Source organism: Pleurodeles waltl, chromosome 5 (assembly GCF_031143425.1).
Source record: "Pleurodeles waltl isolate 20211129_DDA chromosome 5, aPleWal1.hap1.20221129, whole genome shotgun sequence".
NCBI lineage: Eukaryota > Metazoa > Chordata > Amphibia > Caudata > Salamandridae > Pleurodeles > Pleurodeles waltl.
The window spans coordinates 1,338,849,141-1,338,921,229 of record NC_090444.1 but is presented as its reverse complement, the minus strand read 5'-3'; the positions used below and the strand labels follow the sequence as shown (position 1 = coordinate 1,338,921,229).

The following is a 72,089-nucleotide window of genomic DNA, read 5'->3' as shown; positions in this document are numbered from 1 at the left end:
CAGAACAAAGTATCAAGTGACTTAAGGTTGCCTCCCCTCCAGCTGTGTTTGTCACCCCTCCCTTGAACTAATTCATTAACCGATCCACAACGAAGTTGCATGTGGTGCGATAAGTTTGTGTGCGTTTGGAAGACAGTTGTGAAATGAGAGAATACTAGCAAAGGACAGCGAAGGCCAGACGATAAGATAAGATCGGCGGAGAATAGTGTGAGCCTACAGATAGTTGAAACAAGGATTAGAAAACCAGACAGGGATTAGTGTACTCGGTCAGACCTTAATACCAGTCTTGTAAAGATAGAGGCAGAAGACTGTTTTGAACACCATGTTGCAGAATAAGCAGAAAAGGCAGAATGGACTTCGTTCGCTGTGCTGCCTGAGTGAAGGCAACATAAAATGGCGGCGGGCCACAAAATGGCGGGTCGATACGATCGTATTAAAAAATCGAATTTCCTCACCGTGGCGGAAACCGCCAAAAATAGACAACCACTTTAACACTCTGACCGCCACGGCGGTACAAACAAACAGCATGGCGGTCACCGCCAACAGACAGGTGGAAGACAATGTTCCGCCCACACTATTATGAGAGGCCAATCCGCCACCTTTTCCAGGGTGGATTCAACGTGAACAAAAAAAACAGCGGAAACAGGACTTGGAAGGGAAAACGCTCACCTCTACACACCCCACGAGGAACCAGGATGCCATGGAGCCGGAACTCCAAATACTCCCTGCGATTGTCTTCCTGCTCCTCTACCAGGAGCACGACCAATGGCGGCGACGACCACGGTGAGTACTGCACCTACGACACAGGGGATGGGGGAGGGAAAAGAGAGTGACACACACACGCAACACGCAACACCCCCACCCTCACCTACTACAACACACACACCAGAATATGCTGAAACATAACATTCCCCCCCTCAACCCAACCCTGGAAGAACGCAAGGACAAAAGGAAATGAGTTGAACTAATGTAATCTAGAAAAATCCATTACTCAAAAATATATATACACTGTTAACAAATATGCACACCAAGATTTCAAGTCCATGTACTGCACCATATAGTCCGTAGACCACTGGGCCCAAAATGCATGGGCGAGGCCCACACAAGATACCCGATCCAAACGGAGAGAACACTGCAGGGGCATCAGATCAAAATAAAACAGGCACCTCAGGTGGAAGGGATTGGGGGCACCTCAGCCGGATGAGTGCACGATGCCAGCTCAATGAGGGGGCTCCATGCCCATCAATGTATCCTGGGGAGTGGAAAGCCACAGTCTCACAAGTCTTTCCAGTGGGTGGTTTGCCCACTGCTGCATCCTGGGGAGTGCAAAGCCACAGTCTCACAAGTCTTTCCAGTGGGTGGTTTGCCCACTGCATTATCCTGGGGAGTGCAAAGCCACAGTCTCACAAGCCTTTCCAGTGGGTGGCTTGCCCACTGCTTTATCCTGGGGAGTGCAAAGCCACAGTATCACAAGTCTTTCCAGTGGGTGGTTTGCCCACTGCTTTATCCTGGGGAGTGCAAAGCCACAGTCTCACAAGTCTTTCCAGTGGGTGGTTTGCCCACTGCTGCATCCTGGGGAGTGCAAAGCCACAGTCTCACAAGTCTTTCCAGTGGGGGGTTTGCCCACTGCTGAATCCTGGGGAGTGCAAAGCCACAGTCTCACAAGTCTTTCCAGTTGGTGGTTTACCCACTGCTGCATCTTGGGGAGTGGAAAGCCACAGTCTCTCAAGTGGGTAACAGTCTCCACTGGTTCTGGAGGGGGCTTTGTGCCCAAAGTGCTTCATCCTGACAAGGACAGAGGTAGTGGATGTGTCTCTCCACTGGTTCTGGAGGGGGCTTTGTGACCAGAGTGCTACATCCTGACAAAGACAGAGGTAGTGGATGTGTTTCTCCACTGGTTCTGGAAGGGGCTTTGTGCCCAGAGTGCTTCATCCTGCCAAGGACAGAGGTAGTGGATGTGTTTCTCCACTGATGGTGGTGCTACATGCAAGCTGGCCAGGACCCTGGCACTGACGAAATATATACAGTACACAGTTCCAATAAAATCTAAGGGACCACTGGTCTCAGGAGCGAGAGCCCTCAAGCATCACAATGGATGACTACTATCATCATCGGGAAGTGCTCCACACCAGGCTGGTGCTGCAATGCCTGGTGGACACCCCACCAGGGGGGCTCTAGACCATATTGTTGTGACTGGTAAACTTTACTGTACAGTCCAAGATGCTTCAATTCAAGCACCAGTGCAAAAAAGAGGCCACAAAACTGGTTAAAATTGGTTATTCATCTTAACAAAAACCATCAGAATTTTAATCAGTGTAATGAAGATGAAGACCAAGATTAAAAGCACGAATTGAAAGTCATGTGTAGAGTGTCATGCTCATAAGACTTTTACAAGATACAATCTCTAAGGACTCCCAACAATTTATTTTTATATATAGGGCCTTTAGGAACAGGTCAACATGTTTCGCGTCTATCGGTCCATCCGGATCCATTGATGCTTCATCAGGACCAATAAATAAATCATCTCTTCAAAAAAACTAAAAGAACAAAAAAACCACCTCTATTAGGGTAGAGAGACCAGTAACTTACATTTAAGTACACTGGTTCCATCAGGTCACCCTTCCCCAAAATGAGAAAGGGCCCCCTGGGAAGCACGTTCCTAGGACTCAGATACACAAGTTTTGTCGATGGTCCAAACTGTGGACCTACCCTCTGGAACGGTGTCCCTGGCACTGACCACCAGCCTCGTACGAGGGACCACTGGCAATGGCAGCCATGTCTGCATGGTGCCACTGGCTCAGGATGTGGCGTGGCCGCTGGCGGTGCTGGCTGCGGGCTCAGTAGTGGCAGTGCTTGCGGCGCTCATTGGGTAGTGGTGCTGGTGGGGGGCTCACTGACCTCGGTGCTGGCGACTGTGTCCTGAGCTGCGGTGCTGGTGGCGGCCTCACTGAGGTTGCTGCTGGGGGCGGTGTCCTGAGCGGCGGTGCTGGTGGCGGCCTCACTGAGCTTGCTGCTGCTGAAGGGCACAGTGTCTTCGGTGCAGGTAAAGGGCCCAGTATCTTGGGTGCTGGCAGCGGTGCATGTGGCGGTGCCGGTGGCGGTCTTGTCCGCCGTGCAGGTTGGCGGCGACTTGCCTTTCTTTCTCAGGCCCTTCCCCACCTTGGATGGTGGCACAGCTGTCTTGCCACCCCCAACTGTTGTCTTTGCTGAGCCCTTGCTGGCAGGTGTTTTGGCCTTCTCCCTCCGGGATGTGGGCATCTTCTGCTTGGGAGGTGGGGGAATGTCCTTGGCGTCCACCCTTTGGACACTGGCAGACCTGCTGCTTGGCAGACTCCAGAAGCCGGTTACAGCTGGCACCACTGTGGCCGGTGATGTGGTGACTGAGGTGCTGGGTTGGGACCTGGAAAGGAAGGCCCTAGGGGACGGAAGGGGTGGGGGAGGTGAAGGGAAGAGGTCAAGGTTTGACAGGAAAAGTTTTTTAGACACACTGAGATGGGTAGATAGAGGGGGTTTGGGAGTGGAGGAAGCGGTAGTGGTTGTAGGAGGTGTTCGTTTGCTGACTTTGGGTGAAGGTGCATGGGCTGGAGGCTGTCGTGAGGTGGATGGCTGTTGGGTGGGTGTGAGGCTGCGTTTTTCTGTACTTTGGGAGGAGGGCTCACAGACACACTGGGAGAGGACACAGGGGATGTGTGAATTGTAGTGGGGGTGGTGATTGCGTGTGAATGGTGTGTGGTGATGGGCGTGCTGTGATGGAGGTAGTAACTGAGGAACTGTGCATACAGGTGTGAGTGGAGATGTGACAGGGACGGAGGAGGTAGACGTGGAGGAGGGGGACACATTGGAGGCAGTGGATGTTTGTATGTGTGCATGGGTATGATGCTTGTGTGAGTGCCTGTGGGATGTGTGGTGCTTATGTTTGCCACAGCTACCCTTGTGTGATGAGGTGTGTGCATGCTGGTCTGATGGTGTGCTTGGGATAGGCTGAGGTACAGGAGATTGGGTCTGGGTGGAAGAAGTTGGAGGGGGGAGGTTGGACACAGGGACAATGGCTGCCATCAGTGCTGAGGCCAGAGTCTGAAAAGCTCGCTGTTGGGCTGCCTGGCCAGAATGAATGCCCTCCAGGTATGCATTTGTCTGCTGCAACTGCCTCTCTACACCCTTGATGCCATTTAGAATGGTAGACTGCACAACAGTGAGGGATCTGAGGAGGTCAAAGGCCTCCTCAGTGAGGGCAGCAGGGCTGACTGGGGCAGGGGCTGAGGTGCCTGGGGCGAAGGAGATGCCCACCCTCCTGGGTGAGCGGCCACGCGTCACACGCTGAGGGGCTACTGGGAGGGCAGTGCTGGTAGGGGGGGTGGCGGCTGTACCTCTAGATGCGGGGGGCACAGAGGGGCCCGCCACCGCAAGGGAGCTCCCATCAGAGGAGGAGTCGGTGTCACTGGTCTCTGCTCCAGTCCCCGCCGTGGAGCTTCCCTCACCCTCCATCCCACTGGTGAATCCTGAGTCCGTAGTCTCGCCCTCCAGGGCCATGTGGGATGCAGCTCCCTCCTGCTCTGGTGGCACAGCTCCACCGCCTGATGGTGCTAATGCACACAAGAATAGGGAGACCACAAAAACGGGGGGAAAGAAAGAAGAAAGACATGTTCAGTGCACACAATACCGCTACCTTTGGTGGACACTACAGACACAGCACGCCTCTGCACTACGCCATGCACTTAGAGTTCCCTACTTGATCACAGGGACATGGGGTACATGGCCTATGCCCGATTGCTGCACACATGGAAGTCACAGGAGCCTGACTGGGTGTAGATGGCTCTTACTGCTGGTGGGGTTGGGGTGCCGCATGGCCTGCCTCACAAAGGATCCTTGCCTACAAGGCTCGCCCTAGCCTAGGGGAACCCACAGCTCACCTCCCTGCCCAGACACCTCCAATGCGCGCAGAGTCAGATGGATGTGACGGTACTCACCCCCTTGTGGCTGCTGTGATGCCCTCAAGTGCCCATCCAACTCTGGATATGCCACCGCCAGGATCCGGAACATCAGGGGGGTCATGGTGCTACGGGCACCCCTCCCAATTTGGGAGGCCATCCCCAGATGGGCCTCCGCCGTCTTCTTGGTCCAGCGGCTAATGTCCTCCCATCTTTTACGGCAGTGGGTGCTCCATCAGTGGTGGATCCCCAGGGCCCGGACGTCCTTGGCGATGGCACGCCAAATATCCTTCTTCTGGTGGGCGCTTACCTAGAGGAATAGTACAGGGGAAAAGGTAAAACATTATCACAGTCATTGGCCCACCTTCCCACCCTTGCCCTGATGACATACACTCACTGTCATATCATGCACGCCTCATCCCCCCCATCTCCCATCCACAACACTCCAAACAGGCATTGCCCATACAGCATGCTCACAGTGTACACACCTGTTTGTCTGGAGGACCGTAGAGTAGCGTGTACTGGGGAAGGACCCCATCTACAAGTTTCTCCAACTCCTCCGAAGTGAAGGCAGGGGCCCTTTCCCCAGACACTTGAGCCATTGTCTCTTCCAGACTGAGGTCACAGCAGCACTTGCAGTGTAGGTCTTCTCCTGTCGAAGATCAGGTATCAAGTGAATGAACAGACAGAAAATGGCAGTCACGTCCGCGGCGGTGCGTACCGTCACCGCCATCATACATCGTCATTGGCTCCTGGGACTCATAGGGTCCAATGTTAACCAATGCAGGATTGCGCCGCGGTCTTCGACCGCCTACTGCGAAGGTGTACAACGGCAGCGCAGTTACCTCATATCCCCTTATCCCACATTATAGGTCAAGCAGCCACCATTTCAGGGGGCCACATGGCATTCATTTTAATTGCGTCATACATATGTAGGCCTTGCATACACACTAAGACAGGCACATAGCGGATTGACTAATGTGCACAAGAAATTTGTTATTTTTGTACCTCAGTGTTGGCTGACTTTCTGATCGCTGTTCTCATCCATAGAGCACGTCCGCTGGGGCAGGTGAGGAGATGGCGGCATCCTCTGGTGTACAGACCATTGGTGGACCTGTCGACAGTGGAAGAGGGACATGTAATAGTCACCTACAGACTTGATTGTGCCACAATCCAGGAACTGTGTGCCCAATTGGTGCCAGACCTGATGTCAGCAATCCGCCATCCCACAGGAATACCCCCTCTAGTACAGGTCCTGTCAGTACTCCATTTCCTGGCAAGTGGGTCTTTTCAAACTACAGTGGCCATAGCATCAGGGATGTCCCAGCCTATGTTCTCAAACGTGTTGTCCAGAGTGTTGTCTGCCCTGCTGAAACACATGCGCAGCTACATCGTGTTCCCTCAGGTGAAGGATTTGCCCACAGTGAAAGGTGACTTCTATTCCCTGGGACATATCCCCAACATCATAGGTGCCATTGATGGGACACATGTGGCTTTGGTACCCCCGCAGGAGTGAACAGGTGTACAGAAACCGGAAGAGCTACCATTCTAAGAACGTGCAGATGGTGTGTACGGCAGACCAGCACATCTCCCATGTGAACGCCAAGTTTCCTGGCTCAGTGCATGACACATTCTGAGGAATAGCAGCATCTCTTATGTGATGGGGAAACTTCAGAGGCACCGTGTGTGGCTATTAGGTGAGGGCAAGGACCCTATACAGTGTTCATAGTTCTCTGGGTCTGGGGTTGTCCCTAAGGGTTAGTGTGTGTCTAACAGTTGTCCCTGAACATTTGCAGGGGACTCTGGCTACCCCAACCTGTCATGACTACTGACCCCAGTGAGGAATCCCAGGACAAGACCAGAGGAACGCTACAATGAGGCACACGGGTGAACTAGGAAGGTTATAGAGAGAACCTTCGGCCTCCTGAAGGCCAGGTTCCGGTGCCTCCATATCACAGGTGGTTCCCTCTACTACTCACCAAAGAAGGTGTGCCAGATCATTGTGGCCTGCTGTATGCGGCACAACATGGCTTTGCGACGACAGGTGCCTTTTCTGCAGGAGGATGGTCCAGAAGTAGGTCTTGTGGCTGCTGTGGAGCCTGTGGACAGTGAAGAAGGGGAGGCAGAAGAAGAGGACATAGACAGCAGAAACACTGTAATGCAGCAATACTTCCAGTGAGACACAGGTAAGAAGACATCACTGCCTCCTACATCTGATATAATTGTTCTACCTCTCATCTGTCTGTCACTTTCACCCAGTGTATGGACCCTGATTTGTCACTTTCCCTTTCGATTTCACAGATGTGGGTCCCACTGTGTGACCTCTGCTATGTTACCTCATGGACTAGATCTGTGTGACATAGGTATGTTGACAATACTATGGACATTGATATTTCCCTCCGTTATTGCAAATACACATTAGTGGAAACACAGACTGACTCCAGATTGTTTTGTGATTCAAGGGTGTTTATTTAAGTGCAAAATAGTGGAGAGGGTTGTAAAATGGTCAGGGGTGATGGTGGAGGAATGTCCATGGCAGAGTCCAGTCTATTTGTCTCACAGGTGCATTGTCCAAAGGGGCATAGGAAGTGGAGCTAGGGCAGTTTAAGGATGGACAGGGTGACAAAGTGGGACAGTAGGATGACATTCAGTGTGGTCTAATTTCTTGGCGGGGGTCTTGGCATTGTTCTCTGTCTTTGTCCTGGATCTCAGGGACCGTTTGCGGGGTGGTTCTCCATCTGCAGGGGGTGGGGTGCTGGTGTTGTGATCCTGTGGCAGTGCCTCCTGTCCACTAGCGCCGGTGGAGGTGGTAGGCTGTTCATCATCCAGGCTAGTGTCAGGGGCCCCTTGTTGTGCCACAGTGTCCCTCCTGGTGTTCACGAGGTCCTTTAGCACCCCTACAATGGTGCCCAGGGTGCTGTTGATGGATTTGAGTTCCTCCCTGAACCCCAAATACTGTTCCTCCAGCAGCCACTGGGTCTCCTGAAACTTGGCCAGTACTGTTGCCATCGACTCCTGTGAATGATGGTACTCTCCCATGATATTGGAGAGGGCCTCATGGATAGTGGGCTCCCTGGGCCTGTCCTCCCCCTGTGGCACAGCAGACCTCCCAGATACCCGGTTTTCCTGGGCCTCTGTCCCCTGAACCGTATGCCCACTGCCACTGCCCCCAGGTCCCTGCTGTTCTTGGGGTAGTGGGTTAGCCTGGGTTCCCTGTAGTGGTGGACACACTGCTGCTTGACGTGTCCTGGGGACAGAGGTATGGGCCCGCTGGGTGGGTGCTGTGCTGGTGTTTCCTGAGGGGGGAGGCTCTGTGGTGGCCTGTGACTGTGTGAGGCGAACCGACTGTCATGAGGTCCCAGATAGTCCAGGCTGGTAATCTAGATCCAGTTGGACAGAGCTGCTGTCATCACTGTGGGCCTCTTCTGTGGGTGGAGTGGACATGTCTGCAACCTCCTGTCCGGTGACATTGGGTAGGGGTCCTGCAGGGGTGTAAAGGCTTGATTATTGCATCTGTGTGTGCCATGGTGTGTAATGGGTGGGTGACCCTGTACCCCATTGCTTACATTCTTGTGTAGGAGCTTGTGTGATAATTGTTTAGGGGTCTGTGTGGGTATGTGTAGTGAGCATGCATTGGTGATGGGTGTCCATGCTTTGTTGTTGCATGCAGGGCTTGGGGTTGGGATGTGTGTTTTGTGATGGTGGGACATATGTGAGGAGTTGGAGTGATGGGGGTGAAGGAGAGGGTGGGCGTATGTGATAGCATGCAGGTAGGGTGGTGGATGTAATAGTTAAAACTTTGACTTACCAGAGTCCATTCCTCCTGCTACTCCTGTGAGGCCCTCAGGATGCAGAATAGCCAAGACCTGCTCCTCCCATGTTGTTAGTTGTGGGGGAGGAGGTGGGGGTCCGCCGCCAGTCCTCTGAACCTCAATGTGGTGTCTTGAGACCACGGAAAGCACCTTCCCCCGTATGTCCTTCCACCTCTTCCTGATGTCATCTCGTGGTCTTGGATGCTGTCCCACTGCGTTGACCCTGTCCACGATTCTGCACCATAGCTCCATCTTCCTAGCTATGGAGGTGTGCTGCACCTGTGATCCGAATAGCTGTGGCTCTACCCGGATGATTTCCTCCACCATGACCCGGAGCTTCTCCTCAGAAAACCTAGGGTGTCTTTGCGGTGCCATGGGGTGGTGTGGGTGATGTGTGAGGTGGTGTGTGTTGTGATGTGTGGGGTGATGTTTCGGGGTGTGAGGTGTTTTGTGCGTGGAAGGTGTATGAGTGATGGTGTTGTGTGCCTCTGTATGCTGGTGTGGTCTTTGCTTTGCTGTATCTCTGCTTCTCAAAAAGTTTTGTCTGTAAGGGTTTGTGGGTAATGTGGCTGTGTGTTTTATATTGTATTGGGTGTGTGAGAGTGGTGTTTGTATGTGTATCAGGTGTGTGTATTTCGATTTGTCCAATGTGGTTGTGTTTTGTAAGTATGTGTGTATTTTGAGCGCGGCGGTGTGTACCGCTAATGGAATACCGCGGTTGAAAGACCGCTGCGTGGATTCGTGGGTCATGATAGTGTGAGCGTATTACTGTTGGCGTGACGGTGGAGGTTTTGTTATTGCCAGTTTATCACTGACCTTTGGTGTGGCAGACTTGTGAGGGTGTCTAGATTTTGGCGGATTCCGAGCTGTGGGTCGTAATAGCTGTGGCGGAATTCCGTGGCAGCGGCGGTGTGTTGGCGGTCTTCTGGGCAGCGGTAAGCAGGATTTACCGCAGCTGATATAATGAGGGCCTTTATTTGTGGGAATGAGTGAATGTAGACATGTGTTTTTGTTTCAGAGTAAGTGAACATTTATGTTACATGTACAAGATCCAGCGATTCCTGGGATATATTACATCTGTGGTCCTAATGCTTATTACCGTCTTCCAAAGGGATGGTATATTACTTGCTATTTGGGAATAGTTTTTCCAAAGAATTTCCAAATTAACAATTTAACGACATTTCTGAAAGTGACAGAGTTACATCGTACTACACAGAGGAGGGAGTCTCCTTCTGGTATTGTGGAGATATATTTGGAGCAATAAATCCTTCAGTGGGAGTTGTTCTGAATTCGATAAAGATTTGAAAGTTGTCTACTATTGTGGATAACATGCTGACAAATTTTTCAGGGGTCATACTCCTGATAGATACAGAATTCGCTGCTAAAAGAGCTATGACTCTTCAGAAACTTGCATTAGACGTATTTTACTGATGGATGACGTAGTTTGTAAAATGAATAATTCTAAGCATTGCAGTTTGTTCATTCCTGATAACAGTAAAGAAATTAGGAGCTTAGGGCCAGATGTAGCAAAGGTTTTTACCCATTCTGTGTCAATGGGAAAAAGTGTTCGTACATATGGCCCTTACTTACTAATCTGACTAATGAAAGTGCTGATTTAAAAGAATTGAAAGAACAAGGTGTTTGGGAGAAAGTTGGCGAAGGATTTGCTTCAGTGGGAAATTGGCTAAGCAACACCGGGAAAGGGATTTTATTGAAAATAATACAAGGGATATTAATTATTGTGGTTTGCGTAATTGGAATATGGGGAATATGTAAATTGTGTAAAAGGATTACATTGCAAAAGACAAAGAATAATCAGAGGAGGGCAGAAAAGTAAAGGGAAAAGTTGCCTAGGGAAAATTCGAAATGGGACAAGAAGCTGAAGGGATTTAAATTGTAGAATTTTAACTGATGCAAAAATTTGTGAGTGATTGTCTAGTGTGACGACACATTTAGTCATCAGAGGAGGGATTGCTAGTTCAGGTGTTTTAATACAATATTAATGAATATTCATGTATTCTGATTAATGTATTTGCTCAGGAAATGTAATAATGTAGAGAAAAATAATGCACACATTTGAAAATGTGTCCACGTGAGTGGCCGCCAATGTTCACGAAGTGTACTTATTAATGGCTTATTAATATGAAATGTTGAGCTTATATTTGATTAATGTAGTAATACATCATATTAATGGTTATGCATTGTGTCTTAGATTTATTAATTGAAAGCCTTAACTTAGGAGAGGTCTTGGCCTAGTTGCACGGCCTTACGTCAAGCTGTATTCTTAACCGTTTAATAAAACATCTGCGTAAAGAATTTAATTGTGATTTTCCACTGTGCTGAACCTATGTAATTGTAGCTAAAAGTCTTTCTCATGAAAACTGCTCGCTAGAAGATGCTGTTCCTGCTGATGTAACATTGTAAATGTAACATGTGTAAGACTGACTTTCTCAGGAGAGAACAATGACCATACCGACTGGAGTATAAGCTGCAACAATATTATTACCTGATGAGCCGGATGATGAGGACATTACGAAAGGAGCCAATCACCGACATGTGAACCGCGATCTAGTAGAAACTGCAGATTTTAAGTTTTAGTTTTCTTGGACAAAGATTGAACATGCGATCCCTTGACCAATAGTGACTTGGGAAGTAATTCTAAGGAATCTAACTTAGCAAGACTGCACCATGAGGAGTTTGCCATTCTCCCCATTCTTCTTGGGGGGTTACCTCTGTTCTTTTGAACTGCTAAAAGACTTTGGGGGTCATTCTGACCCCAGCGGGAGGCGGTCGCCGCCCGCCTGGCGGGAACCGCCATTTGGCCGCTCCGCGGTCAAAAGACCGCAGCCGGCATTCTGACCTTCCCGCTGGGCCGGCGGGCGCTACCCAAGGTAGTGCCCGCCGGCCCAGCAGGAAGGAGGCCTGCAACACAGAAGCCGGCTCCGAATGGAGCCGGCGGTGTTGCGGGCGTGCGACGGGTGCAGTTGCACCCATCGCGCTTTTCACTGTCTGCTAAGCAGACAGTGAAAAGCCGCCCTGGGCCCTGTTAGGGGACCCCTGCACTGCCCATGCCAGTGGCATGGGCAGTGCAGGGTCCCCCAGGGGCCCCAGGACACCCATTCCCGCCAGCCTCTTCCTGGCGGTGAACACCACCAGAAACAGGCTGGCGGGAAGGGGGTCAGAATCCCCAAGGCAGCGCTGATTGCAGCGCTGCCTGGCGGATACGCCCAGCCGGGGGAAAACCGGCGGGAAACCGCCAGCCCCGGTTTTCTGACCGCGGCTTTACCGCCGGGTCAGAATGGGCAAGGAAGCACCGCCAGCCTGTTGGCGGTGCTTCCATCATTCGCGGCCAGGGTCGGAATGACCCCCTTTGTCTTTTCTGAAATTTGATGCTGTGTCCTGATGCTTTGCTGACTGAACTGATGTCCTAAGAATGAAGACTGTCACAGCTTGCTGATCCAAAGTGAGGATAGATATATTGACTATGAGATTGTTTGCTATGTCTATTTGCTTTTCTTTCTAGGTACCAACCACGCTCTTTTGATAGAGCCATAGTTAGATGTTTTTCCAAATTTGTGTTGACTAAATTGTTTTGCATGAAGCCCAAACATGCTAATTATCATCCGGTGTTAGCTAGGATCCTCCTTAATGAAAATCCATACTTGGAGTAATATTTGATGTCTTTTCTTTGCTGAATATAAATGTATGTAATATCGTTTGCGCAGTTGGTATTAATAATTTGCACAGTGACTTTAGAATGTGTAATAGTTCAAGCCTTGATTAGATTGCGTTTCTTTAGGCACTTTGGTCAGCCAGTATTGTTTTTATATGTTTTTCATTTGATTTTGAGATTATCTTACGTGACATTAGCATTGTTAATATAGGGAAATAAATATTCTAACTTCTACTAAAAGGTTTGGATATTCATGACTGAAAGGTCATGGTGTGCGACAATTACTGACTCCAATTGATTGCAATGCTATTGATTATCACTGATTATGAATGTTATTGATAGGTTGTTGATTATTGTTCTGCGTGTACTGGATTAATGGTGGAAGCATCATAAGTGCAAGTCAAAAGATTCATCAACCCATTCGCGTCATACTGTAAGTTTACTTATTAAGGTCAGATGCGCCAACAATGGTTAGGGGGTGGGAACAAAAATGTAGGCTTGCTCTTTCTCATCAAAAACCACGGGTTTCACATTTTAAAACATGATACTTTAGAACATGGAAGAGTAGTCATTATAACTGTTGCTTATAAAGGTACTATATTTCGTATTGGTGATATATATACTCATGCAGATAAAAATGATTGTTTTGAACTTTTTGAAAACTTACAATATTTCATAACTGGTGCTGACCCAAATATACTTTTAGGTGACTTTAATTGTATTTTTAAATCACGGATCGAATTGGTGCCATTAGTTACTACAAACTGGACAATCCTCCAAAATCCTGATTGATGTAACAAAAATTTTTCATTTACAGGATATATACAACTTGCAACCTATCTCATACTGGATTTATGTGGCAGTCTAATGATAACTCCACTACATCAAGTATTGAATTCATTTTTGCATCAAAACGTTTTTCTGCTAACTTACACCATAGTTGTCTCTCTGACCATCAAACTGTGATAGCATCAGTCTCCTTGCTTACAATGATTAAAACTTGTAATGTATCCTGGAAGTTAAATACAACCATCCTACAAGATTAGAATATCCAGAAAGAACCAACTTTGGAGGAAGGAAAAAGTCAACTCTGTCTCTTTACAGGATAGGTGGGAAAGTTTTTAAAAAACAAGCAAAAAACTTATTTTCAGCAAAGGTAAAAGAGAAAGCGAATGCAAAAAGAGATCCTTTCAACAAATTACAGGAACAACTAACACCACTTTTTGAACAACAGGAAGCGGGGGTTCAGGTTACACAAGATATAAAAGATATTAAATCACTGATTAATATATGGTTTATAAATAAGGATAAAGAAACTATCTTTAACTCTACAGTTATGAAATATGAGCAAGATGAAAAAATGTAGTTCCTTTTTCTTTAAGAAAGCTAAAAAGAACCACATATGTATTGAAGGTTTATTAGACCACAACAACATATTCAGAAAATATCAAAAGAATTTAACAAATATTGTTTTTGATTTCTATAAGGATATATTTTCTGAGAAACAGTCAAATAATGATTCTTGTGTTTCCCTTCTATCTCATTTTGAACTAGGGCTTTCAAGGGAGGAATGATAACTATTATATATTCCTCTACAAGGTCAATATTTTTTAGATATTGTACAAAAAGCTCCAAAGAATTCCTCTCCAGGCTAAGATAGCTTACCATGGGGATTTTATAAAACTTTTTGGATTGAAATAGCACAAGATTACATGGATTTAATCAAAGATTGCGTAACCAGGAATAATACTCATTTTTCTTTTCTCAAGGGGCTGTTAAGCTTATCTATAAAAAAGGGGATGCAAATGACATTGAAAAATTGGCGTCCTATCACATTGATGAATGTCGATTGTAACATTTTTTGTAAATTCTTAACAAACAGGATGAAAACGGTACTGAAAAGTATTTTACACTCAGACCAAACCTGTGTGGTGCTGGGAAGGAAGATATGGGACAGCCCCATCACCATGCGAAATGCCATAAATAGATCATTGGAAAAAGGTAATCCATTGGGGGTCCTATCTCTGTACCTTCAAAAGGCATTTAATAGTGTCTCACATTCACATCTTTTCAAGGTCTTTAATGTTATTGGTTTTCCAAACCTTTTTTTGCAAATGATAAAGATGCTCCATTGTAATGCTACTAGTAGGGTTTTATCAAAACCATGAAAAAGAACCCCCTGACTAAAGGGATGTTAGAGTGCAACAGGGTAAATCACAAGAAAAAGTAACAAAACCCCCACCTCCAAAAAGAGGTTATATAAAGAATCCAAATAACATACATAGGATCTTTAACAACAGACAAAGTATATAATTTTTATTTAAAATAATATTTTATTGAAAATAATCCATCAATAATTCATAATGATTACTTATGCAGTTTCCTAGTATATTTCAGCCACCCTCCTAATATTAACAAACCTTCATTCATACCATCACATTCATCCCACAAACGTCATACATATTTCCATGCCAACCTTACTACTTACACAACTCACTCAACTAAAATAACTGGTCAGTTGAAAAACCCTCAAAACTTCCTTCCAAATAACATAATTATATAGAAATGATATGTCATGTTGTTGTCATTGTGGGGGTTTTGTTACTTTTACTAATAGAGTTTTAGTCAATGGCCAGTATACAGCAGAAGTAATGATCAGGCCTGGAGTACGCCAAGGGTGCCCTCTTTCAGTGCACTCTTTATATGTGGTCTGGAACCACTACTAAATATTCTGAGAAAAGACACTGTGATAAAAGGTGTATTTGTTCCTGGAGCAAATGGTAAGGTAGCCAAATGTATTTCTTATATGGATGATGTCTCAGTTCTATGTCCAGATACTCCTTCGGTTAGAAGAGTCCTTTTGGATGCAAAATTCTTTGCCCAAGCATCTGCTTCATCTCCAAATATTGACAGAAATACATGCCTGACAATAGGGAATTGGCACAACCTGGCTTACCTTGAGTTTTTTTCTCAGAAAATTCTGAAGGCCATGCAAACTAGCCACCAGTCCAGCAAATGATATCACAAAAACTGGGCCTATGGAAAACAAGAACGTTATCCATGTCTGGGAAAGTTTTTGTAATCAAATGCTGTTATTCTTCCTTTAATTGTATATTTTGCTATGGTTTATCCTCCCTCTAAAACCATACTAAAACAACTGCAAAAACACCGAACACCGAAAGAGAAACACAATAACATGCCCCGGGCAGCACCATTACTAGCAGGTGTTTCTTAATCGCGAGGAAGTGCGGAAAAGAGATGCACCACGCAACTGCCCTCAACGCGTCTTCTAGCCGCCCACGTGTACACCGACCCCGCATCCAAACGCCCCCGAAGCTGAAAGTCCCTCTGCCCGTTCCCCAGTCTCCGGGAAGGGGACCTGAAGAAACCCTGCAGCCCCATGATGGAGAGGAGAACGCCGTCCCCTGCAGAGTTTGATGTTCGAGCCTGCCTGCGTCCTGCTGCCGGGAGCACCGCACCCCCGGGGCTGTTGCTGCGGGAGCCGCTGACAACCGAGAGTCCGCGACCATTGCCCGTCCCTGGCTACAGCCCGAGCCGTGGATGCCCCGCACCAGCCCCCCTGGGGGCTCATCCGGAGGTCAAGAGGGTGCCCGTCTGCATTAAAGGACAGTTATCTTCTGCACTTTCGGTTTGCTGTCTGTGCCCCGGGCGTTTACTTGAGTTGCTGGAGCAGGGGGAGCTGCACTCAGTGGAAAGATTAGTTGTTTGGTGGTCACACTCCGGGGGGACACCGGAGGCTGCTGGGAGGGCTCGGTGCTGAAGAAGTGAATAAATTGACAACCTCCTGACGCTCACGATCCTGGTGGGACTCCAAGTCCCAGGATCCTCCATACTGCCTGCTGCCGGCTCTCTAACGCGGGCGCTACATAGCTCGCTGCGCACCACCAGTACCTGCCTCCCGACGCTCACGATCGTGGTGGGACTTCAAGTCCCAGGATCCTCCAAACTGCCTGCTGCCTGGGGGCGGCTGTCTAACACGGGCGCTAAAGAGCACACGTGCACCGCCAGTGCCTGCCTCCCGTCGTTCACGATCCTGGTGGGACTCCAAGTTCCAGGATCCTCCATACTGCCTGCTGCCTGGGGTGGTTCTCTAACGCGGGCGCTACATAGTGCATTGCGCACCGCCAGTGCCTGCCTCCCAACACTCACGATCCTGGTGGGACTCCAAGTCCCAGGATCCTCCATACTGCCTGCTGCCGGCTCTCTAACGCGGGCGCTACATAGCTCGCTGCGCACCACCAGTGCCTGCCTCCCGACGCTCACGATCTTGGTGGGACTTCAAGTCCCAGGATCCTCCAAACTGCCTGCTGCCTGGGGGCGGCTGTCTAACACGGGCGCTAAAGAGCACGCCGTGCACCGCCAGTGCCTGCCTCCCGTCGTTCACGATCCTGGTGGGACTCCAAGTTCCAGGATCCTCCATACTGCCTGCTGCCTGGGGTGGTTCTCTAACGCGGGCGCTACATAGTGCATTGCGCACCGCCAGTGCCTGCCTCCCAACACTCACGATCCTGGTGGGACTCCAAGTCCCAGGATCCTCCATACTGCCTGCTGCCTGGGGGCGGCTCTCTAACGTGGGCGCTACATAGCCGGGCCACCCCTTTTCAATTTTTGTTTGGGGGCTTCTGCTATTTGGACCTGGATACTACGCAGTAAGTAATGGGGAAGCGGAAGGCAGATGACATCTCTGCGTCACATTCTGGTGTTATAAAACATAAAAAGTGAGCCAGTAGGAAAGTAGATGACCCTCCCAAGCCTACTAGGATTCAATTGCAAGCTACTGACTCCCTGTTTGAGGAAGTAGAGGCAATATTGAGGAGCCCATCTATTACCGCCCCCCCAATCTCTGCCACTCTTACGCACAGGAAGATCCCGGATCTGTTAAAAAAGAAACTACGGACGCCTCATTTGACTGTGGAAGTGGACCTTCATTCGCCTCCTATAACCCAGGCTGCAATTCCTTCACCATCAAAGAGGCATATTCCGAATGCCGAAGCCGCTTAATGCACCCAAACCAAGGACTCCCTGCACTCAGGCTCTAAGACTATAATTTCTAGTGACATTCCCTGCTCAAATAGATTTTTACCCCTGTCTACTTCTAGTGGAAGCCTAGGCTGTTCTCTACCCCTAACTTTAGCTGAACCCGATATAGAGGAACAGGACTGGTTGACCCAGCATAAAGGGTCGTTTGAACTTGCAATTATCTCCCAGAAGCTGGATGATTTAAAGTCCTTGGTAGTGGTAATTTTGGAAAAAAATTCTGGACTATCTGATCAAAAGGTAACATGTAATTGTAAACTGCCCAGCACGAATGATCACAACCCTGAGCCGACCGGGGGGGGGGGGTCTGACATGTTAGCAACACTAGATACTAGGGATAACTCAACAATTTTCCCCAGAAGCTTAAAGTCGAGGGAGAAGTGCATGAGCACGGCAGTGAACAAAAAGGGGAGTTGCCCATCCCTTCCTATCGATACTCCCATTGATACTGGGCGTTTGCCCAATTTTCCCTCAAAAAACTATGACCAGAGCCTTCCCTGTAAAATTCCTTCTTTCAAGGAAGCTAAGGATGGTATGGGCGTACAGGCGCCTGCTAGTTCACCCAGAGTTTTACATTGAGTCCAACCTAGATAAATCCAGGCGACTGATTTAAAGGGGAGATATGACCAGAGCAGGAAGGATGCCTGTATTTACATGACAGGGGTCCCCAGGTTGCCTGCTGGCCACAGACAGTCTTATGAATCTCTCAATAATAAAGTTATTTATTGGATTCACATACAGAGGAAACGTCTCTCTGTTATTCGGTCTGATATTCGGGCGGTACGCAGACATGCCCAACCAGACTCAGATTTTGATTATATTTCAATAATTTTTCTCGATACCTCCATGGCCGACAACCTTATGGCTTTCAATTCACGGACCAGTCCTCTGAAAACTGGCAGAGATACCGGAATTGGCCTCTGTATGTACCCTCCGGGGGGCGAGACAAAAAGGACTGATAGACCATTTAATGTTCTTGTGGGAGGGGCTCAGGGTCCACCTAAGAGCAATCGACCATTTATGACCGAGATCCCTTCCCCTCTACTATCTGATTTAGACTGACTAAATATTGTTCCACCCTCAGAGCTCCCCACTGTAGATACTACAGCCTGTAGAGACAAACGACCAGGGGCTCTGGAGTTCACTGCACCCCTGAGAGCCAGGCCAACACTTGTGCTTCCTGAATTTAACATTATGTCTTGGAATGTGGCTGGAATAGAGAAAAAGCTGGGAGATCCCGATTGGGTCAACCTCATTACCAAGCAAGACATATGTTTTTTTCAGGAAACTTGGGCAGAAGAGATGATATATGTTGACGGGTTCACAACATATTTTTCCACAGCTCAACCCGCCTCCGGAGGCTTTGGTAGACCTATGAGTGGGCTTATGATTTTATTAAACAAGAAATTGAAATGTGACCACTCTGTACTATCCCTTAATTCATTAGATTTATTGGGTGTTAGACTTACATTTCAACCTGGTTTTATAGTGATCATGGTCAATGTGTACGCGAGGTCCGTCCCCCGTAGCATGGAATCTAGGGCCCTTGCTCAGTTAGCTGAGTATATGGAACTTCTGCATCCATCTAATTATCTGGTGGTAGGGGGTGATATAAATTGTTCCTTCGTATTCAAGAACCTTATAGGTAATCTGACAACTGAAGAAGATGAATCTTGGGGTATACCCCAATCGAAGGATGATACTCCCAGCATCGGCTCTTGTGTTGCTATGCAGATGGCTTCCTTTTGTTCACGATTTGGACTTAGAGAATGTAATGGTCGTACTAGATCTGACCCAAATCGTGCTTCCACTTTTAAGCGAGGGCGTTCTTCCAGTACTATTGATTATTTCCTGGTCGATATTAGGCTCTGGTCAAACACTTTGGATATGAAGGTGGTACCCCGCTATGATAGCGATCACCATCCTCTGTGTCTTATTTTATCCAATCAAGCATTTGGGAGAGCTCAACATCTAGAGACTAGTGATGTCCCGATCCCCCGTTTGAATCTTAGGCAAACCCGTGTCAGTTGGCCAAAATATATATCTAATCTATTCCTGATTGAGGAAATGTATTCTTCCATTTTACAGCTGTTTTCTAGTTTTGATGATCAAGAGGTTGACGGTATTCCAATTCTGATTACCCATGTTGAATTGACAAACATCCTACAGAAGATTTTTTATAAAGAAATTACTTCTAGGTATACTCCTGATATCACTCAATCTAGAGAATAGTTTAACCACGATTGTGAACATGCGAGGCTCAATCTTAAATTGGCCCTCCAAAAGCACTCACAGGAGGAGATCAGGGCCGCCAGACATAGCTATACCAAGGTCATGGATCTGGCAAAGAAAAATTGGGAATCTGAGATCTGGCAGAAGCTGCTGGATGCAGTTAAAAATCGAGATGAGGGTTCTTTTTGGAGGTTGCTGACCAACAGGCATAGATGGGGTAGTGACACTTTAAACTTGCACATCGAGCCCGAAAGATGGGAGGTCCATTTCTCTGAGATTTATACTCCATCCATACAGCAGGATCCTGTGTACCATAGGGGTGATGAATGCAGACTTCTTACTGAAGGCCCCGTGGAGGATATTGTTTTCACAATTGCTGAAACTACAGCAGCTATTAATTCTTTGAAACCTGCCAAGGCTCCTGGTCCTGATAAGATACTGGGGGACCTGTTTAAGTCTGAACCCATCATTTGGACGTGGTATATAAATACATTGTCGAATGCCATAGCAGCAGGTGGCCCTATTCCTTATTCGTGGCTCGGGCAGAAATTATCCCTATCAATAAAAAAGGAGATGTGGGACTGCCCGCAAATTACTGCCCAATTAGTCTTATTGATAACTTTATCCCCTCTCCAGGCTGGTTTTCGCCCAAGAATTAGTACTATGGACCAAGTTTTTAGGCTCTTCCTGCTACTTTGGAAATACGTTACTCTGGCTAAACATAACTTGTACGTTTCTTTTGTGGACTTAAAGTCCGCCTTTGATCTCGTCCCAAGAGAGAAACCGTGGGAAGTCCTAAACAAAATTGGTGTCCCAGGGAATCTGGTGCACCTAATTCAAAGGTTGCATGAGAACACCTATGCTCGAGTAAGATGGGCCAGTCAGGAGGAACTCACCGACCGCATAGATATCAGGTGGGGGGTACGCCAGGGCTGTGTCCTTGCACCCACTCTTTTTTCTTTGTTCATTAATGAGGTGGTGCAAGTTGTAACTGATTGCCAAAATGATGCCCCTTCCCTGAACAATTCAAAAGTTCCAATCCTTTTATTTGCTGATGACTCCCTTCTTATCTCCAAAACACCTATGGGCCTTCAGGTTCTCCTGAATAGGTTCAGTGTGGTTTGTGCAGATCATGGATTGGAGCTTAATTCTAGCTAAACTAAATTTATGATTTTTGGTTGTGGTCGCACCAAACGGTGCAGCATTTTACACAATGAGGTCCCTCTGAGAAAGGTATGCTGCATTGATTACCTAGGGGTGAGAATTAGTAATAACATGAACTGGCAGGCCCAGGTGGAAAAAAGTTTAGCTCTTTTAGCACATAGGTCAGGGGCAATTCTGCGCTTTCAAAAGTCCAATATTGTGAAAGTTGTTTCCCCAGCCATTAAAATTTATCTAGCGAAGGCCTAGAGCACTGCGGTCTATGGCGCAGAGGTTTGGGGCTGTATTAAAACTAATAAATTATCTGTGGGGGAAAACAACTTTCTAAGATCTCTTTTGGCATGTCCTCGCAGTACCTTGGTTCCAGTGTTTCTGGATTTAGGGTTCTCCCACATTTCTGACATAATAGCTCTAAGGCCTTTAATTTTTTGGGTTTGTATCTGGACCACCCCCGAATTAGTTGTATACAAGGAGTCTCTACAAGATTTACTGGATAGACCGAATGTACTCTCTATCCCTTGGCTCAAGTATATTTCGGATTGGTTCCATACTTTGGGACTTAGTGACTTTTGAAGCCAACCCTACAATTTAAGGAGGGCTCAAAAGGAACATTTGAAATCAGTTTAGTGGTCCCATGTTAGGAACATGTTATGGGTAGGTTGACATCCCAATTTCTCGATTTCAAGTGGTATCCTCACTTCGAACCCTTTTTAGATTTAATTTCTGATCAACTAAGCAAAAGTTTGTATGTCCAGTTTAGGTATGGATGTCTACCCCTGAAGTCTTTTACTAGCCCATGGTGTTCCACTTCGCTAACCCACCAATGCCCAAGTTGTAATGGCTCTGCAGAAACTGTAGTGCACTTTATGTTTATTTGTCCTGCTTATGGGCTTGCTCGGCGGAAATGGCTCTGCCCCGCCTGCAGGAATATGGGTTTGAGAACGTGTAAAGATGCCCTAGGGTTGATGATGAGAGATTGTTCTTCCCTTTTAATTTGTGCGGTCAGCAAGTTCCTTGCGTCCGCATGGCACATATGCACACGTCTTTTAAAAAATCACAGTGACTTGCTCTTAATTGAACATTGATCTTAATTTATTTAATTTAACTATTGTTTTATATAATAGTTTTAAGTTCAATGTGACTTTTATCTAATCAACAATGAGGAAGCTAAAGATCGATGATTCTTCCTCACATATAGGAGGGGAGATACATGTGAGATTTACATTATTATTTCATTGTACAATCGCTGATTCTTTTATTTTTTATGCACAGACTGTGGTTTTATTGTTATTGCTTTGATGGTTAAACTAGACCGAATAAATCTTGTGTGAACTGAACTGCAAAAATCTTCCTTCAACTTCTTTCTGAATTCAAAAATGGAGAATGTTAAAAGAACAATTGTATTCAAATGTTTACAAAATGGTGGTAAAAGTATGCCAAATCTGTTTTTTATATATTTTTTCAAACTATTTCTGTCTGCCTGAATGCTATACAAGAAAATATAAACATTGCTGCAAATATTATAAGATATGAAGTAGGCAACATCTTTTATAAACTTAAAATATTGCCTCGTTATAACTCTTTGCCAGTTGCTTTTTACCCGAAGAAAATAGAAAATGTATTCATGTATTCAACCTTTTGTTACATTGGTTTTTCAACTACAAATTGAAGGAGACTGTTTTGAATCAAGAACACATCTAAAAAATGAATTAAAAAACCAGGAAAAATGGAAAAGATTAATAATCTTTCTTAGAAACAATCAAAAAGTGTATGGGACAAAGTGCATAACCCAGATACCTCTAACGCACAAAAGGACATTGCCTGGCTTTCAGTAAATAATGCGTTTCCAATTAAGGTTTTCCAGCACAGAGGAGGATTGGCAAGATCTACAAGATATCCTTGACCAGGATGCCCAGGAGAAGAGAACATTCTATATCTCTTTTGAAGCTGTTTTTTTTTTGCACAAGACTTTCGGAGAACCTTAGGTCCCCTAATATATGGGATCACTAAGCAAAACAAAATTTCTTATAAACTAATTTTATATGGTTTGGGATCCTCCCTCCCAAAGGAAAATGACAATACATTATTCCATGTGCAAAAGAAAGTTTTGGATAACAAGAAACTTGTTATTGTTTAAACACAAATGTATTAATGTTGATGCTGATAGGCACACAGAAACACCAGAGTTCCGGAGTTGAAGCCCTGTGGTCACAGAATAAACAGCTGAAGAACTCAGGAGCAGCGGTTGCAGAGCTAGGAGGAGCACACCGGACACAACCAACTACAATCTAAGGTGAATCTGTACCTCCCCCTCAAGCCCCTACCCCACCCCACACTCCCTTGCTATTTAAATAATCCATAGAAAAGAAAGTTAAACATGTGTGGAAGTGAAAAAAAACCTATACAGATCTTACCATCTAAGGCTAGCCTCTTATTCACAAACCCCAAAAGATAAAGGAGAAAAGTCCTACACAATTCCAATACCAACAGCTATGCCTTTAACTTTGAAGGCAACATTTCCAAAGATAATCTAAAGGAAGAGTCTGCCATAGAGATAGACCATTTAGAAGCATTAACTCTCAATGTGGGAATTATGGCTGCAGCACAAAACAGCCAACACAAAATGGAGAACAACAAACACAAAAAGAATCAAACACAAGAAGATGAACAGAAACACAAAGAGCCTATTATGACCCAAACAAGTGAACAGGGATCAAACCCCAAACTACCAACAACAATCAACCACCTACAGACTCACAAGTAGTCCTAGCAATCCAATATATGGAAACAGCCATAGAAAATCTGGCACAAGAAGAACCCAAAACAACAGAACAGGAAACACAAGAACAAGAAGGAATGAATGACTTGGGATGGCAACTACCAAAAACCAACCAAAAGATAGCTCCAAGTAAAGACAAGGAAACTACAGCAAAACAAAAGCGCCTACCAAAAAAAAAACTCTAACTAAAAAGAAAATTTGTAGGCGGAAAGTTCAGTGTACTCCAGAACTTCTCTCAAAAAGAAGAGGTAGCAAAAAGCTTTGACACTCCAGAACACAGGAATCTTAATTGCCATAAAAAAACCAGCAATCAAGGATAGAGGATACCCCAGTTCTGCGTATTTTCTCCCTTTTTTAGAAGCCACAGAGGAATATGGACCACTTAGCCCTATAATGAATGAAGGAATGTCAGAAAATCTTGACTCACCATGGTCACCTTTACAAACTCACAATTATAATGGGTATACTTTTTTGCACGTACATAATCTCTGGCCACCTGTTAGTGGCCTTCTCTCCCAGATGTCCACATTTTTGGTGCGCCCACTTAGCCATCCCCACCAAGTCAGAATCCTGTGTTGCCACTTCTGCCTCTGAGATTTTGGCTTTGTCGTCTGCAAGGGAATTAAACCATTGTTCTGGTGAGTCGTTGGGACAGTGGGCATCTACATGATACATAGTAACGGTACTTTGCTCTAGCATTTCCCCAAATTTGTGACACAACTCTTTGCCCCATACCTCCTTAGAATGTAGTTGTCAGTTATGTGCATTCCAGTTGGGAAACCAGATGGCTAAGCCATTGGTGGTAGACAAAGAATCAATATAAATGTGACAAGTCCCGTGGAATTCCTGTTTCAGTGCCTGATATACAGCATACAATTCTGTATATTGACTACTATACCCTTCTCCTGTAGTGAATAAAACCTTCTTGGTGACTGGGTTATATGACACTGCCTTCCAATGTCTTTTGGCCCCCACAGACGTGGCTAAACCATTGGTAAACAATACATGCTTCCAATCCTCAGGGGACAAGGATTCAAATGGCTCACCCCACCTCACTGGTGACTCTTTTATCTGTGGTACATTCTGCACCCTCTCATCATCCTGCACAGGGGCTTGTGCCACCTGTTCATGCAGGGCTGCTGTCCCTGCTGGTCCCTGTCCTGTATGTACCATTTCCAGCAAATTATACTGGCCTCTTATGCATGTTCTATACGGTGAGTTTTAGGTGAACTCATCACCCACTACATTATTGGAATCTCAGGTCTCAGAATCACATTATGGCTTAGAGTCATTGCTCATTATCCACTAGAGCACAGTAAAAAGCAAGTAACTGTTTCTCAAAGGGAGTATATCCTTCTCCAGCATTAGGTAGCTTTGTGGTCCAGAAACCCAGGGGCACCCTTGTTCTTCCCTGTTTTTGCTACATGCTCCAATTTGTATATTGCCCCTTAACAGTTACATGAAACTCAAAGTCTCCTTCCTGTACTGGCCATCAGTCTAAATCCTGTTGAATCGCATCATTTGCCAAGTCAAACGCACGCTGCTGCTGCTCTCCCCTTCAAACTCGTGTTTCTTTCCTGTCACTTTGTACAAAGGGGCCAGAATCTGACTCAAGTGAGGGATATGCTGTCTCCAAAAACCAAACAATCAAATGAATCGCTGAGTCTCCTACTTAGTACGGGAGTGGCAAATTCTAAGATCTTTTGTTTTGCCTGCGGCAACACCTCTCTATGTCCCTGATCCACTGAATTCCTAGAATCTTCACATTTTGAGAGTGTCCTTGTATCTTATCTGGATTAATCACCCAGCCTTTGCTCTGCAAGAGTTCCACAACCCTATCCAACTCAGTCTGCACCCTTTCTTGTGTCTCTTCCTTAATCATCACATCATCAATATAATGAGACAATTGCACCCCTGGAATGACAGATACTTCATCTAGGTGTTCTGCTACCAGCCAGTGACAGATGGTAGGGCTATGTACATACCCTTGGGGGAGCCTTAGCATTCAGAATTGTTTGCCGCTGTGGGAGAAACTAAATTGCTCCTGACTATCATGGGCCAATGGTATAGAAAAGCATTGGCAATATCAATGGTTGCATACCAGGCGCCCCTTAATGTTTTTGTATTCTCTCAATCAAAGTGATGGCATCGGGGATCACAGCAGTCAAAGGTGGTGTATATTTGTTTAATCCGCAGTAATCAATTGTCATGCTATAACGCCCATCAGATCGGCACACGGGCCAAAGAGGACTATTCTATTCAGTGGTGACTGGAGCCACCACCCCTGCCTCCATCAACTCCTGTATAGTCTCACTTATTTTCTCATGCCCTCCTGGAATTTGGTATTGTTTCAAATGAATCACCTTTGTTGCTGGGGGCACCTTCACTGGGGATATCTTCAGATGACCCACGTCACTGTTGCCACTGAAATATATCTCTTTGATCCAAACTGGTAACAACCATCATCCAAGTTTAAAGTAATCCCCTTCTGAATGTCAATTCCCAGTGTATACTCTAGGAGGGACACAATCAAAACAGTATATTCTCTTTTTGGTATTCTCCCTATTTTCATTTGGACAGTAGTCTACACAGTGGGGGTTTGTTTTCCACCCAACCCTGTGATGGTGTAGTGCTGACCTGTAAACTTATTTGGGTTTACATGAATTAAAGAAGCCTCCGCTCCGGTGTCGACTAATGCCTGGACCCTTTGAACATTTTTGTGCTTCCAGTGAATTTTTAAATCACATGGGTCTGTTATCTTTACAAGCCTTTCCCTGTACCGGAGCATGGCCGTTTTCCTAATCTGATTTAAACCTGTCAACCTTTGCCCAAGTCAGGTCTGAATATATGCTCTCATATCTGTGAAGAGATTCCTCTCCTTCCCTATTCTCAGCAATTAACCAATTGCTGCCCAAATCTCCCTCCTCTTTCCCTCATGAAGAAACATTTTTCTCCCTCTCTTTTCCTTCCTCCTGCATCTGTGGCTGGCCCTGATTCACTCATTTATTATCTTGCTTGTTAACTTTCCGGCTGCCTTCCTTTCTGCCCAGCCCTCTCTTTCGGTACATCTCCCACAATCCTTTGGTATCTATCCCATCAATCTGCTCTTTGTTGATACCATCCTTCAGTAATGCCATAAACATGCCTCTCCTAGATACTCTGTTATTATCTGTGCAACCCTCAGACCTCAAGGCTCTCTCAGGTTTTGTCCAAGCTCTCCTAACTCACAAACTGCCTCTAGCACATCTGTTAATGCCTGCCCTGTCTGATTAATTAGGAGAGTCGTTATTACTTGCTTGTAAGCAGGAGGAGCAAGGCAAATAATTTTATTTCGTACTGACACAGAGAGCGATCCATCAAACCGACGGTGAGCATCACCCAGGAAAATAGCAGTTTTCATTCACTCCTCCTTAATTCTCTGCATTGCCTCTCTGTACCAGGGCTTGTCATTTTGTGGCCAATCTGATTCTGTAGGATATTTATGGTTACATCCGAGGACTGCTAGCTGGAAAAGGGTGACCTGCTGGTTACCCTGATAACCCCTAAACTGCTCCTGTATTGTGGGGTCAGTGCTAAGAATAAAAAACTTAGGAGCATCTCCAGTATCTAACATTACTCCATAGCCTCCTGTACCTTCCTGCTGGATGTAATTTTCAAGGGAGTGCATCTCAAGCCATCCCGGGCTTTGTGGAGTGCCCTGCATTTTTTATCTAAATATTGGCTGCGTATGAACCACTTTCTGTTTGCCCACTCACACTGGCCCCCACCTTTTTTAACTGACTCATCACTGGAATCCGAAAAAAATCGGTTGAGTCCCAGATACTTCCATTCCAGATTTCCGGATCCGAATTTAACCATCCTTTAGAAATAGCTGAATGAACTTTCCCCTTCCATTTCCAATACCTGTATTTGGCTACTCCGGACAGCTGCCTTCTCTGCGACAGATTGATCAATATCTGCTTTGTCTTACAATAATTTATTCTGACAAGACAGCATGGTTACATTACTTTTAGCTTCAACTAGCTGCCTCTCTAATTGCTGGTTTTCTTGTTCCAGCTGCATGTATTTTTCATGCATTTTTCTATAAGCAGATAACAGGATTCAGCCCCGTCTGCCTAAAGTAGATAAATTATATCCCTGTTCCAGAGGTACTTTCTGTAAACAGAGAAACTGTTTTTGGCTCAGCATTGCTAAGACATCCGTCCCAGTTTTTGCATAAACCTGCTCCACAAGACCATTCATTCAGAAGAACATTAGAGGGTGTGTTTTCCCACCCTGGTATCTCATTTGTAACCTGGGATACTGTCTTTGACTTTTTGCCAAACATTTTTCACTTTTAAATCTTTCACCTCATATCCTGCTGACTAATCCAAATTGTTCTGCTTTGCTTCAAACTAAGAGGGAATGAAGCTAAAGAATGCAGCACTTTTAGTCTGAGTAAAGAATTTATTAAGGCACTTCCTAGAGTTCTAATAGGGTTATACAAAAATATTAACATTAATGTTTAATTTGAATGCAGCAAAACATGTGCAGCTACTAAAATAGTTACAACAGTTGGATGATAACAATCAGAAAAAATGCAATATGTCAACAATGAATATGTATGCAGTGAATAAATATATATATATATATATATATATATATATATATATATATGCAGGCACACAGTAAAGCTAGATAATTAAGAAATAATGGGGAGCAGTGGAACCCAGGACAGTTGAGACAGGAGGGATTTTCCTAATGGGACTCTGATTTTACTGAACAATGTGTACACCCTCAGGAATGAGTTCCTTCCTCCTCAGCGCCAAGATTTCCCACTGTATATACTTTAAATAAAACTTAAGAGGAAGGTTCTAGTAACCCCTCTCCCTTCGAGTTAGTTGTGATATTCAAGTGCTGGCCCTACTGGGTCAGTGTTGAAAACCATGCAAAGAGATTGGCTACATTCCAAGGTGTATTTCCAAGACTGAGCTGTACCCTTCTCGCTATAAACATTCTCATCCTTGTACACTCTTATCAACACTGAACTCCCGATGTTGTGTTCCCTTCCCATGTGAGAAAAGCGAAAACAGATTAACAAGCTGTGTGTGGAAAAATGCCTACGCACCGGCGTGATGGCATTTGAAGCTAAGCTAACCGCAAAATGGAGTCAGTGGTCAAGATGGAATTGGTGATTAAATACAGATAGCATTACACATGGTCACCTTTACAAACTCACAATTACAATGGATATACTATTTTGAACCTACATAGTGGTGATTATGTTTGCTACCTTCAGTGTAAGAGGTTTGGCACAAAGTGAAAAAGAATGACAGTCATGAGTATTGCATACATACTACAACAGAAATATTTGCTTACAAGAATGATCTTTAGACCTTAAAGACTACTGTGAAAAGGGTAGATGGTGAACCATATGTCCATCAGCCTGTTCGAGGGAGGAAACAGGAATGTGATTATAGCTATTCTATGCTGGGATAACTATGTTCAAGTTCTGAAAGACACTATTATGTGCAGGGAAGGCAATAATAATAACACTCAAAATGAATACAATGTTTTTTCAAATTTTCAATGTATATGCCTCACCAGAAAAGAAAGAGAGGGAAGAACTCTTTAACCTAATTAAAATTTTCCTTACAGGTTCAGACCCAATATTAATTTTAGGAGATTTCAAATGTATTTTACATGAAAAAGATAGGCTAGAGATAGGAACACATGCAATCTAGACATATTATCCAAAACTTCCAGAACACTACTCACAGATATCAACCCCAAAGAGGCATACAAAGTCAAACACAAACCATGGACACATTTCAGGTGGCATTCAGATAAAGGCACCAACAAAATCACACATAGATTTCATTTTTTGCAATAATTCCACCATCACTAAAGTCTTTTTCTTTTAGTCCCACTCCTTTCTCAGGTCATTCCATAGTAATAGCCACATTCCACAGACACCATAAGTCCAAGGAAAAAGGGTGAGAAGTACCACTCCTCTACCATCCTCTCCTACCGATAATCTAGCACACAGAAAAGGGGAGAGGAGGTCATGTTAAAAGGCTATTACCCTCTGTGGGATACCAAAAATGGTTTCAAAATTGCCCTCATCTGCTTAGTGGCATGCTTCATCATTGTGAGTGATACTACACTCCTGCGCAGACCAACGCTAGGGGTTAAGCAATGTTTTTGGATTGTTTGAAAACAAGCACTCAAAGGGATCCACCATGCAATTATAACTACCTTAGGAGTGTCCCTGTTCTATTTTACTCTGGGGCCCAGAGTCAGGGTTGAAAAACCTTTCCTCTGATGAACTGGGAGATTAGTGCCCCACCATCTCATCTGCTGTCAACATGTTTTTGCCTACGGCACCTCTGAGTCACTGGCCTTCTTCAGAACTTTGATCCCTGGACTCACTCTCACCACAACTTGTTCTCAGAAATACGTGCAGTATGTGGTAGTAGAGTCTCATGCAGTGACCTTACTTGCCACTTCCTGTACAAATACCTAGGGATTACCCATGTTAATCTAAACTCTCTTAAAACTGGAGTGGGAGCTAGAGCATCTCCCTGTAGTTACACTGTCTTCAAGAAACCAATACTGGCTGATTTGGCTGCCCGCTACCATCTAAAACCATTTTTGGGTTCCACAAAGGGTGATATTCTTTTAAAATTACCTCATCTTCCCTTTTGTGTGTGCTACATTTCACATACAGATATGAAAAAGGGAAATAGTACTGGAAACTAGATGCCTCCCTCTTACAAGAGGAAGAGATAATTAAAGACAATCAGAAATTTTACACATAATTAAAAGGAGACAAAACTATACATCCACTGCAGAAAGGTGATCACAGACAAAAACTCACATAGACAGTTTCTTTAAAAGGGCAGGAATGCAAAGAAGTGTTGAAAAAACTGAAACATTCTCAATCCTGCAAGATCATTTAGGAATGCTACAAAGATTTGACAACCTAAAAATGAATGTAAGAATTGAAATAGAACAAGTTAAAATGATCTAAGTGAATGGTTGCAGGAAAAGGGGAAACAGACAATGTTTAATTCTAGAGTAAAACATTATGAAGAAGGAGAAGGATGTGCTTCTTTATTTTTGAAGAAGAAAATACACATGCACAAAAATATATAGAAATTGTTGGATACAAATGGGATAACTCAGAAGGGAACAGAAAAATGTAAAATGGTTGTAAAAAATGCTTATTCTAATTGACATCAAAAAGGAAATGAAGACCCTCCCATCTTGTCACAATATGTTTACCTAACTGAAAATATTTTGAAACCTAACTGGGTTAATTTTTTAAAGGGGGCACTCACTGTAAAGGAGCTCCTATAAGCTTTGCAAAAATGTTCAAATCTGTCTAATGCTGGGATAGATGACATCCCATGGGAATTTCATAAAACATACTGCCATATCATAGCTAGTGATATTATACAAATATGCATTGAATGCACGAAAGCTAACTATCACAGAATTTCTGCTATGGGCTAATAATGCTAATCAACAAGAAGTGGGGAGAAAAATATATTACAAATTGGAGACCTATATCACTGCTAAATGTAGATTATAAACTATTTACCAAAGTTTTAGCCAACTGGTTAAAGAGGGTTTTGGTCTCTGACACATAAAGACCAAACTTGTGCGGGCCCAGGAAGACAAATAAGGGACAACCTCAACACAATCAGAGAGAAAATATGGACACACTGGGCATAATGGCACTGTTTTCACCAGTGCCTTTGATAATGTATCACATAGCTTTCTCGTTCACGTTCTTAACAAGATGAGTTTTCCCACATTTTCTATTCTTACAGATTCAATGTTTTATACAAGTGCAGCTACCTGTTTAAATGTTATTGTTTCCTAAACTAATGTATTTTATTTCCAAACAGAAGTACAACAAAGCTGTCCACTCTTTCCAGCCCTTTTCATTTGTTTCCTAGAACCGTTACCTGTACACATCAGAAAAGATAAGATTAAAGAGGGGCTTTCATAACAGGATCACAAGGTCTAGAGGCAAAGTGTGTCCCCTAAATGGATGACCTCACCATTATCTTCAAACCCCCACAAGAAGCTAGAAGGTCTATCCTCCATGTACAAATCTTTGACCAAGCTTCAAGCTTGATCCTGATCGAAGGGAAAAGTACATGTCTTACAATAGGTTAGTGAGACCATATGACTAAACTCCCAATCCAGACCACTACACACCCCACCAAAATACTAGGAATCTCTTTCTCTCAAGATACAAAAGGGGACAAAAACCTTTAAGACACAACTAAAAAGTGAAGAACAAAATTGATCTCTGGTGAACAAGAAAACTCACCATGGAAGGCAAACTTATGGTCCTAAAGGCAGTAATACTGCCCATCGTACTGTATATATCAGTAATATACCCCCCACACATACATACACAAACACTAAAGCATGCTAAAACAAATGAACAGAATAGCATTTACATTCCTTTGGCACTATACAGTTGAAAAGAGGCCCCATTTGTAAACCACATGATAAAGGGGGAAAGAACATGCCAAGTATAAAAGTTTTTCTTTTTTCCAAATATTTAATGCTGTGTCAGAAAAGCATACAACAAGTACATCTTATGTGAGATCTTATGTTTGCTTTCTTTCCACAGGTTCAAGATGTATTCTGTGCAAAGTTTTCAACTGATTCTCACACCTATGTACATATGCCATGAACGCTATCTTTTTATATGCAAAACAGTTCTAAAAGACCATGACTCCATACGACCACAAGAAAACCCTCTAAAACTAATGCAAAAGAGCAGACATCAGCAACTGGATTGAGGGGAAAACAGCTGAAGTCTTGAAATAAGTGAGCTTGAAACACACCACAAATGAATAAAAAGTAATCGCCTGGATGGTCGTACACATCTGCCTACCAACCAGATAGTTCCAATACCACAGAGGAACAGCAAGAATACCAAAATGTCAGAAAGACCTTTGGCCAGGAGAAGAATCAGTTCTACAACTGATGTCGAACTGTATGTGTTCACAAAGATTATGGTGCCATATGGGGAAAATGCTGGAACAAAATCCCATCTTAAGGTTCCTAAATCACGAAAACATCATATCTGTGACAAAATTAACCAAAGAAAATAAAGCTAAAGCATGGAAAATAATCAGTATGGTTACAGAAGGCTTGTGGTTCTCTAGAAATCTATAGATTTTGTTCTCATAAGCACCAGACGCATTTGTATGCATAAAGTGCTGTATCAATAAAGTAATTATCTATTTATGATATGATTTTAAAAACATAGCAAAGAAGAAGCAGAAACATGGCAACATAAATAATGGGCACAATAGATAATAAGATAATACTTAAACCACCATAAAGGACCCCTCATAAAGGGATAGGTCTTCGCATATTACTAAGTGACGCAATTTTATTTGGTGAATTTAATAAATATTATAGGTGGAAACCCTGAAAAGTCCTACTTGCCAGCACCCTTTGTATAAGGTGAACTGTACACCAGCCTATGGGATTGGTAATTCGTATTGTGTGCAAAAACCTTAAATAAAGATATACTTTTAGAAAAGAAAAACAAATTCTCATAAGTTTAACATCTGATACGTCCTCTATCTGGGGGTCATATATTAAATAGATTTTTGGAACAGGGAGATGGAATAGGAGCTTGCTGTGTCCACTCCACACATGAACCTGGTATTGCAGTACCTCCAGGAATGGTGCACTTCCCCACCCAGGGAAAACCATGCTGTTGAAAAAAAGACGAAAAAAACTAAAGTAGCGCTTCACTGGCACACTCTGTAAAGTGACGCTAATGGATTTGGGTGTAAATAAAACCAAACTGGCCACTTTGTGGCAGCTGTGGCAGGTTGTATTTATTTCATTATATTTTTGTCATATTTAATACCGCCCCCTTCCTTTCTGTTAGTTTTTTTTCCTCTGCTCCAAGGCTACACTTTGGTGGAGAAAAATGTCAGAAAAATACGGCTTCTTCAGCAGTGTGTCTTTTGTTTTTGGATCTATTTCGCAAGGGGGCGATTGATGGAAAAGAGAAGAAGCGGATCAAGTACGGACTTGGCTTGGCAAAAGATGGGGCTTTTTGACCCTTGAAGGGCCTGCATCACTCTGGTCACTCTGGCTTGTCGGGAGCCAGGCTGCATCCTGAATAGGTGATAGGAGACCTCAGGAAGTGATTCCCTCTTTCTGAACACCTAAGGGGTTGGGCTTAATTCCCTGGCTTAACCGGGGCAAGGTTGACACCTCTGGGTGGGAGGTCTGAGGTTTGGGTGGACTAGTGACGATATTGCTGAGGCTTCTTAAAGCGGAGGGGACGGGCCTGCGACTTCCGGCTTGACCGGAACTGGGCTAAAGCTCTGAGGCTGGTGGGGCTGGTGGCACCCTTCATTTGCCTTTACTCAGGGTTTCTTGCAGTGAAGGGGCTGGGCCTGTAACTCCTGACTTCCCCAGGACCTGGATGCACTTCCGACACTGTTGGTTCACTAGTTCACTGAGGAGCTGTCCGTTTCAGGGCCATCGCAGCTTTCAGCTGCTGCACACGTAACGATCTCTGACTTCTGTTACAAAGTTACGCTGTGCATAGTGGTGTGCTGAGGCTTTTCTGATTTTGCTCATGGGAGTTGCCTTACATCTCTGCACTTGGATAGGGGGGTCGCCCCTCCTTCTTGCCCCCGCTCTTGTGAAGGGGCTTTGCTGCATTTTTATCTGGATTTTACCTGCACCAGCTTACCTCGTAGGTAAGACTTGTCGTCCTGTTTTTCACCACAATAAACTATTTTGAAGACTGTCTTCTTATTATTAAGCCATCACATACCGGGTGGTTTTAATGTTAAAGCTTGCTATTATGGCTTCTACTTACAAACAGACGGGCTCTGCACTATATCCCTAATTCCAGTCAAATGGAAATCCAGGAGGAACATCATAAGGAGAAAAATATTCTGTTTATTGTGGATGACTTTTTAAAAACTGCTTGCAAAGTGGCTGATTCTGCCATCAAGTGCATTCTAAACTTCTCCAATCGGGGTGTTTTTGATCCTACATTCTCTAATGAATCCATATGTTAGAATGTTTTAAAAACTGTTACTGATGGTAAACATGTCAGTCTGTTGGGAGGTTTGACTGTTACCCCAAGGTTTGCACCAAGGGAGGTGGTATTAGTGGTGCATATGTATAACCCTTACACAGATTCTGGTTTGATTGAAGTCTTTTTGTCCTGTTATTGTTAGAGGGGGTCAGAAGATTCTGAATATGTGTGGGATCTGGAATGGTAAGAGAAAGTACTTAGTAACTTTAATGAAGACCCTACTGTTATTAAGGGCCTTGCTCATCCTCTGCAGACTTTTTACCCTTGGAGTTAACAAGGGCTTTCTAGTGTACTCTGGACAGCCTTTGTTCTGCTGCCTTTGTCAGCATTTGGGCACGTTAAGGAGCATTGCACTGATATTGTATGTCGTAATTGTGATGGTTTGGACCATTAGCCAGCTGATTGTCTAATGCCTAAAAGATGTAATTTGGGTGGGAGCTTGGATCTTCTTTTCTGGATGTGCCTCAAGGGTAAGTTTTCTTATGTACATGCTGCTAGTGTGATGAAAGGGCTTGTGCAAGCCCCAGTGCTTCCCTCTGTCTGGGATTCTTCCTCTAAGGCGGTCCATGGGGTGTCCACCTCTGACATCACTTATTCCCAGATCATGGGCTACATCAATGACATTTCTATTTATTTCTCCTGTCCTGCCGCTCCTTTAGATGATGGTCAGGTACCAGATGTTCCAAAGCCAGGTTTTGACTTAGTTTCTGACTCACATCAGCTCACGCAAAGCATAGTGCAGGAAGAATTGGATCAACTTGATGCGGAGCCTATCAAGTGGAGAGTTTTAGAGCAGCATAAAAAGCACTTGGAATCTCAGTCTTTAAGGGATAAAAACAATTCTACAGGTATTGCCTCCTTGTTGGATATTAAAGGTGTGGATAAGGTAGGGAAGTGTGTCCCAGAGACGCCTTTCACAGACATTAGCTCTCTCAAACAGCCAGCTGATAAAGTATTGCAAGATTTGAAGCTGGAAGGTGTTGTGGTCTCCCCGTCCAACCCTCCAACTTGAAGAAACTAGATACTGATCCTGATATGGATCATAGTGGGTGGACAATGTATTTTTCAAGCAAACGCAAGTCCTGCAGTACCAAACAGGTAGTGAATGCACATTTAACTACTCGTGCCAAGCGGCGCACCATGTCATTAGACCTTCTCTCTAAGGGAAGTCATTTTGCTCCTCTCACCATTTTCTTGGGATCCGAGGAGGTATGCCACAATGTGGCTCATGATCTTGAGGTGAGTGATTGCCAGAGAATTGATCTGGAAGCCACGTCTAATCTTGAGGCATAGGTTTCTGCTTCATTCCCTCCTGCCGATGCCCAGGGATTTTATGAGGATGAGGGTGCTCTTTCTTCCCCTGACTAGTAGTTATGATTGCTCCTTTCTTCTCTTTTATCATACTGGTAACTGTTGCTTCCTGCAATGTTCGAGGCAATGGTACGTATTTGAACACAGTGATGATTGATTTTAGACTATTGTAACAATGTTGCTGCTGATATTATTTGTCTGCAAGAGTGCAATCTCTCTCTTCGTAAGGATTACAGTACGTATAGTACTAACTGGACGGCAGGGCCCTCAGTTTGGTCGGGTGGTCCAAACAAAAATAATGGTGTGGTGATCTTGTTTAAGGACAGACATTGGCAGATTGTAGGAGAACGTGTTTTGTCCCCAGGTTGGGGAGTCCTCCTCTCTCAGCAGGTGGATGGAGTTTCTCTGAGAGTGTGTAATGCCTATGCTCCTGCACACAAAAAGTGAAGCACTAACACCTTTTCCAGATAATAAAGCCTTTTGTTACAGGTGCTATTCCGTTAATTTTGATTGGTGACTTCAATTGTATTTTACACCACAAGGATGTCCAAGGGTCACAAGGAGAGTATGCCTTGGATGTCACTTTAAAAATCTTCCACAGTATTGTTTATTATTTGAAATTGTATGATGTATTTTCAAAACATTACCCTCCTGGTACAGGATTCACGTGGGAAGCAAGTCTCAAATTGATTTCATTTTTGCATCAAAAACTTTGCCATCTGTGCAATGTCAATTAACTCCAGTTGTTTTTACAGCTCACGATTTTCTTTGTGCTACATTATATTTGTCAGAACAGCTTCCAAGACCACCTGGGTATTTGAAGCTCATTTGCCAATTATTACTTAATGAATTCATTTGTGAGCACTATCGTAGGAGCTATAAAAAATGGGTACTTAAAAAGAGTACTTTCCCCTAACAATATCAGTGGTGGCGTGGGTTTAAGCATAAGAACAAGGTTTTTTTTTTCTAAAGCAAGCTGCACTTTCTTGCATAGTAATATAGGCCGAATTCTCCCAGCTTCCACAATGGGATGTACTCCTCCAGCACCTGGGGGAGCCAGGCAAAAATGTTACTGATGATATTCGCAACATAAAAATGGCTATGTCTCTTTGGTTGCAACGGAAAAGTAAAGCGATTATTTTCCAGTCTAGAGTACCCACCTTTCAACAGGATGAAAAATGTACTTCCTTTTTCTTTCAGAAAGCAAAAAAGCAACATAAACTTTTAACAGTTTTGGCCAATACTGAAGGGGTACGTTGTCATGGTGTCAAGAGTTGTAAACTAATTGCATTTGAATTCTACTAAAATTTGTAATCTCCTTCTCTACCACAAGATGATTCTGCTCACTGCGATTTGCTTTCTAACCGAGCATCATAAGGCTTTTCTTGACAGCCCATTCACTCGGGAAGAGTTTCTTTCTGTTTTAGGGTTAGGAGCAATTGGTTCCAGTCCTGGCTTGGATGGTCTCTCTTGGGAGTTTTATAAGTAATCTTGGGACCTAATTTGTGTTGATTTCATGACAATGATAACCAAAGGGTTTCACCACAATGAGTTCACTGCTGAGTTTTCCAAAGGAACCATTACTTTAATTTATAAGAAAGGTGTCGAAACCTCATTACAAAACTGGCGTCCCATTTCACTGTTCAACGTAGACTACAAACTGGTGTCTAAAGTTTTAGCCCGAAGACGTTGTTCTCTTTTATCTACATGTATTCAACCTTATCAGACTTGTGCACTGAACGGTCGTTATACTGTTGATAATTTAACAACCATCAGAGAAGTGATTTACTATACCCAAGACCAGTATATACCCTTTGGCAGTTTTAAGTCTTGATTTCCAAAAAGCATTTCATAGGGTGTCTCATTTGTTTTTGTTTGCTGTGTTGTAACGCTTACATGTTCCACCCAAATGTATCCATATGATTTCGTTGTTATATAAACAGGCTTGTAGTATGGTGAGTATTAAAAAGTACACATAGGAATTTCTCACTTAAGCTGGTGTTTGACAAGGCTGCCCCCTTTCGCCTCTCCTCTTCACCTGTGCTGTCGAACTCTCTCTGTGTCATCTGCGACAGGACGCTTGTATAATAGGTTCCTTTATTCTACGAGGATCCGGTAATCAGGTAAAGGCGGCTGCGTACATGGATGATATTACAGTCTTATGTTTCAGCTCCATAGTGATGCGTGCGACTTTGCAGCATGCTGCTCTTTTCAATTGAGTGTCTGGGCTTGGTTTAAACCTTGATAAATGTGCCTGTCTTACTTTGGGTCCTAGGATCACATGGCAAAATTACCTGTGTTAGTTTCCTGTGACCCTATCAAATCTTTGGCATATGTTTTTTGCTGAAGCTGGTCACAAGGATCAAAATTGGAAAGATGTGCATGGTAAGATGGAACGAAAAATTCCATTATGGTGCACTCGCAAATTAACCATTGAAGGGAAGGTTTTAGTTATCAAGGCCGTTCTGCTACCCCTTCTCTTATATCTTAGTATGGTCTATCCCCCCCTCCTGCGGTTTTGCAAAAATGTATTCAAATGTTTTTCTCTTTCCTGTGGGGTTCTCAATTGGAAAAACTAGCTAGGTTTAAGGTATGTAAAGATTGGTGGAGTGGGGGCAAAGGTATGCCTGATGTCCATTTTTATCTCTATTAAAAAAAAAAATCCCATGCCGTATCTAAAGTGTATGCCTGTCCTGCAAATGTGGCTAGTCTTTTCACCTGTTATTTTACAGGTGTGTTATTTTGCCGTTTTTCATTTGTTTCGCCGTACCAATCTGGTTCCTTTGTCATATACCCTTCTTTCGTATTATAAATCACTGCGATTGTTTATTCAAGGGCTGTATCTCACCTCATTGACTGTTGATACGTTTAAAAATGTTCGTAGTCTAGAAAAATTTCATTTGGAGCAGAACAGACTGAACTTATCAGCTCCTTTTCTGCACCTTGGTCTAAGGAAATATGGGCCTTGGTAGGGCATAAATCCCTTGCATATCTTTAAAAGGACTTGGCTTGGATATGTGTGCTTGTGTGTCTTCCTGTCAAGTCATTTCAGCATCGGCGTGGCGTGCTTACTTGCATGAGGAAACCATCTTGTATCTCTTTTGGGGTTGCCCGTATGCCCAGATTTTTTGGTCACTGTTAAAGCCTTTTTGAAAAATATAGCAGGCATTTCGGCCTTGACTTTGGAAACCCTATTATATGGACTCCTTTTTCCAGCTGAATCATGTAACTGCGTGGAGGTTCATTAACTGTGGTAGACAAGCACTCTGGGAATATCACAATTAGTTTCTCTTTACCCATAAAGACTTGAACCCGCAGGATTGGAGAAACCTCTGCTTAGATAAAATGACTACTTACCTGCATGTACATAAGATGGTCTATGGTACTGAAAAAGTCAACCTGCTATGGCAAGTCAAGAACTGGAAAGGGTGGGTCACATGAGAGTTTTATCTATCACACCTTTCCAACAGGTGTAAAATGGATTGGCATTTGCATAGGCCTCAATAAAATGTTAGTAAAAAAACGGGGGGTGGGATGAGCTGGCTTTGATCGGAGTTGTGTTGATACTAATTTTTTGGTTTAATAATATTTGCAGGGTGGGTAGTTTGTGGTTCTTCCTATATGGTGCTTGTTAGCTATCATAGTTGTTTTAAGCTATATTCTTCATACTGGATTGCTTTGAGTTTTGTTGTTTTATATAAGAATGTTGTCATTTCTGTATATACCTTCAATAAAGTTTTTCAAAACAAAGAAATCTGTTCATATCAGTTTAATATCTGATACATCCTGCATCTGGGGCCATATATTAAGTTGATTTTTGCAACAGGGAGATGGAAATTAAAGCTTGCTTTGTCCACTCCATGGATCAACCTGGTATGACTACCTCCAGGAATGGTGCACTTCCCCACCTGGGAAAAAATTAAAGTATAGCTTCACTGCAAACTCTGTAAAATGTCTTTGTGTGTGAATAAAACCAATCTAGCTACTGTGCCACAGGTGTGTCTTTTTTTATTCAAATATTTTATTTATTTGATTATTTGTGTATTTCTAAGCATTGTAAAGCTTTTTTAGTTCTTTCTTTACTCTGTCCCGAGACATTTTTAGCAATGTGTCTTTTCTTTTCTTTTTTGGATCCAGTTCACAGTTGAGACAACCAAGAAAATAAGAGAGAAGCGAGGTTAAGACCCATTTCATGGAGTCATGGTTTTCAGGAAGTAAGGAGGAGGGAGATGGAGACAGAAAGAGAAGGAAGTGGCGAGTGAGGGACAGAGAGAGAGAGAGCGAGAGATGGTGGGTGGCCTGCCAGTGGCAGAGCAGGAGAAGTGGACACTGTCCTTGTCTTTTCCGGGCAAGAAGGGAAAGGCATAGTCCTTTTCCTTCTCTACCCACCCCATCCATCCCTAAATGGCAGAGTCTTATATATAGGCCTTAACTACAGGGCACCCGGGCCCTCTCAAGTGATGGCAAATTGTCCACTACTTGCTGCCAGGACTGTGTCCTGGGTGTCCTGGCCTGACGCCTGAATCCCCTGCTTCTGAGGGTTTCTGGCCAGAGGGCTGGATGCAGTGAAAGGGAAGGGGTGGCATGTGAAAGCTAAAATCAGGGCAATGTTGGTATGCTAAAGGATGCTCAATGAAGTGACTGCGGAACATTCTGGGAGCAGGGACAAAATTTGAAGCCAGGACCTCTTTTCCAGTGGTACTTGCTGGGCTCCTGGAAAGAGTGTGGAAAAGAAGCAAGAGGGCTCAGAGCAATCGAGACAGACAGGTGGATTGTTTTGTGTAGTAATAATACTGGTACCTTTCGGGCCATTGCTTCTCAGCCTTTTCCCTAAGATCAAGTGTAGGATCATCGTGCACTGAAGTTTTCCAAGAGGTCAGACTCGAAACCAAGGTACTTCCAGTTGCTGGCCCTGCCTTTCCCTGGTTTGCCGGGGACTAGGCTACATGTCTTGGAGAGGAAGGGCAGAGAGTTCAAACCGGATCCTGTGAAACCGGAGCCCAGGTCTGGGTCTTAAGCCTCTACCATGCCCGGGGAAAGGTGACTAGGTGAAAGGATTGCACCAAAAAGATCAGCTCCAAAACGTAGTTGTAGGGGCATCTGGGTTTGTATTTCTGGTTGCCAGTGCCACCAATGATGCTTAGATTGAGTCTCGTAGAGGTCCTTGACCGGAGTCAGATGAAGATTTTACCCACAGAGGAGAGATCATGGAACATACATGCCTGTCAAAGCCCGTCCAGCTGAGGAAGCCACAGTGAGAGCCGCTGAAGTCCTTGTGAACAGCGCCTGGGAAAGGAGCCATGCTGCAGACAATACCCAAGAGGAAGAGGGCCGAACCCGTGAAGTGCCTGCTGTAAGGTGAGCTGGTCTGAAGTAAAGCCTACAGTACCAGTTTCAACCTACAGAGGGCCTGGATGCTGTCCTTTCTCAGGTGAGTCTGCATCATTGGCACTTGCAGAGGTTGGAATAGCTCAGACACTCACAGACACTATCCCCTTTCTCACAGGATAGGTACCTCTCCCTTTAATTAATATCTCTGCGGGCAAAACACTAGGTTTGCAAGCCTTGTTGTTAACCTAATTTCAAATGGCATAACACGTTGGGCCACTAGAAACAAGGTCACAGGTTGATTTAAAAAGGTTTTTTACCAAACATCAGGCTTTTGTTAGTGCTCAGTGAAGCACTCCCTCTTTTCCATAGTGATCCCTTTCTTTTATGAGCAGGGGAGAAAAAGTATTTCAGATTCTTGATTTGTGACTTTGTTCCACCTAGTAATTCAATCATCGGGCTAACCCAACCCGAACTGATAGACAATCAAGACCTGCCGTTTGGGATGAGAAGTCTGAGAATCAGAACTGAACAGTGCAAATGTTTCTTTTGAATATAGGCAAACCTCCACTGCTCAGGAAAATGGCTAAACCACAGATGTTCCATTATGGGGAGCTTGCTGTCAAGATCAAAATTGTTGAGGAATTTAGAGCTGTGAAAGATTTAGAGTATGTATTTAAAGAAATTCGAGAAAAAGTATTTAAATGTCGAGCAAAATATATTAAGGCCCGTATTTATACTTTTTGACGCTAAACTGCGCTAACGCAGTTTAGCGTCAAAAAATTTTGCGCCGGCTAACGCCATTCTGAAGCACCATGCGGGCGCCGTATTTATTGAATGGCGTTAGCCGGCGCAAGCAGACCGGCGCTGCCTGGTGTGCGTGGAAAAAAAACACGTACACCAGGCAGCGCCGGCGTAGGGAAAAATGGCGCTAGGGCGTCTTAAAAATGGTGCAAGTCAGGTTGATGCAAAAAATCGCCTCCACCCGATTTGCGCCATTTTTAACGACGCCCAGACGCCATTTACATGACTCCTGTCTTAGTAAAGACAGGAGTCATGCCCCCTTGCCCAATGGCCATGCCCAGGGGACTTATGTCCCCTGGGCATGGTCATTGGGCATTGAGGCATGTAGGGGGGCACAAATCAGGCCCCCCTATGCCACAAAAAAATATAAAAAATTTTTTTTTATACTTACCTGAACTTACCTGAATGTCCCTGGGGTGGGTCCCTCCATCCTTGGGTGTCCTCCTGGGGTGGGCAAGGGTGGCAGGTGGGTCCCTGGGGGCATGGGAGGGCAGCTGTGGGCTCATTTTGAGCCCATAGGTCCCTTAACGCCTGCCCTGACCCAGGCGTTAAAAAGTGGCGCAAATGCAGGGTTTTCTGCCCCGCCAACTCCCGGGCGTGATTTTTGCCCGGGAGTATAAATACGACGCATTTGCGTCGCAGTCATTTTTTGGGACAGGAACGCCTACCTTGCATCTCATTAACGCAAGGAAGGCGTTCACGCAAAAAAATGACGCTCTTTACTCATACTTTGGCACTAGACGCGTCTAGCGCCAAAGTATAAATATGGCGTTAGTTTTGCGCCGAATTTGCGTCGAAAAAAACTACGCTAATTCGGCGCAAACGGAGTATAAATATGCCCCTAAGGCCCGTATTTATACTTTTTGACGCTAAACTGCGCTAACGCAGTTTAGCGTCAAAAAATTTTGCGCCGGCTAACGCCATTCTGAAGCACCATGCGGGCGCCATATTTATTGAATGGCGTTAGCCGGCGCAAGCAGACCGGCGCTGCCTGGTGTGCGTGGAAAAAAACCACGTACACCAGGCAGCGCCGGCGTAGGGAAAAATGGTGTTAGGGCGTCTTAAAATGGCGCAAGTCAGGTTGACGCAAAAAATCGCCTCCACCCGATTTGCGCCATTTTAAACGACGCCCAGACGCCATTTACATGACTCCTGTCTTAGTAAAGACAGGAGTCATGCCCCCTTGCCCAATGGCCATGCCCAGGGGACTTATGTCCCCTGGGCATGGTCATTGGGCATTGAGGCATGTAGGGGGGCACAAATCAGGCCCCCCTATGCCACAAAAAAATATAACAAAAAAAAATATTTATACTTACCTGAACTTACCTGAATGTCCCTGGGGTGGGTCCCTCCATCCTTGGGTGTCCTCCTGGAGAGGGCAAGGGTGGCAGGGGGGGTCCCTGGGGGCATGGGAGGGCAGCTGTGGGCTCATTTTGAGCCCACAGGTCCCTTAACGCCTGTCCTGACCCAGGCGTTAAAAAGTGGCGCAAATGCGGGGTTTTCTGCCCCGCCAACTCCCGGGCGTGATTTTTGCCCGGGAGTATAAATACGACGCATTTGCGTTGCAGTCATTTTTTGGGACGGGAACGCTAATTCGGCGCAAACGGAGTATAAATATGCCCCTTAGGCATATTTATACTCCGTTTGCGCCGAATTAGCGTCGTTTTTTTAGACGCAAATTCGGCGCAAAACGAACGCCATATTTATACTTTGGCGCTAGACGCGTCTAGCGCCAAAGTATGAGTAAAGAGCGTCATTTTTTAGCGTGAACGCCTTCCTTGCGTTAATGAGATGCAAGGTAGGCGTTCTCGTCCAAAAAAATGACTGCGCCGCAAATGCGTCGTATTTATACTCCAGGGCAAAAATCACGCCCGGGAGTTGGCGGGGCAGAAAACCCCGCATTTGCGCCACTTTTTAACGCCTGGGTCAGGGCAGGCGTTAAGGGACCTGTGGGCTCAAAATGAGCCCACAGCTGCCCTCCCATGCCCCCAGGGACCCCCCCTGCCACCCTTGCCCACCCCAGGAGGACACCCAAGGATGGAGGGACCCACCCCAGGGACATTCAGGTAAGTTCAGGTAAGTATAATTTTTTTTATTTTTTTTAATTTTTTTTTGGCATAGGGGGGCCTGATTTGTGCCCCCCTACATGCCACAATGCCCAATGACCATGCCCAGGGGACAGAAGTCCCCTGGGCATGGCCATTGGGCAAGGGGGCATGACTCCTGTCTTTACTAAGACAGGAGTCATGTAAATGGCGTCTGGGCGTCGTTTAAAATGGCGCAAATCGGGTTAAGATGATTTTTTATCGTCAACCTGACTTGCGCCATTTTAAGACGCCCTAACACCATTTTTCCCTACGCCGGCGCTGCCTGGTGTACGTGGTTTTTTTCCACGCACACCAGGCAGCGCCGGTCTGCTTGCGCCGGCTAACGCCATTCAATAAATACGGCGCCCGCATGGTGCTTCAGAATGGCGTTAGCCGGCGCAAAATGTTTTGACGCTAAACTGCGTTAGCGCAGTTTAGCGTCAAAAAGTATAAATACGGGCCTAAGTGTTTAAAGGAAAACAAGGAGAATGTTTTTTTTAATCACTTTTTTTTACTGAATTAAGGTATAACATTGTCTTACAAACTCTATCAGTGTGCGTAAACATCAAAACCTAAAAGGGATGAAAATTACTGCTACGGCAGTTGTGAAAGAAATCCAAGTTATTGTCCACATGTACAATGTCCATGCAACTACATGGGAAATTGAATGCTTTTTTAAACAAGAACTTAGTGAAAGTGTGAGACAGTATGTTACAAACGAAAAAGGTTTGGCATTTGGAATAGCAAAAGAAAGTTTCAAACCAAACCCTGCAGGGGGTTTAACACACAATCCGGAAATCTTTGCATTAGGTCCAAATAGGAGACACCTGAATTATCCCAGGCAGCCTCCTTTTTGCAGGAATTGTATATTTTTTGCAGGAATTGTTTCCAATTTGAGCACCTCAAGGATTCATGAACAAAGGAATGTTGCAAATTTTGTGTAGATATGAGCTACCAAGAATGTAATGCCCCCAAATCATGTAGCCTCTGTGGGGCAACAGCCTACCTGTATAGAAACCACCCAAAAAAACAGAACTTGTACGCTGTAACACTACCAGCCTAGTTCATCTGGCCAGGTTCCAGCAAAGCCTATACTGCAGCCTTGGCCCCAATAGTGTATAAACCAATAGGCACTTTTGCTCTAGAAGAACCATGCACCTTTGATGGGCTGCCTGCAGCAAAGAATTCCACACCAGCAGAACAGGTATCAAATGGCAAAACCTCAACCAAAGCAAAGCGAGATGAGACTCAAAGCGCAAAGAAAGTGGTGTAAAAGTAACAAAAAGTCTATCTGACATTGACGCCCAAGGAGAAGAGAAGGAAATTTAGGGGCATATTTATACTCCGTTTGCGTTGAATGTGCGTCAAAATTTTTGACACACAATCAGCGCAAACGTTGCCCCATATTTAAACCCTGACGCCCGAGCCCGCGGACGATAAAAATCTGCAGTGTGCGTCATTTTCTGGAAGCGGCAACCCGCCCTGTGTTAATGATATGCAGGGTACGCGTTCCCATCCAAAAAATGACGCACACGGCCGTGCGTTGTATTTATGCTTCTGGGCAAAAATGACTCTCGGCCGGGAGGCAGAGCAAAAAAATGACGCAAAGGCCGATGTGCGTCAAAATTTAACACCTGGGTCAGGGCAGGCGTTAAAATGGGGCAAACACACCTGTATTTAATCAGAACACATAGAACAAACAACAGAGCAGCAGACCAGCAACAGGGAGACATGGAGATGATTTTTATCCAGCGTGCACGTAGACGCAGAGCCCTTCAGCAACAACAGCAGCTACAACAACAACAGCAGGGACCCCAAAGGCAGTGCAGAAGGCAGGAGAGGATATTCCGCCCAAGAACAACCCTGCATGGCCTCAGGGAACACGACATCATGCAGAGGTACCGGTTGAACTGGCAGGCCATTCAGCAGCTGCTGAGAAATATTGAACAGCACTTGGCCCCAACTTTAGTGACACCCCACACCATCCCAACAGAAACAAAGCTGCTTGCCGTACTTCACCTGCTGGCAAGTGTCTCATTTCAAACAACTGGTGCCCTGGTTGGTGGAATATCACAACCATTATTCTCCGCATTTTTGCCAAAAGTACTGGATGCCATCATTCGCCTGACACCCCTCCACATCTGCTTCCCTAACACACTGCAGAAGCAGCAGGAAACAAAACAGGGGTTCTACGCAATCAGTGGCTTCCCACACGTCCTTGGTGCAATTGACTGCATACACGTACGCCTTGTGCCACCTGCTGCAACAGAACATCTCTACCGCAACAGGAAGCACACACATTCAATCAACGTGCAGGCCATAGTCGATCACCAAGGATTGATCAGCAACATTGTGGCTAAATATCCTGGGAGTGTACATGACGCATTCATCTTCCATCACAGCACCATCAACCAACACTTCCAGGATGGACGGTATGGCAATGGACTACTTGTTGGTAAGTACAGAAATCTACTTATATACACACTGCACATCAACCCTCTAGGACACACAACACATACACCACAACAGCAACACCTAGACAGGAACACACTGAGGTCCTCACATCACTAACCATGTTTCTTAAGTCACCATTGAACCTGTCACACATTGGAATTTACTGTACAGCTTAATGTGAAGACATTAATGAGTGTGGTTGCCTAAATGTCACCTTGCAAATTGTAAGTGTCACAATAACCTGTACATTAATACATTGCATAAGTCTTAAGGTATGGGATGTCCAGGGTACTTTCATATGAACGTGTTAACTACACTTTCAATTTTAACTCTGCATGGAACTATCATCTCACCCCGAGTGAAGACACACGGACACCTGTATCACAAGTCACAATGCTAGGGAGGACACACTCAATTGCAATTCCCAAAACATACTGCTGACAAAGGGTTAGCAGACAAACACTTGCTCAGCAAAGGAAAAAACTCAATGCAAAAGTTTTAGCCTACAAGTATAGGTTGTCACATTAGTACACAAAAGAGTCACAGACAACACAAGACAACTACTGCCATTAAAGGTCTGTACAAGAGTGCCTCCTACATCTACATGATCCCATTCTGTGTTTTTCTTTCAGCTGATCAGGGTTTTGGCATCCAGCCTTGGCTAATGACACCATTTGGGAACCCGACTACTGCTGCAGAGCGGGCATACAACGACACCATAAGAGGACACGCAGCATTGTTGAGCGGACCTTTGGGATCCTCAAGTCAAGGTTCCGCTGCCTTGACATCACTGGCGGTAGCCTACTATATTCCCCAGAGATGGTCTGTAGGATCATACTCACTTGTGCCATATTGCACAATATTTGTGTAAAAAGGAACATTCCCCTCCTCGAACCAGACCCAGACATGCCTGAAGACGATGAAGAGGAGGATGCTGGCCCGCAACAGGAGGGGGAACAACCAAACACGGCTGCTGGAGTGTATAGGCGCCAACACATTGTAAATAATTTATTTTCATAATTTCTTATATCACCACTTAATGCACAATTGTAAATAAACACAGATAACAAACACCACATCATGGTTTGGCCTATTAATTTCTGCCCACCTTAAGTTTGAAATTGCTGAAGAAGAATGTCGTCTCATTGAGCAATAATGACATAACACTCATCACACAAAAAATATACACCACAAATGTCTGCACAGAGGCTATGATGTTTCATGATACATTACCATCTACAGAGGCCAACAGGAGTACAAATGTGGCAAAGACACATGCCTGATCCAGACACCTGAGACATTCTCTCACTCAGCACAAAAATGTAGCTCATTTGAAAGTCTCATTACACGTGTTCAGTGACAGGGTGGGACCATCCATGTGTACGTGACCATGTCCTCAATGGCTTCTCTCCATTTTTGCTACAAACAATGCCCAATTGGAACAAGATTAGCTGCCACTAACTCATGAGGAGACCTTGAAGTTACAGTGACAACATACACCCAGACAGTTGATAGTGGATCTACATTGGACCACACATATAAACATATGCCATCCAATCAACCAAATATTTGCAAGCAGCCGATCACAGTAGTGTCCCAGTTGGAACCTAGCAGGAAGAATGAAACATGCCACTAAACCAGGTAATGCATAAAGGGCCACATACATCAACAACCTATTTGTCATCAGCACATGAGGAACGCCGAGATTTAGCAAAAACATTTCAATGCAAAATGGTATGTCAGATTGCTCCAAATAATCAATAGGGCAAACGTCAAATGGGCAAATTGGATTATTGAATGGCTAACAGTGAATCATACCCTATGGCCTTCCATGAGCCTGCTGCTGCAGGTTTAGCATAACAGAATAAATGAAACCCGTGGATAAATTAGCAAATCTGGAAGGGCAAACCCTAGGGTGCTGGGGGCCTAAGTCCACCTCTACCGCCCCCCAAATATACAAGAAATATGTACATGTGAAGTACACACATGCATAAGGCGCATGTGTGGCCTACATGTCAAATGTAAAACACATATAAGATACACAAAATCATTATTAGGACATGGTTAGCCCCATAAAAAGTGTAAGTGACAATTGCACTACCTGTTTGGACTATAGATAATTGGATTACCGTGATAAATGTGGACACATTGTTGCTAAGGAATACATCCTGGTATCCCAATCATCATTTGAAATTAGCCATCAGCAATTACCCAAAATATGTGTACAATTATGGGTAATAACCATTTTGAGCAAACATTACTATTACACTGTGAATGCCTTCTATACATCCAATAAGGGACATGTGTCATAGCTAACCCCAAATGTGTATCACTTAGCACCATTTGGTCATGACAAAATTCCTTTCACAATTTGACAAAATTAAGACATATTTGTCAAAATGCGTCATATTTCCACGCATACAGCTTGGGCGTCATAATTATTTGACGTACAGGAGTGCACAGAATGCAGAGTCAAAAAATATCATATTAAAAATAATAGATTAATAAGCTGCATTACATGGCCACCATAGTTTTTATGATGCGTCATATTTCCACGCATACAGCTTGGGCATCATAATTTTTTGACGTACAGGAGTGCACAGAATGCAGAGTCAAAAAATATCATATTAAAAATAATAGATTAATAAGCTGCATTACATGGCCACCATATTTTTTATGATGCGTCATATTTCCACGCATACAGCTTGGGCGTCATAATTTTTTGACGTACAGGAGTGCACAGAATGCAGAGACAAAAAATATCATATTAAAAATAATAGATTAATAAGCTGCATTACATGGCCACCATATTTTTTATGATGCGTCATATTTCCACGCATACAGCTTGGGCGTCATAATTTTTTGACGTACAGGAGTGCACAGAATGCAGAGTCAAAAAATATCATATTAAAAATAATAGATAAATAAGCTGAATTACATGGCCACTGTATTTTTTATGATGCGTCATATTTCCACGCATACAGCTTGGGCGTCATAATTTTTTGACGTACAGGAGTGCACAGAATGCAGAGTCAAAAAATATCATATTAAAAATAATAGATTAATAAGCTGCATTACATGGCCACCATATTTTTTATGGTGCGTCATATTTCCACGCATACAGCTTGGGCATCATAATTTTTTGACGTACAGGAGTGCACAGAATGCAGAGTCAAAAAATATCATATTAAAAATAATAGATTAATAAGCTGCATTACATGGCCACCATATTTTTTATGATGCGTCATATTTCCACGCATACAGCTTGGGCGTCATAATTTTTTGACGTACAGAAGTGCACAGAATGCAGAGACAAAAATAATTTTCATATTTGGTTCTCATATTTGCCAGCGAATTACATTTCAACTCTAGAACTGTAAAATCAGCCTCACACAAATGTAAGGGAACAATGTAGAAATTATTTTTGACTCTGCATTATGTGCACTGTTATGCGTCAAAAAATATGACGCACAATCTGTATGCATGAAAATATGACGTATAACGGAAAAATAAAAACGGCGGCCATTTTATGCAGGATGTGATGTAATAGGATATCCTGTTTACAGAATCTGTACTGTGAGTGTACTTTCACTTTCACTTTGCAGTCTCAGATTATTCTAGACTGTGTGGCTGTGTGGAAAGTGTTGTCCTGTGTTTTAGTGCTTTTGTGTCCAGTGTACCTTCTCTACTGTGCTTTTGTGATCATTGTCTTGTTGTTTATTATTGTCTGAGTCTGTTTTGTATACTTTTGTCAAATCCAGTGTTTCTTTTTTTGTCTGTGGGAGTCTGTTCTGGGTAGTTTAAATTTGGGGTTAGTTGGGCTATTTTTCTTACGTTTTCTTTTTTCTTCACTGCTCTACCTTTCCCCATTTCCCCCTTTTCCTTTTTGTTCCAAATGTTTCACCTTTGTAATTGTAAAGATGTCAGGAAGGCCACGGCTTGCCAGGATGGGTGATGAGGAATTGGGGGGATTTATATGGCTTGTTTGCCATTTCCTCCACTCATGCTGGAGGCTGGGGGCCGTGTGATACAGGGGTATCACACGGAGGCACATAAAGTCCGGTGGGGGAAGGTGCGCCATCACTTGGTCCGGGTCTACGGTAGCCTGAGGAATGACCATCAACTCAAGCACCGCTGGGCTGATCTGATATCCAGGGAGCAGGATCTGCTGGACCACCTGGGAATCAGGATTGGTGGCCATGTTGGTGAGTACAAATCAATTACATGTGAATAATTGAAAGCTGTGTGGGGACATGTGATGATTGTTACCCAATCTGCTAGATATGTAGCTGACTGTGTGTAATGCTAGGGAAACCTACTGGGTAATTGTTGCACAATGTGTAGGAAGACAAATACTAGCAGTCAGACAGCTCATGTTTTCAACACATACCGGATGCCTGTAGCTGTATGTAATGTAGTGTTGCCTTTGTGTCAGACAAGCGACACGTTAATGCCTCTATTTGAACTCTACAGGTCATAATTGCCAGTGAAAAATGGATGTTGAAACATCATACCTACATATGTAGACGCCATACCTAGACAGAAATTTGTAAAACCATTATGATGCTATAAATGAGTGGTGCCTTCACGTCAATTGAAGTTAGCTATGTTGTCCACACATATGTCACATGTGTGTCTGGTTGGTGTGTGTTGAAAATGACCACATAGCCTGTTTGAGTTTGAGGGGTCATGCAGTCCTCAAGTAACCAGCTTTTGGATGTCTCTCTGGGATGCACATGATGAGATGAATGCACCCCGATATTGTTGGGGCATACTAATGGAGGTGTATCTTTGACACCACATGACTGTCCTGGCCACTGCATGTGTGTAGTAGGGTGTGTAACTGTAGCAGGAGACTCATCCAATGTAAATGTTGATTAAGAAATCTTCCATGCAGTATGAGCATGTGTGAAAGTGTTTCATTACGCATGTCATATTCTCACATTGTCATTGTAACTGCAATTGTTTGTCAGTGCACGGAGTCTGAGTATATTCTTCCCTCTATGCTTTACAGGTGGACCTGCACCGTACACCATGGGAGAGGTGGCTCATTTTGAGGACCCCGACACCTACAGTGAGTGTGGCATGAGTGCTATTTTTATTGTTTGCTAGTGATGCATGATGGACTACTGTGTGTTCAACAGAATTCAAGGTTTGATGCGCTGCCCGTTCATTGGTATTGTTGCATTAGTGGGATTTCAAATATCACTTCAGTTTCTGTAGACCAATGCTTATCCATCTCTCAGATTTAGGGGCTGTAGGTCATTCCAGTCGGCCCGCTATGGGGAGTGGGATGAGTCATGTGGAATACACTGGTTAATGTAAGAGTTGCTCTGGGACTTGGCTTGGACTGAGTCTGCATTTCAGACTGACATTCTCCCAGATAGCTTCTGCAAAAGGCTTGTCTTAAATATGCAGCTTCCCTAGTTGAGGATGGACTGAGTACACTGTAGGTTGGATCTTCCGGGGGCATGTACTTCCACAAGTTGAACTAGAAGTGTATGGGACTAGAGTGCAATGGCCTAGGTGTTCATTCTACTCATGATCATGGGTGTTCTTGCTCCTCTGTGTGTGTGTTAAAATATGCCTCACTGGTAGTATGTGATGTAAGTCAGTGCATTTTGACATGTGTGGACCTTGGATAGGACAAGGTTTGGCTGACTCCAAATTGTTGCTAGCCCTTCATTGGTGTTGTGTGTGGAGGCTAATACTTGTTGACCTTTCTATACACTCCTGGGTGTGCATTGAATCTGGGATTGTTGGTTGTTCTTCCCACCCCACCCTCAAAGACTGCCATGTGATTGGGAATAGGGTACCTAGGACTGTAGCAACCAGTATGTTACACATACTTGTGACCTTTTGCAACTTTGTTTAGAACCTAGTGTACACATTCGGTTATGGCACATGAGTTCAATATTTGCAATTTTTTTTTTACAAATGGCATGGAGTGAGGGTTGTGATAGTTATCACATAGAGTGGCATATGTAGTGAAGTCAGTATGCGGAAGAGGTTCAGCCATAATGTCAGCTGCATTAGCCATTATTTGGATGAGAAGTTTAGGCTGATGTCACCCATCATGTAGAGACATGGATATGCTAGGTGTGAGATGCCCTTTTGTATGCAGGCTTCACATGTACTTCCTCTGAGACTTTCAATGAACTATGTTGTGACAATCGCTGTAACAAATACAGTACAAGTAATGTGCAATTGACCCATTGTGCAATTCCACCCAATGCATTTCCTATGGTAAATAGTTGCCATATCTCTTCACAGCTGCAAACATGAGTGCCGCAGAGAGACACCAGTTTGAACGGCGTGCAATGCGATAGCGGCACATCCTGCAGGTGCAGTCGGGGTTCAGGAGGATGGCCCGCAAATACCAAGCCGAACGGGCCTCTGGGGCATGGTGGGCATCACCACAGGGTGGCCCTACATTGCCCACAACAGCCACCACCACCACATCCACCAGGTCTCCCCAAGTGGCCACAGCAACGACGGGGACAGTTGACCCTGCCTCGTCAGCACGACCTGGACCCAGCCATTTCCAACACGCAGGACAGTCCAGTGGGCAAACAATTACTGCCACACCGTCCACCTCGGCCAGCACACAGACTGCAGCAGCCCCTCCTATTGACCCAGCGGCATTCCTGGCATTAAACCGTAAAATGGATACATTTATTTCAAAGGTGGACAAGCTAAGCCAGGATGTGGCATATATTAAGAAAAGGGTTCGGTCCATCAGGCGGACCCTACGGAGGGCCAACCTCTAGGACTTTTTGCATGTTTTACATTTACCCCTCCCCTCTCTCCTCCTTCCTTTTCGTACTGATAGTTGGGTTTTGGGGATTAGTGTTAGGTTAGTGTAGGTTGTTAGCTTAGTTAGTGTTAGGGAGGAGGGTGGGGGATCCTTATTCTTTCTATTTTTCATTTTTGTGTGGGTGGGTGGGGGTCAATGTTGGGATTCCTGTTTGTTTATAAAAAAAAAATATATATATTAAAAATAAATACAAAAAAAATATGATTGTTTAGGATAGTATGTGTGTAGGTTAGTATGTGTTGTCCTGCATGTGTCCTGTCTCATAATGCTGGGTGGGGGGTTGATGTTTAGATTGATTCGTTATATGTGTAGAGTAAGTTTAGCTTAGGTTAGTTAGGGACAGTTGTGGGTTAGGAGTAGTCAGGTTAGATTAGTGTAGGTATGACTTTTCCCTTAGTTGCCTCTGGTGTGAATACATAGGAATAAACATATAGTTAACCCTTTGCATTATGCGTTAACTGCTACTTGATCATGGCCTTGACATCAGTGTAGGTGAATGTTTTTCTATGACATTTGTGGCCTATGCTACACACCACAGAAAATGGAGGTTTAACATGGCAGCAACCTCTGTGCTAACTTGGTAAGTATCCACCATTTGGGAGACCCTCCATTGGTCGTTTACATCGATCACCAAGGATTTGTGTTGAAGAGTAGGTATTCTACATCACAAAGTGTGCTTCCAGACTTGGTATTGTGGGTAATTTATTAGGTGGGACTGCAGTGTGATGTTCAGGGAGATATTTGTAGATGAGGTGTTGTTAACACTCTTGTCTTGTTGCCTTCATTGCTAACATAGATCAAGTGTGTAAAAATTCAGCATGACTTCCCTTCATGGAAGTATACTCAGAAAGGGTGATTGATGCAGTGTTTATTTGTGTTTGCTTAGATTATGCTGCATAATTTCATATTTTAGTATTGCATGGTGCCTACATTTCTCAGCCACCATTAGTTGACTTGAATTGCTATAGATGGAGCATTATTCTGTCCAACACAGCATGATTGTGTGTGGTTTGTCCCTTCATCAGTTATTCTCCTCAGCATGGTAAGGCTATGATGCAATCCTGACCACTGCACAGATGTATCAGACTACATGATGTCAGGACAGTTGTATTGACAAGCTACATGGTTGTCACACAGGCACTTTAGAGTTATCTATTGCACAGTTGATGTATCAAATAACACAGAGACATATTAGGTGTGCAAGTGCTATTTATTGATAGGTGCTGTAGTGCAAAATGTCCATTGTCCATGTTTGCTGAATTCGTTCTGGTGCATTCTTACATGGTGATCCTACAGAAGGGGTGTGGATGATGCTCATGACATGCTGGGGTGATGTCACAGACAGTGCAGAGGGACAGGATTTGCTGAATAGTAGGAGAGAGACATTCACTGGCAATGCTGACAAGTCATACAGTGGTTAGCAGAACAGTCATTGAGTGTAGTTGTAGTAAGACTGGCATTTGACAAAACGTAGGACCTTGGTCAAAGTAGGCCATGGTGCAGGGACTAGTGCTTCTGGGTACTCTTCCATGAGAATGTGATCTGTTCCATGTCTTCTTCTTCTGATGTGTGTGTTGCCTGGTTTGTCCTTGTTGTTGTTGGTTGTGAAGGGGCAACACACACCTCAGTGTTAGAAGACGTGGAGTCAGACATCCTGGGGGATGCTCCCTGTGAAGTTCTTAAGGGCAGTACTGCTGCAAGGAGGGCCTGCTGGTTTTTGAGAATAGCAGCCACATCACGATGGTAGGCAGCCAGGTCTGCCCTGAGGGGTTCAATGTTGCATTCGTGCACGCGTTGACTGGATTGCAGTTGTAGGTGTTGGGTCAACTGTATTACAGCTGTGCTGATTTCCTTCTGTGTTTTCTGCAGTTCCTGCAAGATAGATGTTAGGGCTTGCATAGCAGCTGCCTGATCTGCAAATGACGTCATGCACAAGCGCACCCCCTCAAGGCTGGCTGCCATATTTTGCATCCCCACCCGCACCTCCTTGGCCAGCTCCCGCTGTACACCAACTACAGTTCTTTCAAAGCTGGTGCCAGTGTCGTCAGAGTCCTCAGCTGTATTGGAGCTGGCAGGTCTTACAATTGGGGTGGTGGGTGGTTCTTCTGTGATGGCTGCTTGTTCTGTGCTCCTCCTTGTGACTGAAGGTAGGGTCTGGAGGGTTTCAAGGACCTTTTGGATGGTCTCCTGGGGAATGTTTATGGGCTCGTCATCCATGTCATCAGGGACAGGCATATCGGCAGGAGATCCATGTTCCTCTGCAATGAAACAGGGTACAATTCGTGTGTCTGTGTTGTGACAATTTTGCCATAACATGCAAGCCTTTTGATGACTTTACTTTGTGCTCTGGTTTGTTATTGGTATCTGCTGTCCTTCACATGGGCATTGTTATAGGCCTATGGCCCACCTGTGTGTCACATGTATGATATAGAGTTATCAGACTTGTCTGCCTAATCGCCTCGAGGTGTTACTTTGTACCAATTAGGGAATAGCCATCTTTTTGTCCTACTCGACCCTCCGTGTATATCTATCCTTATGGTGAGACCTTTCACTGGCTGTGGGTGTTGTGATTGCCCTGACAGCACACTTGCCTCTCAGGACCTGCCCCAAAATCTTTTTATTCACATTGACCTAATTGTAATTGTTATGTGGCATATCCTATGCATGGCAATGTTTTGATGTGATATGGATGTAGACATTGTTAATGTTTCCAGCTGATGTTGGGTAATGTGTGTTTAATTGGATTGCCCTGTTTGGTCCTCAGACTGTGCAGGTGTGTTTCAGTGACCAGTTGCATGTGTCACCTCCTCAATGTTGTTGTCTGAGCAGTATGACATTAGTGATGTTGCCTTGTTAGCCAGGCACGTGAGGGACCCTGACGTATGCAGCATGTGTGTGTCCTTAGTGCTGTGTGGCTCCTATTGCTGTTTACTTTGGCTGATGTATGTTTCAACTATGGGCATTGACATTTGAGTGTACTGGTGACTTTTTCTTATTTCTGGAAACAGTTGCTGATGTCATCCTCACCCCCTAATTTAGGTATGTATGTTCCATGGGGAGGTTACTGCCATTGGCTACTATAGCTGCACAGAGATCAGAGGTGTTAGTGTCAACTGTTGTCGCAGTAACATTGCAGTTGTTGTTTTGGCTACTGGATTACTGATAGGGACCTAGTTGATGTAGGATATATTTTGACTGATGAGTGCCAGGATGTAAGTTTGACGTAGTGGCCTTCCCACCTGTCGCGGCTTTCCCTTAGCTCCATTGTTGTCATGACAGCATGCCCCCATGGGACTGTTGTTGGTGATGTGTTATGTCGTGCCCCAGCTTCTGTCTGTGCTGGGCATGCCCCCCTGCCGTGCCCCTTTACCCATGCCACTCCTTATATATGCTGACTTACATGCATTGTGTAGTAGGTATTCCCCCCCCCTGCTCACAGTTAACATTATTGCATTTTAAATCCCCATGAGGCTTACCCTGCATGTGCGTTGTCTCGTGGTAGTCTGCGCTGTCCTGTCCTTGAATCCCTGTGACGATCTCCTCAGGGAGGACGGCTAAGACCATCTCCTCCATGTGGTCCAGGGCCTCCTGGTGTGCTGGAATCCCACCTCCAGTCTGCAGTGCTGCCTTCCTGTTCCTGGCCATTTTTTCTTTTGTCCTACGTTTGCAGTCATGACAGCGTTTCTTACACTCAGTGACTGTCCTGCGTACTTCAGCCACACTGTTGATCTTGTCAACAATTTGTTGCCGTATGGCCTCTCTCCTGATGATTGGCAACTTAGAGGTGATGAACAGTTGGTGCTGGTGTTCCGTCACCTCTTTAACCAGGATTTCCTGCTCCTCTGCACTGAAGCGACACTTTCTTTTTTTTCTATATATGTCCTGGTTCCTGTATGAATCATCCTGACTGGTTCCTGGTCTGCTGTCATCTTCCTGGGGTCTGTAGTGGCATCTAAGATCCATTTTGGCTCTCCTCTGCTGAAAGGGCAGTGTTCGCGGGTAAATTTGACGCTATTGCGTCAAAAAAAACTGCACTTTCCGGGTTGCGCTGTCGTAAATCGACCCACAGTCATTTACGTCGCGTTAAAGTTGTTTTCCTTTACAACTTGACGCCGCTGTGTGAGTAAAAAAAAAATGACTCCCACCTGTTGGTTGCGCCACCGTGCGTCAAAGTATAAATTTGACGCCCGCACGGCGCATCGAAATGGCGTTAGCCGGCGGTAAAAAAATTTGCGCAAAGCGGTGCCGGCGCAGCTTTGCGTCAAAAAGTATAAATATGGCCCTAACTCTGACTGCACCATCATTTCTATGGACATTTATAACATGTTTTAGAAAAAAAAAAAATTCTCATAAGTTTAATATCTGATACGTCCTCTATCTGGGGGTCATATATTAAATTGATTTTTGGAACAGGGAGATGGAATAGGAGCTTGCTGTGTCCACTCCACGCATCAACCTGGTATTGCAGTACCTCCACGAATGGTGCACTTCCCCACCCAGGGAAAACCATGCTGTTGAAAAAAAGACGAAAAAAACTAAAGTAGCGCTTCACTGGCACACTCTGTAAAGTGACGCTAATGGATTTGGGTGTAAATAAAACCAAACTGGCCACTTTGTGGCAGCTGTGTCAGGTTGTATTTATTTCATTATATTTTTGTCATATTTAATACCGCCCCCTTACTTTCTGTTAGTTTTTTTTCCTCTGCTCCAAGGCTACACTTTGGTGGAGAAAAATGTCAGAAAAATACGGCTTCTTCAGCAGTGTGTCTTTTGTTTTTCGATCTATTTCGCAAGGGGACGATTGATGGAAAAGAGAAGAAGCGGATCAAGTACGGACTTGGCTTGGCAAAAGATGGGGCTTTTTGACCCTTGAAGGGCCTGCATCACTCTGGTCACTCTGGCTTGTCGGGAGCCAGGCTGCATCCTGAATAGGTGATAGGAGACCTCAGGAAGTGATTCCCTCTTTCTGAACACCTAAGGGGTTGGGCTTAATTCCCTGGCTTAACCGGGGCAAGGTTGACACCTCTGGGTGGGAGGTCTGAGGTTTGGGTGGACTAGTGACGATATTGCTGAGGCTTCTTAAAGCTGAGGGGACGGGCCTGCGACCTCCGGCTTGACCAGAACTGGGCTAAAGCTCTGAGGCTGGTGGGGCTGGTGGCACCCTTCATTTGCCTTTACTCAGGGTTTCTTGCAGTGAAGGGGCTGGGCCTGCAACTCCTGGCTTGCCCAGGACCTGGATGCACTTCCGACACTGTTGGTTCACTAGTTCACTGAGCAGCTGTCCGTTTCAGGGCCATCGCAGCTTTCAGCTGCTGCACACGTAACGATCTCTGACTTCTGTTACAAGTTACGCTGTGCATAGTGGTGTGCTGAGGCTTTTCTGATTTTGCTCATGGGAGTTGCCTTACATCTCTGCACTTGGATAGGGGGGTCACCCCTCCTCCTGGCCCCTGCTCTCGTGAAGGGGCTTTGCTGCATTTTTATCTGGATTTTACCTGCATCAGCTTACCTCGTAGGTAAGACTTGTCGTCCTGTTTTTCACCACAAAAAACTATTTTGAAGACTGTCTTCTTATTATTAAGCCATCACATACCGGGTGGTTTTAATGTTATAGCTTGCTATTATGGCTTCTACTTACAAACAGACGGGCTCTGCACTATATTTCTAATTCCAGTCAAATGGAAATCCAGGAGGAACATCATAAGAAGAAAAATCTTCTGTTTATTGTGGATGACTTTTTAAAAACTGCTTGCAAAGTGGCTGATTCTGCCATCGAGTGCATTCTAAACTTCTCCAATCGGGGTGTTTTTGATCCTACATTCTCTAATGAATCCATATGTTAGAATGTTTTAAAAACTGTTACTGATGGTAAACATGTCAGTCTGTTGGGAGGTTTGACTGTTACCCCAAGGTTTGCACCAAGGGAGGTGGTATAAGTTGTGCATATGTATAACCCTTACACAGATTCTGGTTTGATTGAAGTCTTTTTGTCCTGTTATTGTTAGAGGGGGTCAGAAGATTCTGAATATGTGTGGGATCTGGAATGGTAAGAGAAATTAACTTTAAAGAAGACCCTACTGTTATTAAGGGCCTTGCTCATCCTCTGCAGACTTTTTACCCTTGGAGTTAACAAGGGCTTTCTAGTATACTCTGGACAGCCTCTGTTCTGCTGCCTTTGTCAGCATTTGGGCAAGTTAAGGAGCATTGCACTGATATTGTATGTCGTAATTGTGATGGTTTGGACCATGAGCCAGCTGATTGTCTAATGCCTAAAAGATGTAATTTGGGTGGGAGCTTGGATCTTCTTTTCTGGATGTGCCTCAAGGGTAAGTTTTCTTATGCACATGCTGCTAGTGTGATGGAAGGGCTTGTGCAAGCCCCAGTGCTTCCCTCTGTCTGGGATTCTTCCTCTAAGGCGGTCCATGGGGTGTCCACCTCTGACATCACTTATTCCCAGATCATGGGCTACATCAATGACATTTCTATTTATTTCTCCTGTCCTGCCGCTCCTTTAGATGATGGTCAGGTACCAGATGTTCCAAAGCCGGGTTTTGACTTAGTTTCTGACTCACATCAGCTCACGCAAAACATAGTGCAGGAAGAATTGGATCAACTTGATGCGGAGCCTATCAAGTGTAGAGTTTTAGAGCAGCATAAAAAGCACTTGGAATCTCAGTCTTTAAGGGATAAAACCAATTCTACAGGTATTGCCTCCTTGTTGGATATTAAAGGTGTGGATAAGGTAGGGAAGTGTGTCCCAGAGACGCCTTTCACAGACATTAGCTCTCTCAAACAGCCAGCTGATAAAGTATTGCAAGATTTGAAGCTGGAAGGTGTTGTGGTCTCCCCGTCCAACCCTCCAACTTGAAGAAAGTAGATACTGATCCTGATATGGATCATAGTGGGTGGACAATGTATTTTTCAAGCAAACGCAAGTCCTGCAGTACCAAACAGGTAGTGAATGCACCTTTAACTACTCGTGCCAAGCGGCGCACCATGTCATTAGATCATCTCTCTAAGGGGAGTCATTTTGCTCCTCTCACCATTTTCTTGGGATCCGAGGAGGTATGCCACAATGTGGCTCAGGATCTTGAGGTGAGTGATTGCCAGAGAATTGATCTGGAAGCCACGTCTAATCTTGAGGCATAAGTTTCTGCTTCATTCCCTCCTGCCGATGCCCAGGGATTTTATGAGGATGAGGGTGCTTTTTCTTCCCCTGACTAGTAGTTATGATTGTTCCTTTCTTCTCTTTTATCATACTGGTAACTGTTGCTTCCTGCAATGTTCAAGGCAATGGTACGTATTTGAACACAGTGATGATTGATTTTAGACTATTGTAACAATGTTGCTGCTGATATTATTTGTCTGCAAGAGTGCAATCTCTCTCTTCGTAAGGATTACAGTACGTATAGTACTAACTGGACGGCAGGGCCCTCAGTTTGGTCGGGTGGTCCAAACAAAAATAATGGTGTGGTGATCTTGTTTAAGAACAGACATTGGCAGATTGTAGGAGAACATGTTTTATCCCCAGGTTGGGGAGTCCTCCTCTCTCAGCAGGTGGATGGAGTTTCTCTGAGAGTGTGTAATGCCTGTGCTCCTGCACAAAAAGTGAAGCGCGAACACCTTTTCCAGCTAATAAAGCCTTTTGTTACAGGTGCTATTCCGGTAATTTTGATTGGTGACTTCAATTGTATTTTACACCACAAGGATGTCCAAGGGTCACAAGGAGAGTATGCCTTGGATGTCACTTTAAAAATCTTCCACAGTATTGTTTATTATTTGAAATTGTATGATGTATTTTCAAAACATTACCCTCCTGGTACAGGATTCACTTGGGAAGCAAGTCTCAAATTGATTTCATTTTTGCATCAAAAACTTTGCCATCTGTGCAATATCAATTAACTCCAGTTGTTTTTACAGATCACGATTTTCTTTGTGCTACATTATATTTGTCAGAACAGCTTCCAAGACCACCTGGGTATTGGAAGCTCATTTGCCAATTATTACTTAATGAATTCATTTGTGAGCACTATCGTAGGAGCTATAAAAAATGGGTACTTAAAAAGAGTACTTTTCCCTAACAATATCAGTGGTGGCGTGGGTTTAAGCATAAGAACAAGGTTTTTTTTTTCTAATGCAAGCTGCACTTTCTTGCATAGTAATTTAGGCCGAATTCTCCCAGCTTCCACAATGGCTTGTACTCCTCCAGCACCTGGGGGAGCCAGGCAAAAATGTTACTGATGATATTCGCAACATAAAAATGGCTATGTCTCTTTGGTTGCAACGGAAAAGTAAAGCGATTATTTTCCAGTCTAGAGTACCCACCTTTCAACAGGATGAAAAATGTACTTCCTTTTTCTTTCAGAAAGCAAAAAAGCAACATAAACTTTTAACAGTTTTGGCCAATACTGAAGGGGTACGTTGTCATGGTGTCAAGAGTTGTAAACTAATTGCATTTGAATTCTACTAAAATTTGTAATCTCCTTCTCTACCACAAGATGATTCTGCTCACTGCGATTTGCTTTCTAACCGAGCATCATAAGGCTTTTCTTGACAGCCCATTCACTCGGGAAGAGTTTCTTTCTGTTTTAGGGTTAGGAGCAATTGGTTCCAGTCCTGGCTTGGATGGTCTCTCTTGGGAGTTTTATAAGTAATCTTGGGACCTAATTTGTATTGATTTCATGACAATGATAACCAAAGGGTTTCACCACAATGAGTTCACTGCTGAGTTTTCCAAAGGAACCATTACTTTAATTTATAAGAAAGGTGGCGAAACCTCATTACAAAACTGGCGTCCCATTTCACTGTTCAACGTAGACTACAAACTGGTGTCTAAAGTTTTAGTCCGAAGACTTTGTTCTCTTTTATCTACATGTATTCAACCTTATCAGACTTGTGCACTGAACGGTCGTTATACTGTTGATAATTTAACAACCATCAGAGAAGTGATTTACTATACCCAAGACCAGTATATACCCTTTGGCAGTTTTAAGTCTTGATTTCCAAAAAGCATTTGATAGGGTGTCTCATTTGTTTTTGTTTGCTGTGTTGTAACGCTTACATGTTCCACCCAAATGTATCCACATGATTTCGTTGTTATATAAACAGGCTTGTAGTATGGTGAGTATTAAAAAGTACACATAGGAATTTCTCACTTAAGCTGGTGTTTGACAAGGCTGCCCCCTTTCGCCTCTCCTCTTCACCTGTGCTGTCGAACTCTCTCTGTGTCATCTGCAACAGGACGCTTGTATAATAGGTTCCTTTATTCTACGAGGATCCGGTAATCAGGTAAAGGCGGCTGCGTACATGGATGATATTACAGTCTTATGTTTCAGCTCCATAGTGATGCGTGCGACTTTGCAGCATGCTGCTCTTTTCAATTGAGTGTCTGGGCTTGGTTTAAACCTTGATAAATGTGCCTGTCTTACTTTGGGTCCTAGGATCACATGGCAAAATTACCTGTGTTAGTTTCCTGTGACCCTATCAAATCTTTGGCATATGTTTTTTGCTGAAGCTGGTCACGAGGATCAAAATTGGAAAGATGTGCATGGTAAGATGGAACGAAAAATTCCATTATGGTACACTCGCAAATTAACCATTGAAGGGAAGGTTTTAGTTATCAAGGCCGTTCTGCTACCCCTTCTCTTATATCTTAGTATGGTCTATCCCCCCCTCCTGGGGTTTTGCAAAAATGTATTCAAATGTTTTTCTCTTTCCTGTGGGGTTCTCGATTGGAGAAACTAGCTAGGGTTAAGGTATGTAAAGATTGGTGGAGTGGGGGCAAAGGTATGCCTGATGTCCATTTTTATCTCTATTAAAAAAAAAAAATCCCATACCGTATCTAAAGTGTATGCCTGTCCTGCAAATGTGGCTAGTCTTTTCACCTGGTATTTTACAGGTGTGTTATTTTGCCGTTTTGCATTTGTTTCGCCCTACCAATCTGGTTCCTTTGACATATACCCTTCCTTCGTATTATAAATCACTGCGATTGTTTATTCAAGGGCTGGATCTCACCTCATTGACTGTTGATACGTGCAAAAATGTTAGTAGTCTAGAAAAATTTAATTTGGAGCAGAACAGACTGAACTTATCAGCTCCTTTTCTGCACCTTGGTCTAAGGAAATATGGGCCTTGGTAGGGCATAAATCCCTTGCATATCTTTAAAAGGACTTGGCTTGGATATGTGTGCATGTGTGTCTTCCTGTCAAGTCATTTCAGCATCGGCGTGGCGTGCTTACTTGCATGAGGAAACCATCTTGTATCTCTTTTGGGGTTGCCCGTATGCCCAGATTTTTTGGTCACTGTTAAAGCCTTTTTGAAAAATATAGCAGGCATTTCGGCCTTGACTTTGGAAACTCTATTATATGGACTGCCTTTTCCAGCTGAATCATGTAACTGCGTGGAGGTTCATTAACTGTGGTAGACAAGCACTCTGGGAATATCGCAATTAGTTTCTCTTTACCCATAAAGACTTGAACCCACAGGATTGCAGAAACCTCTGCTTAGATAAAATGACTACTTACCTGCATGTAGATAGGATGGTCTATGGTACTGAAAAAGTCAACCTGCTGTGGCAAGTCAAGAACTGGAAAGGGTGGGTCACATGAGAGTTTTATCTATCACACCTTGCCAACAGGTGTAAAATGGATTGGCATTTGCATAGGCCTCAATAAAATTTTAGTAAAAAAATGGGGGGGTGAGATGAGCTGGCTTTGATCGGAGTTGTGTTGATACTAATTTTTTGGTTTAATAATATTTGCAGGGTGGGTAGTTTGTGGTTCTTCCTATATGGTGCTTGTTAGCTATTATAGTTGTTTTAAGCTATATTCTTCATACTGGATTGCTTTGAGTTTTGTTGTTTTATATAAGAATGTTGTAATTTCTGTATATACCTTCAATAAAGTTTTTCAAAACAAAGAAATCTGTTCATATCAGTTTAATATCTGATACATCCTGCATCTGGGGCCATATATTAAGTTGATTTTTGCAACAGGGAGATGGAAATTAAAGCTTGCTTTGTCCACTCCATGGATCAACCTGGTATGACTACCTCCAGGAATGGTGCACTTCCCCACCTGGGAAAAAATGAAAGTATAGCTTCACTGCAAACTCTGTAAAATGTCTTTGTATGTGAATAAAACCAATCTAGCTACTGTGCCACAGGTGTGTCTTGTTTTATTCAAATATTTTATTTATTTGATTATTTGTGTGTTTCTAAGCATTGTAAAGCTTTTTTTGTTCTTTCTTTACTCTGTCCCGAGACATTTTTAGCAATGTGTCTTTTCTTTTTCTTTTTTGGATCCAGTTCACAGTTGAGACAACCAAGGAAAGAAGAGAGAAGCGAGGTTAAGACCCATTTCATGGAGTCATGGTTTTCAGGAAGTAAGGAGGAGGGAGATGGAGGCAGAAAGAGAAGGAAGTGGCGAGTGAGTGACAGAGAGAGAGAGAGAGAGATGGTGGGTGGCCTGCCAGTGGCAGAGCAGGAGAAGTGGACACTGTCCTTGTCTTTTCCGGGCAAGAAGGGAAAGGCAGAGTCCTTTTCCTTGTCTACCCACCCCATCCATCCCTAAATGGCAGAGTCTTATATATAGGCCTTAACTACAGGGCATCCGGGCCCTCTCAAGTGATGGCAAATTGTCCACTACTTGCTGCCAGGACTGTGTCCTGGCCTGACGCCCGAATCCCCTGCTTCTGAGGGTTTCTGGCCAGCAGGCTGGATGCAGTGAAAGGGAAGGGGTGGCATGTGAAAGCTAAAATCAGGGCAATGTTGGTATGCTAAAGGATGCTCAATGAAGTGACTGCTGAACATTCTGGGAGCAGGGACAAAATTTGAAGCCAGGACCTCTTTTCCAGTGGTACTTGCTGGGCTCCTGGAAAGAGTGTGGAAAAGAAGCAAGAGGGCTCAGAGCAATCGAGACAGACAGGTGGATTGTTTTGTGTAGTAATAATACTGGTACCTTTCGGGCCATTGCTTCTCAGCCTTTTCCCTAAGATCAAGTGTAGGTTCATCGTGCACTGACGTTTTCCAAGAGGTCAGACTCAAAACCAAGGTACTTCCAGTTGCTGGCCCTGCCTTTCCCTGGTTTGCCGGGGACTAGGCTACATGTCTTGGAAAGGAAGGGCAGAGAGTTCAATCCGGACCCTGTGAAACCGGAGCCCAGGGCTGGGTCTTAAGCCTCTGCCATGCCCGGGGAAAGGTGACTAGGTGAAAGGATTGCACCAAAAAGATCAGCTCCAAAACATAGTTGTAGGGGCATCTGGGTTCATATTTCTGGTTGCCAGTGCCACCAATGGTGCTTAGATTGAGTCTCGTAGAGGTCCTTGACCGGAGTCAGATGAAGATTTTACCCACAGAGAAGGTGAGATCATGGAACATACATGCCTGTCAAAGCCCGTCCAGCTGAGGAAGCCACAGTGAGAGCCACTGGAGTCCTTGTGAACAGCGCCTGGGAAAGGAGCCATGCTGCAGACGATACCCAAGAGGAAGAGGGCCGAACCCGTGAAGTGCCTGCTGTAAGGTGAGCTGGTCTGAAGTAAAGCCTACAGTACCAGTTTCAACCTACCGAGGGCCTGGATGCTGTCCTTTCTCAGGTGAGTCTGCATCATTGGCCCTTGCAGAGGTTGGAATAGCTCAGACACTCACAGACACTATCCCCTTTCTCACAGGATAGGTACCTCTTCCTTTAATTAATATATCTGCGGCAAAACACTAGGTTTGCCAGCCTTGTTGTTAACCTAATTTCAAATGGGATAACACGTTGGGACACTAGAAACAAGGTCACAGGTTGATTTAAAAAGGTTTTTCACCAAACATCAGGCTTTTGTTTGTGCTCAGTGAAGCACTCCCTCTTTTCCATAGTGATCCCTTTCTTTTATGAGCAGGGGAGAAAAAGTATTTCAGATTCTTGATTTGTGACTTTGTTCCACCTAGTAATTCAATCCTCGGGCTAACCCAACCCGAACTGATAGACAATCAAGACCTGCCGTTTGGGATGAGAAGTCTGAGAATCAGAACTGAACAGTGCAAATGTTTCTTTTGAATATAGGCAAACATCCACTGCTCAGGAAAATGGCTAAACCACAGATGTTCCATTATGGGGAGCTTGCTGTCAAGATCAAAATTGTTGAGGAATTTAGAGCTGTGAAAGATTTAGAGTATGTATTTAAAGAAATTCTAGAAAAAGTATTTAAATGTCGAGCAAAATATATTAAGTGTTTAAAGGAAAACAAGGAGAATGTTTTTTTTAATCACTTTTTTTACTGAATTAAGGTATAACATTGTCTTACAAACTCTATCAGTGTGCGTAAACATCAAAACCTAAAAGGGATGAAAATTACTGCTACGGCAGCTGTGAAAGAAATCCAAGTTATTGTCCACATGTACAATGTCCATGCAACTACATGGGAAATTGAATGCTTTTTTAAACAAGAACTTAGTGAAAGTGTGAGACAGTATGTTACAAACGAAAAAGGTTTGGCATTTGGAATAGCAAAAGAAAGTTTCAAACCAAACCCTGCAGGGGGTTTAACACACAAACCGGGAATCTTTGCATTAGGTCCAAATAGGAGACACCTGAATTATCCCAGGCAGCCTCCTTTTTGCAGGAATTGTATCTTTTTAGCAGGAATTGTTTCCAATTTGAGCACCTCAAGGATTCATGAACAAAGGAATGTTGCAAATTTTGTGTAGATATGAGCTACCAAGAATGTAATGCCCCCAAATCATGTAGCCTCTGCAGGGCAACAGCCTACCTGTATAGAAACCACCCAAAAAAACAGAACTTGTACGCTGTAACACTACCAGCCTAGTTCACCTGACCAGGTTCCAGCAAAGCCTATACTGCAGCCTTGGCCCCAATAGTGTATAAACCAATAGGCACTTTTGCTCTAGAAGAACCATGCACCTTTGATGGGCTGCCTGCAGCAAAGAATTCCACACCAGCAGAACAGGTATCAGATGGCAAAACCTCAACCAAAGCAAAGCGAGATGAGACTCAAAGCGCAAAGAAAGTGGTGGAAAAGTAACAAAAAGTCTATCTGACATTGACGCCCAAGGAGAAGAGAAGGAAATTAACTCTGACTGCATCATCATTTCTATGGACATTTATAGCATGTTAATGAAAACCAAAGAAACAGTGCAGGAAAAAAAGGAGATGCAAGGACAGTCCTCATCAAAGGAGGAACCAATAGCTACCACAACGACCAATTGGAGGTGGTCCAATAAAGAAAAGTCTAAAAGGAAAGTGGCAGCCCACAAAGAGAGACCCGCTAACATTGTCTTTCAAGGCACCAAGAAGAAAACCTAAAGAAGTATTTACAGGTTTTAAGTGCAGCCTGTTTGAGGAACTCTCTGACTCTGAGGATTTAGGTTTTAGTCTCTGTGACGGGCTGGACTCTGCTCGCCCACACTCCGCTCCTGCTTGTGCTGACTCTGCCCCTGGTGCTCTGAGGCTCCCTGATTGTGATTGGTGGAAGGACCGGCAGTGGCGATGCGCTGACACTTCAAAACAGCCGCGGCAGACTTTCATGGCGTTCAAAGCCTTGGAGGAACTCCCAGGAGATGAGGGGTGCGCTGTGAACCCTTTTGTGGAAGAAGAAACCCCCAGCAACCGAGACGTGAAGGTGAAGGACCAGGAGCGGACGTCGCCAAAGAGTAGGAGACGGCGGTCTCCTACAAGCACTGAAGGTGCAGACGGAAGACGAGCGTCCGGAGAACCTGATCCAGGGAACCGGGGAGACGAGTGGCTGCATCCCGCCATGCTTCAAGAGAAGCGTGGCCGTTCAGGAGACAGAAACGAAGAGTGAAGATAGAATCTCAAGACGATCCCCACCCTCAAGTCATACAACCAAATACTCACCTGGTTTCTCCTACATCTTCAACTTTCAACAAACATAAACCTTTCTTCAGAGTACTGCGGTCTAGAGTGCTTTATATCCGACTACCCGCTCACAGTCTCTTTCACAGGAAATAGGAGCACTTTTCCAGAACAAACTTTTTCTGTAATTCTGCTATTTAGGAGGAGTAGAAGAAATAGGTGCCTCAGTAACACACTCTAATGAAGTACGCAGATATATGAAAATATATGGTCCCCGCTAAGCCTAGAAAATTTTACTGTCTAAGATGTTAATTGTATTGTGCAAGATTTTTTCTTCCAGTCATTTCTATGTTCACAATCTTATCTTTGAATGCCCAAGGAATGGCTACACAAGGGAAAAGAGCTGCAGTTTCTGAGCTCTTCCAACCAGAAAGAGGTGATATTATGGCCCATATTTATACTTTTTGACGCTAAACTGCGCTAACGCAGTTTAGCGTCAAAAAGTTTTGCGCCGTCTAACGCCATTCTGAAGCGCCATGCGGGCGCCGTATTTATGGAATGGCGTTAGACGGCGCAATCAGACCGGCGCTGCCTGGTTTGCGTGGGAAAAAACCACGTAGACCAGACAGCGCCGGCGTAGGGGGAAAATGGCGCATGGGCGTCTTAAAATGGGGCAAGTCAGGTTACGTCGAAAAAATCGTCTTAACCCGACTTGCGCCATTTTTTAACGACGCCCATCCCCCATCAACATGACTCCTATCATTGTAAAGATAGGAGTCATGCCCCCTTGCCCAATGGCCATGCCCAGGGGACTTCTGTCCCCTGGGCATGGTCATTGGGCATAGTGGCATGTAGGGGGGCACAAATCAGGCCCCCCTATGCCACAAAATATTATAAAAAAAAAAAAAAATACAACTTACCTGAACTTACCTGAATGTCCCTGGGGTGGGTCCCTCCAGCCTTGGGTGTCCTCCTGGGGTGGGCAAGGGTGGCAGGGGGGGTCCCTGGGGGCAGGGGAGGGCACTCTGGGCTCATTTTGAGCCCACTTGTCCCTTAACGCCATGCCTGACCCAGGCGTTAAAAAGCGGCGCAAATGCGCCGTTTTTAGCAACGCCCACTCCCGGGCGTCTCTTTTGCCCGGGAGTATAAATACCACGTAAAGTCCTGGGAGTCATTTTTTAGACGGGAACGCCTCCCTTGCATATCATTAACGCAAGGAAGGGGTTCACGCTAAAAAATGACGCACATTCCGGGAACTTTGGCGCTATTCGCCTCTAACGCCATAGTATAAATATGGCGTTAGTTGGCGTTAGTTTTGCGTCGAAATTGCGTCAAAAAAAACGACGCAATTTCGGCGCAAACGGAGTATAAATATGGCCCTATATGCCTACAGGAATGTGCCGTTCCACATTCATCCGACTACTCCTTCATATGGGAAGAAGGACCTTCAAAGTGGTCTGGGGGGAAATGATAGGGCAGGCATTCTGATAGCAAATTGGTCAGAGAAACAGTTAGAAACAGTGTGGGAGATAGCAAACCACAGAGTCTTGCTAAACTCCCAGAAACACTTAGCGTGAAGGATGGTCTCTAGATGCCTACCAATGAAACAGTTTCAGCAAGAGAGGAAACTGACAGAGATGGCATGATGTCCAGGAGCAGGCTGTGCTGCAGACAAATCCATGATGCACTTCGGTTGGAACCATGCAGGTCATAACACCAAAAGATTTCTATTAAGCAATGTCAAAAGATTGCCTTCAATAAATTGTGTTCCCACATGTGCATTGATTTCCACATATTTGGGAAAGAATGGTAAAAAGACAAATGGAAAATTAAACAAATTACAGGATTGGTAACATGAAATGATCTAGATATAAAACTACTGAAGATTAGCCTGGGCACTGTCTTTGGAAAAATTAAATGTACAACACTCAGACATAAGGGATTGATTTACATGTAAACAGTGATAAATATATAGATAAAGTTTATTCTTACAGAAAAAATAATTTTCTTATCAGTTCAAAGCCACTGTCAAGTGGGAGTAAATGTAATAATTATTGGATCGACAATTTTAACTTTTGAGTTGAAATACATTTGCAGAGTGTATGCATTTTATGCAAATTACCCAGACAAGGCCCACTCATTTCTATGGAGAGAGAGAAAGAACACCAGGGAGCTAGTACCAGTTTACCCAATAGGGGTGCAAAATATAAACTCCAAGGATCTAGTGGTCAGTTCTTAGAGCACAGTAATGTAACACTCCCTATCTCTTTATTCCTCACATTTGGGTGGACAAATGCTGGAAGATTAACAACCCTCGTAACATCCTTCACGGGCCTGTCGGACTTAGATCTCTGGAGAGGGGATCCGTGCTTAGGTGGTAACACCTAGAACCGACACCTTAGCTCTTGGGATTGACTGCCAATGTTTCTTGCACCACAGGCAATTACTGTCTGCTTGAATGTACAGGACAAGTAAAACCCCTAGGTATGCTGGTAACCACTAGGTATCCTAGTGAGAACTGGCAGCCCGTAAGTTATTACCAAAGGCAGCAATGATTGAAGATATGGATACTGGTACTCCAGTAACCAACAACAGAGGCATCACCCCAGTGGACACCCAGAAGTCCAAAGCCAACTCTGAAGGAGAGGGCAGCAATGCAGCAAATAAGGCGAACACTCCAAAAGAGCACAAGCTCTGAGAAGGCAACAGGGCCAAATATGGAGAAACCTGAAAGCACCATCACTGCCAAAACCAGGGGCAAGGGTAAAGGAGAGGAAGGGACAAACCAGTGGACTACTCCCAAACCCTTTAGTGGGTTCTTCCTCATACTTAGGCATACCCAGGTCATGCACGGAGAGGTTGAAGAGAAGGAAGGATTCAGACAAGACAAAGGTAATTTAGAGAAGGTCATCAAGCCAGCAGGGACCCAAGTGATGGAGATGATGAGCTGCAAGGACCAGCAACAGTCTAAGACCAGAGGACAACAAGCACCTGCACAGGAAACACCACTGCCTGAACCCAAGCAAGAAGAGGAGATGGAAGAAGAAGAGGCAGATCAAGACCCCACATGCGCTGGCGGGAAAAGAACAAAGGCAAAGGATAGAAGACTTCCACATCAGGAAGAAGCTAATCACCTCCCAAGCCGAGCCACAGTATGAAAACTGCAGTGTCAACTCCAACACAGAAGATGATGTAGAAGACACTGGGGACACCCTGGAAGCACTGGACATGGCCATCTAAACAGCACTCCAGGAATTACACCTACAAGTGGCCATGATGAGAGCTACAGGAGCCCCAGAAGAAGAAGCTAAGTGGACAGGCGTCACAGAAGTTGCAACCACGATTATCATCGGGATGTGGAAAAATAGAGAGACAAGAGAAGCAAGTACCAGCAGGCAGCTCAGCACCACCAGTAAAGCAGCACAGGGCCCTCACTACCAGTAGCAGTTTACCTAGACACTTAGGGCTAGTGCTGAAACAGAGGCTTTATCACTGTTCACACTAAAAGTCAGGATTGTAAAGGATCAGGCCAAATAGGTTGGTACACTGCGCTTCCTGGTCCTCGGTTCTCCACACACTGGGGAAAGACCCCCTCCTCTGTGGTAGCTATCCCACTATTTCTCTGCTCAACAGTGATGTTAAGATATTGGCCAGCACACTGGCAACCTGTCACGCCGTGGTCCGCCGCAGCCTGAGCAGAAAGATGAGCTTGGGACACAGCTGGAGCCGCGGTTCAGTTT

The 72,089-nt window shown here is 44.5% G+C and overlaps 3 non-coding genes and 1 pseudogene across 3 annotated transcripts; all 4 read left to right on the top strand.

The window, feature by feature from the left end:
* Window positions 1-33,188: 33,188 nt before the first annotated feature.
* LOC138297627 (U2 spliceosomal RNA) lies at window positions 33,189-33,361 on the top strand (annotated as a pseudogene).
* A 6,403-nt stretch (window positions 33,362-39,764) lies between these two features.
* Window positions 39,765-39,948, top strand: LOC138297624 (U2 spliceosomal RNA). The gene has a single exon (XR_011204187.1). It is a non-coding gene; the product is annotated as a U2 spliceosomal RNA (small nuclear RNA).
* Window positions 39,949-57,832: 17,884 nt separating this feature from the next.
* Window positions 57,833-58,026, top strand: LOC138297625 (U2 spliceosomal RNA). The gene has a single exon (XR_011204188.1). It is a non-coding gene; the product is annotated as a U2 spliceosomal RNA (small nuclear RNA).
* Window positions 58,027-64,421: 6,395 nt separating this feature from the next.
* LOC138297623 (U2 spliceosomal RNA) lies at window positions 64,422-64,605 on the top strand. Its single transcript, XR_011204186.1, has one exon. It is a non-coding gene; the product is annotated as a U2 spliceosomal RNA (small nuclear RNA).
* Window positions 64,606-72,089: the final 7,484 nt, after the last annotated feature.